At 34.2% G+C, this 72,089-nt stretch overlaps 1 protein-coding gene across 2 annotated transcripts; it reads right to left on the minus strand.

Annotated features, from left to right (window-relative positions):
- Window positions 1-34,823: 34,823 nt before the first annotated feature.
- LOC107617963 (dentin sialophosphoprotein, putative (DUF1296)) lies at window positions 34,824-42,043 on the minus strand. 2 transcript variants are annotated; one of them, XM_016319865.3, is made up of 11 exons: window positions 41,519-42,043; window positions 40,163-40,206; window positions 39,917-40,052; window positions 39,446-39,575; window positions 38,392-38,813; window positions 38,224-38,292; window positions 37,493-37,823; window positions 37,034-37,301; window positions 36,576-36,668; window positions 36,012-36,449; window positions 34,824-35,437 (listed from the first exon to the last, which is right to left on the minus strand). In XM_016319865.3, the coding sequence occupies exons 1-11, from the start codon at window positions 41,718-41,720 to the stop codon at window positions 35,087-35,089; spliced, it is 2,484 nt and encodes an 827-aa protein (XP_016175351.1). In that variant the 5' UTR covers window positions 41,721-42,043; the 3' UTR covers window positions 34,824-35,086. The 2 variants fall into 2 exon arrangements, with proteins under 2 accessions (XP_016175351.1, XP_016175350.1); XM_016319864.3 differs by having other exon boundaries at window positions 38,224-38,813; window positions 41,519-42,030.
- Between the last annotated feature and the right edge of the window lie 30,046 nt (window positions 42,044-72,089).

Below are 72,089 nucleotides of genomic sequence, written 5' to 3' on the forward strand. Positions count from 1 at the left end.
TTCTAATGGTGGACACAGATGGAACTCAAATTGGGGACTAGGGTTATAAATCACTTCAGGGACTAAATTGAGTCAAATAACGATAACAGCCACGTCATCTATCCACCGTGGCATCTCTCAATACACGTCATCACGCCGTTAAGAAATATTCTCCGGAAAATGCTTCAGAGACGATCGTGAGTCACCTTTGTTAAATTCAGGGATAATATTGAGGCCATTACAAGTTTAGGGACGACCGTGAGACTTGATTACAAGTTCAGGGACTATTTTGAGATTTAACTCAATTTTTTTTTTTGAATTGGTGTGAATTTTATATAGTTTATATTTCAAACTTTAGGCCCGAAAAAGATCGCAATAGTAATGAAAAGAAGATGATTAAGAACTTAGAAGAGATGATGAAAAATTATACATTCTGCATTTGAATTTTTCAAATAAAAAAAGCTGAAATGAAAGTTTTACAAGACCACACTACAAGAAAAAAGGCCTATGGCCACGCTTTTTTCTTGCCACGCTTCAAAAGCGTGGCCAAAAGTGGTCAATGGCCACACTTTTATGAGGGTGGTGATAGATTAGAGATTTGGCCACTTTTTTTTTGCCACGCTTCAAAAGCGTGGCGAAAAAGATCAATGGCCATGCTTTTGTAAGGGTGGCAATTGATTAGAGAAACGGCCACGTTTTTTTTCTGCCACGCTTCAAAAGCGTGGCCATAAAGAGAAACAAGGACGTTTTAAAAGCGTGGCGACAGGGTTTCATTACGGCCACGCTTACAAAACGTGGCCATATCCTGGTACTCTTTTGGCACGCTTTAAAAGCGTGGCCAAAAGTTTTTTTTCTGCCACGCTTCGAAAGCGTGGCCGTAGAGTGAAACAACGACATTTTATAAGCGTGGCGAGAGGGTCCCAACCCATTGACTATAACCCGGCCCCAAACCCGGTCCCCAACCTATTGACACTAACCCTAATCTTCGAAAACCACTCTTTCACCTTCGAAACCACTCGCCTGGAAGAGCTCCTCCCAACCTTCGCCCTTCGCCGTCGTCACTCGAAACCACTTCTTCTTCATCTTCTTAATCTTCATCTTCGTCTTCATACTCTTCTTCTCTTTCTTGTTCTTCTACCGATCTTTCTGGATCTCTCTGTTCACATTCGAGCTCCACCAAACATGGGCGACGGCAAGGTCAAGCTCGCCGACGATCTCTTCTTTTCCAAGCCCTCCGATTCCAAAGGTCTGATCGATTTTCCCTTCCAACGCTTCTTTTTTTTATTTTTTCGATTTTTTCTGTTGTTTTTACTTTTAGGGCTTTCCCTTTCCATTTCCATTTTCCCCTGATTCGTTCTCTCTGTCAATCGCATGCTCAACACGCATGTTCCTTCTTGGTCACAATATTAGCGTTGTTTGCGATGCTGTGGACGTGCATGGTTTTTTTCTGGAATGAAAAAGCCACAAAGGTGCACTCTGTTTTGGTTATGACTTGAGCATTGTTTTAGTTTGGGCTAAAATCGGAAAAAAATAGTGTGTTTTCTTGCTGGTTTTGGTATTCCATTTATTCTCACTGTTTTTTTCCTTTCGCCTAAAAAATATTTGGGGATTAATGCATGATAACAGATAACTGATTACAATGCGGGTTAAATCACACAAAATGGTAATTATGTAGATCTTATAAGGATATAGTAATTGAGGACAAATAATTAGTCTGGTTGTGTTTGTACAAAAAATTCAATGGAAAGTGATGGTGTAATTGTCAATATACATTTGATCAACGTGGCCACTCTAAATTTTCTACAAAACCAACTGTGATATCAATAAGTGATGGTTCTGTTTTATGTATTTCTCTTGTGCTCTTTTGGTTGATGCCTTCTATTTTGAATTCCATCTCTTTCATCGCCTGAAGAGTTTCAGATGGAAAATTTCAAACTTGATTATATCAATAAGTTCCACATTTTCACCACTAATGGCCTTCTTTATTATTAGCTTTCCCCTGAAGAGGTTTTAAGTTACTGACTTTATATGATGTCATTTCTATTGTTGGACTGTGACTTCGTGAATGAATTTTAAGATAATCATACAATCGTGTTACTTATCAATACTTGATATGATGTCGTTTATTTGAACTAATTAATTAACTTTATTCTTGTTCAGCATGGCAGTCTCGGGGAACTTGTCCAAGATTCTGTTAAGAGCCACTACTTATTAGTTCAACTGTTTATTTATTATTGTTAACTGCTTCCATAGTTGTTTATTTTTTGTTGTTGCTTCCATAGTTCAACTAGTTGATTTGTTCTCTTTGTTTGGTTCTTATCTGTTTTGATTTTAATTACATATAATGTTGATTTGTTATCCACCTCATGACTTGTTAGTTTCTTGTTGTTGGCCTATTATTTCTAAGTATCTAAGTTCTGTTCATCCAAAAAACACCAACCCCATTCATAATAACTCTCTAACCTACCATCCATTCCTACAACAGAAATTTAAGAGCACAACCTGTTTGAGAAAAGGTTTCACAGAAAATGAAACACGAGCCTCTTCATTTGTAACATAACACCATCTCTACTGTTATAGAGACTCTATATTATTGTGGCTGAGAAAAAAAAAACACTTATACATATCAATATTTTTGGCAATGGAAGATTCAAGCAAGATACTAAGAAGATCTATTAATTGTTTTCTTCAAAACTATCACTATTTTACCTCAACAGTAAATGCGGTAAATCATTTTATTGTGAAGCAACTTCTCATTTTAGTTTTCGTAATTTTTCATGCCTAAACCTAACAGGGCTAAAGCTCAGGATTCTTGATTATATAGATGTTTAAACTCTGGAGTATCTTTCTCTAACAATAGCTATATCACCTAATATTTGACTTAAATGTGAAATGAAACCATGATAAGCATATGCATATAGGCATCGCTCGAGTTATTGTCATTCTAGTCGCCCAATTCAGCTTAGTCAAGCTATTGGTTCTATCCAAGCAATTGCCAAGGCATCAAAAGATCAAATTCTGGAGAACACAAACCTTTCTGCTGAGAAGGCAGAGATGATTTCAAGGTTTCTGAGGGACTCCAAGTTTTACTCTTCTCCCAAGTTTTACAACAATAAATAATAATGGAAAGTGAGTATCTCCTTCTAATTCCTTTATCTGGTTAGCTTCAATGAGTCAACACACAAGGTATTAACTGATTATCAAGCTGCTGCAGTGACTCTCTTAGCGCTATTATCAGCTGCACCTGGTGATGTGAGTATTACTTATCATGCTTGCTTGCTTGTTGCATTTTGTTCATCTATTGGCTAAGCTTGATTTTAGAATAATAATGTTCATCTCTTGGTTGCTATTCTTGATTCTTGATTTTCGTTATGATTTTTTACTGCTTCTATTTTTTCCTGTTTTGTACTTGATTTTTGGTTCTTGATTTTTCCCTGCATCTATTTTTCATTGCTCATTTCTGTTCTTGTATTCTGTCTGCATCTATTTTTCACTGTCAGTTTCTGTTCTGTTCTTGATTCTTGATTTTTGTTGATTTTTCTATCTGTAAAGTTATGAATTTTGGACTATTCTGTTTTAATATATCTATTGCTAACATTTTGAACTTGTTCTTCTGATCCTAATGCATTGGCCAAATGGCAAATACTCAACCGATTGCATGATATAAATGAGACTATGTACTATACGGTATGTTCAGAGTTTTCTGCCTCATTCCTTTGTTAACTAACCAATTTAGGCAGAGATATTGATTGATGATTATTTAGCTTTCAATATTTTCCGTCCTTACAAAATGATGAAGAAAGTGATCAAGGTCTCTATAACATGTGGCATGTAAAACTGCATAGAATTTAAGACAAAATGGTATGCTACTGTTCCAACTAACATTTGCTGTTCTTGAGATGTCAAAATATAATGTCACTCTACGTCACTAGCAGAATCCCAACTTGGTTTGGGGGCACTGAATGATGCAGCTCACTTCCCACATGCAAGATTTAGTTTAACTGTTCAAGTCAGTTAGAAAATGATCCCACATTCAGTTATATCAGCCGAAAAAGAATCATGCCTATTAGTAGAATTGAATGGAACTGAGTAATTCAACTCATTATTACATTTGTCATCGAATTCTATTGAGACTCAAACTCTTTTTCCCTTTCCCTTCCTCTCATTCCCTTCTTCTTCTTCCTACCCTAGACTCTAAACATTTACCTTACAGAAAAGTATAGGTTTTTAAAGGTAGTGTAACATTGGAAAATGAATTTCCAGGATGCATGAGCAGCAGAAAAGCATTATTATCAACAGAGCATTAATAAAGAGGGTAAAACAAGATATAAAAGCTGTGAGTAAATGTAATTTAGAATAAATTGAGAGATAAAGCAGGCACAGAAAGTTTGGTTTTGGTGTGAACTTTGTTTCAGTTGTGCCATGTGTGTGTTCCGAGTTTTGGTTAACTTTTTCTTTCTTTGATAGGCGAGTGTTTTGGAATTGTTCAATGTATATTGTGTGTTTAGTCAAATTGATTTGCTGATATATGCAGAGAGTGTGCTATCCTGCAATACCAATGGAAGCCCTGTCATCAGTGGGATCTGCAATAGAAAACTGTTTAATTTAATTTTAAGCTGCGCAGGTTTAGCTTTTGAATGCATTATTTTAGCTATCAAATTTAATTTTGTTAAGAAAATTGCTTACCCTGTCTCTGTTTCTGTTGCTGTTCTCATTTACTTCAGATTATAATTAAAATTGCTGCCGAGAATGGTGTTCGAAAAATTTTGATTGGACAGTAAGTATCTTAATCATTTGAATTTTTCAATGAATCTTTCTAAAACAAATATGAAGAACTTTGTAACACAAGATGGCAGTAAATGACATCATCATAAGGATAAAAAATCTTTGATGGACTAGGGCATCACCTTATTGTTCACAATCCTCTAGTGTGTATTATTATTAGCATGACTCTCTTAATAGAAATTTAGGACAACTTATCTTTCTAATACGGGAAGGTATATTGTCAACACCAGCTATTCCTGCTGTGATAAGGAAGCAGAAGGCAAGCCAATCTAATTAACCCCTTTTTATCTTAGTCCTGGTGCGTTGGGTTATTTTTTGCTGTAAAATATATAATGATTCCTATTTATTGATTGATTTTTTATGTTTGCAGACTGATTTGAGGTTCCAGAACCTTGCTATCCTTGCTTTCCACAAAGCTGCTGAAGCCTACTTGGTTGGTTTGTTTGAGGACACCAACTTGTGTGCCATCCATGCCAAAAGGTCACCGTAATGCCCAAAGACATTCAACTTGCTCGCCGCATCCGTGGTGAACATGCTTAGGCTGATTGATTTCATGCTTCTTGATCGCTTCGGAATACACCTTGTGTTACTAGTTTAGTATTGTTCAAGTTTCCTATGCCATTGTATAGTTCTTGACAATCTTTTAGGTTTCAATTGATGTCTTTAGAATGATTATTTTGGTTATGGTACAGTAGATCATAGAAAGATACTACAAATGGAATGATTTGATTACTGGTGTAAGACAGTTTATTTTGGATTTAGCTCTTAATAATTAATATTAACTTTGATACAATTCTGAATGTGTTGGGTATTTGATATGTGAACTTCAGTAGAATTTCTTTCTCAACATGACAGCAATGATAGAGCTTTGTGATTTAACGGCCGTATCTCTTGTTATTGCCACGCTTTAAAAGCGTGGCCGTATCTATCCCTATTGCCACGTTTTAAAAGCGTGGCCGTATCTACCCCTATTGCCACGCTTAGCTTTAAAAGCGTGGCCGTATCTCCCTCTATTGCCACGCTTCCAAAGCGTGGCTGTATCTCCTTCTATTGCCACGCTTTAAAAGCGTGGCCGTATCTTCCACCTATGGCCACGCTTTAAAGCGTGGCCATATCTTTCACCTATGGTCACGCTTTTAAACGTGACAATCTATAAAAAGCGTGGCAAAGAAAAAAGCGTGGCGATAAGTTTGAAAAAGCGTGGCAACAAAGCAACCGCCACCCTTGTAGAGGCCACCCTTTCAAAAGCGTGGCAATAGACATATTTTCTTGTAGTGACCTTATATATAACAGTGCTAAATAGATTCTATTTTACTGCCTATAACAAAATTCTATTTTCAGCAAATAGGCTTCGTTTGGTTTATGTCCATGACTACTAGAGACATAGGCATGCGGTGAAATGTGTATACCGTTTGTTTGTTGAAATACAAAATTTTAATGAACACGGTTATACATAGATGTACGTAAAATACATGTATTTTGTGTATCTTCTATTCTCCTTCAAGCTATGACACTAAGACATAATTCATAAAACACAATTTTTTTCAATTTTATCCCCGGTTATTTTTTAAAATTCTAATTTTATCCTTTACCCTAACCCCAGAACTTTCCCTCATCTCCAATTCATTCCACCTTCCTACTTTTATTCTACTTTTGTCTTCTCCTTCCACCATTGTCACCACCACCACTACCGGTGTCACCACCGTCTCTCTCATTTGTTCGCCTCTCTTCCTCTCTTCTGCATTCTCTCTTCCTTCTTCGCCATCCCCATCTCCCTCTCAGCGTTGTTGTCGTCACCATCGTTGTGCTGCCTCCTCTGCCATCACCGTCGTCATCTCTGTCGTCGTGCCGCCTCCAGATCTGCCTTGACCCACCCCTCTTCTCCGTCACTTGTGTGGATGCCTCTGTTGTCTCGCCTTGCTTCCAGATCTACCTTCACCCACCTCTGTTGTCTCTGTTGGCTCGTGCCAGTGCTGATGTTACCGTTGCCTTTTCCTGTATATAGATCTGTCTTCACTGCCTCCATATCTGTTTTTCAAATTGTGTTTGTTTTTCTATATTTTTTTATTACCCATTATTCTTTTTGAGTGGATATATTTTGTTCACGTTTCTTTTTTTTCTTGAATCTCTGTCTTAATTTTTTATATATACAAAAATTATCGATTTGATTATTGGATTAAAAATTTTGATGATATTTCATAGTTATTTAAGTTGAAGTTAAAAAATTAACGACAATGATAATGGAAAGCAATACTAGTAATAGTGTTGCAGTGACAGAGATAAATATAATATTTGTTTTCAGATCAACGTATCTTATACATCATCACCAAATATAATAAAAAAATTATGTATTTTATATTTATATCTTATTATATATTTATGTCTTAAAGACACTATCCAAACACTGCCATATATAAAAGTGCTAACATATTCTATTTTATTGTATATAACAACATTATGTTTTCAGCAAATTAACTAGATACTCTCAAGTTCACTCAACTAACTAACTAACCAAACATACTTTCTACTATTCCATTAAGACTTTTAATTTAAATTATAAAAATTTTGATATCATATTATAAAATTATTTATTTAAAATTTTTAAATTAAAAAAATATATAAATAATTATACCTCTAATAACAGTATAACAATATGTTAAGATACAATTTGACGTATAGTGATTATATATGTATGTATTAATGTATACATAACAAATACACATAGGTAACGACTAGTGAGTCTATATTCATGAAATATTCGATATATGTCAAGTTGAAATTATATGTCTAGTAGATCGATAAAATACATATTTTGTTTTCAAAATAACTATCTAATGTTAATTAGTGCATGCATGATTAAGAAAATTATAAGCATCTTGGTGTTAGATAAACTAAACAATATACTTGTACAAAATTATCCTTAACAAATATTAATCTTTTTTATATATGCTTATCCTTTCTTTTCCTTTATTCTCTTTCTTTCACTGACTTATCAGTGTTACTGGTGAAAATTAATTAATTAATTCTGTCTGATGTTTTTTTTTTTTAAATAGACACTTATTTTAAACAAAATAAAATCAAAATAATAAAATAGACAACAAGTAAGACCCCAAAGAAAGTATTATATGTAAGATAAGAAAAAGTTTAATATAAAATATAGAGGCAGTTTTAAAAAAAAAATCTAAAAAAAATGATTACTATCTAGAAATTGCACATTAAACATTCGAGTAACTTATTTTTGGCGTAGAAATAATTGATCGGAATTTAGGATAATTGTCATCACCAATTAATTAATAGATGAATTAATCAATGATATTACATATATAAATATTTTTATAATTAAATTTAACCTAATAAAAAAAATATACGTACTTATTTTTTTTTATTAATATTATTGCACAAAAATATTTATTCATAATACAAAAATTCTTGTATATGACACAAATTTATTAAAGGATAAAAATTTTTGTATATAATACATAAATATTTATACCTAACCTATAAATTTTTACACGGTATATAAATTTTTTTTATAAATGTATTTTATTAGTTAAGTAAATCAATATTTTGAATATGATTTTTTAAAAATTTTCGTGCTATGCACTAAAATTTTTGAGTTGTACAAAAAACTTTATGTTATGTACATATTTTGTTAGTTAAAAGTCAATGTTTTAAGCATGTGATCTTTTAAAATTTTGTGTACTAGGTATTAAAATTTTTATGTTATGCATTGAAATTTTTATATTGTGTGCAATTTGTTAGTTAGGTATCAATAATCTGTACATATGGTTCTTTAAAAATTTGTATTGTGCACCATATTTTATATATTGTACGTTAAAATTTATGTGGTCTAATTTTTCGAACATGTATAGAGTAAAAAAAGAAAATGACAGATAAAGATGATGAGGATGTTGATGTCACTACAAAAAAAATAATATTTGTAATAAAAAAATTGTTACAAAAAATCGAAATTTTGAAATAAAAGGATTTTATAACAAAAAAAAGGGTCGTTGCAATATGTCCCGTTACAAAAAGTTTTTGTAACAAAAAATAAAACTGTTACAATTTAAAGTGATATTTTGTAACAAATTTTTCTGATACAAAAAATCAGAAGTCGTTACAAGAGTGGTAACAAATTTTGATATTCAAGCTATTTTTGGTGACAATCTATTTTTTTCTATCATAAAATTTTGTTACAAAATGTAACTTGATTTTGTAACATATTTTTTCTTTAGTTACAAAAGTAAAATAATTATTTTGTAACAATTTTTTTAATACAAATTGCATGCATAATTTACTAAATTATTTTTTTAATTAACTAATATATTAACTATTTTACTAAGTCAGTCTACATTTATATAATATGTAAAAACATACATAATTCAAACATGCCTTATTTATCTAACATTGTTTTAAAACAAAATAACATTAGTGAGTACATTGATTAGTTCTACAAGTTATATGTCTTGCACAAGTTCAACCAAAAGTTAAAAGTTCTAACATAGATTAGTGTCTCTATGAATCAAAATATTCTTGAGCCCTCAAGGTAGCATGTGGTCACCATTTTAGCACTCCTGTAAATAAGAAAAACCGAAACAAAAAATTAGGTGCATAGTTCCTTAAGTTAAAAAATTTTCTAAATTTTCAAAATAAGCAAGTTTGTATTTACTTCTCAACAATTCAAAATGTCAAAACAAGTGATACACATGTATGTGTAGAGCACATAATCAAGTAAATATCAATCACAAGAAAGTGGCATAAATTAAAACAATTTAGTGTTGACTAAATTAGAAACATAAAGAAACATGTAAGTCAAAGAACATTCAAACACCAAATTCTAATGAAGCATAAAAGTCACAAGGTTGAGACAAGACTTGAAAAATTCATGCCCTATGTGACTTAAGGTAAGTTAGGCATGAATAAAATAAATCAAACTAGCCACATTGGTAGAAAGAAATCTTCAACCTTGTGAGAGCATGCAAAAGAGGCTTTTTTTTTAAAGAATTTCAAGTTCGTAGTCAATTTGAAAATTCACTTGAACTATTCAATGCATAGGAGTAATTTAGTATAAAAAAATGGCAAAGAATGTTAAAGGCATGACCACAACTTGCAAAGAAATATCTTGAGGCAATCAGAAATCATGTAGCAAACAAGGGTCTATTTTGACACAGAAATTCGTCAAATAGAACTTATTTGCTCAAACAACACAATGCAGTTTAATTGATCAACCAAATAGGACAACAACCAAATAGTGAATAACAAAACCCGAAATTTCCAGCTTCCAACAACCAAAATAGTGAAGCACTTAGCCGGATAATCAATTAATTGAGTTTAACAACATTTGAAAACCAAAAGCAATTAAATACCAACTTAATCAATTAATTGAATCAAAGATGAATATTGAAAATAGATTAAGATAAATTCTGGTAGCATTTCAGCAGTAAATTTGCCTATTTCACAATTTCAATCAATCAATTCAAATTTCATATGAATTCTTTGACAGTTAAAAACACAAAAAATCATAATGAATTCATATAAAGCAAGTAAATAAGCAAATTTCAGCAAGAAAACATGAGGAAACAATTAAAACCAATCCAACCAGCAAGAAGCAGAGCAGCACTAAGCAGAACAGCAATCAATGGCCCATCATACAGCACCCAAAATAGTAAAATGAACAAAGGTAATGGATTCAGGCATCATTCTATTCATTGAAGTCAATAACCATTACACTTGCAAGCAGCAGGGGCACATCAGTTTATCCATTAATTCAACAAAAAATCAATCAAGACAAACTAAACGATTTCAACAACAGATTTATCAATAAAACCAATCTCAGTTCAGCAACCATCATCTATTCCAACACAAACAACAATAACTCAGCAGCATTTTCTTTCTCATTGAATTTAAGAATCATTTAACAAGCAAGCAATGAGGGGGGAAAATCAGCAGCAACCAACAGTAAGTATAGAGCAGCAATAACAACTTAATGTGAGAAATTATTCAACAACAAATGCACACACAATGCAATCACTATAAACACAAGTAACTATTCGAAAGGTATTTATGTCATTTCCAACAACATATTACACCAATTGAAACTATGATAACATTAAATGAATTCAAGGACTGAAGCCATAAACAATTAACTTTAGAATCAGAAGTTCAGATCTTAACACCATAATCAAATTATTTACCCCAAAAACAGGCACTATTGAGAAGGATTTGCAGCTACGTTTGACACAATCACATCTATATTTCCACACTTATGTAATGTTCAACATCATATTCAACAGCATTCAAACAAATTTTAATAAAGGGTAATGCATTCGATAAAAATGAATAGAAAAGAGTGACCTGTGCGGTTTTTTGAATCAAATCCTTTCTCTGTTGATCGTTGGAGACATGGCAAACAAGGGCCAAAACTTCAATTCCTTTAGCCCTAAGTTTCTCTGCAGCCTCTTCAACATTTTGCTGTAGAAACAAGGAAATTGAGTAATGAATATAATTAATTGGAGGCAAAGAGGAAGAGAAAGGGAAAAGGACCTGCTTGCGAGAAGAGATGACGACGGAAGCACCTTCCAAGCCCAGCCTTTCAGCTATGGCGAAGCCAGTTCCAGACGGCAGAGGCGATATGGAGCATTGAGGGGTTCAGCCAGCAGCGGCGGTGGCTCCCCATCTTCCCTTCTGTTCGCATTCCCTCACCCTCAGACCAGATCGGCGGCGACTGGGCTCATCAACGACATCGGCAATAAACGTCGGGTTTTCTACCAGTAAAGAAATTCATAGAAACGGTTGCGTTGTAGATATAGTTTCTAAACCGGCAAAAATCCCTTCGTACAAATGTGTTGGGTGTCACAAGTAACAAACCCCTTTAAAAGGTTATAAAGGAACTGCGAGGAAGTATGTTCTTATTATTGGCTATAAAGGTTATAATCGGGGTTTAGAAGGTGAGAAGCAAGTAATTTAAATGACGAGTGAATTAAATGGCAATTAAGAATAAATAATAACTGTAAAGCAACTTTTAGCAAGGTAGAGAAATTAGAGGTCCAACTTAGTTATCTCTCTCAACAATGATGAAAGTTGAATCTAAACTCCACTTGGTCAACCTTCGCCAGGGCAAAGGAAAGTCAAGGGACTAATTAAATTGACTTTCGAATCCTAATTATTTCTTCAGAAAAGGTTGGGATTATTTAAGTTCAGCTCAATTAGCAAGATAACGATTATCAATTATGTTGAGTTTAATAACTGTTGAGTTACTAAATTCTTAACCAGAACCAAAAGGGGAAAAGTAAAATTGCTGGAATGATAAAGAGGTCCTTAGATGGGAAGCAATGGTAACTTAAATCAAAAATGACAATCATAAACTGAAAATACCTCAATTATCATTAATTCAAATAACAGTCTGTAACATGAGAGAATTCATAAATCAAATTATAATAATCAATTCAAATGTTGGAATAAATAAATAGAAGTAATACTAAAAGAACATTAAACCTGGGATCCAGAGTTACTCTTAAAACAAGAAAAAATCCTAAATCCTAAAAGAGAGAGAGAAGATCTCCCTCTCAACTAAATCTAAATCATTGAAAGGTAAAAATATGCGAGCTCTCTTTGAATGGAAGCATTCCCACTCTTTATAACCTCTGATCTATGCTGTCTGTACTTGGATCTGGGCCAAAAAGGGCTTCAGAATTCGCTGGGGGCCGTATTCTGTAATTTCTGGTGCGTGGCCTCTGTCACGCGTCCGCGTGGGTCACGCGGTCGCGTCATTCGGAGCTTTTCCTTGCCACGCGGTCGCGTTAGTCATGCGACCGCGTCATATGCGTTCTGCTTAAGGCGCGCGGTCGCGTCAGTCATGCGGCCGCGTCGCTGCTGATTCGTGCTTGGCACGCGATCGCGTCATCCATGCGATCGCGTGGATACCAGTTTCTTTAAAGCTCCGTTTTGCTTTCTCCTTCCATTTTAGTATGTTTTCTTTTTCATCATTTAAGTCATTCTGCCTTAGAAAATCTGAAACTACTCAACACACTAATCACGGCATCGAATGAAAATAAAGGTAATTAAAATAATTAATTTTTAAAGCTTAGGAAACATGTTTTTCACAACATGACATAATAAGGAAGGGAAAGTAAAACCATACAATTAATGTGAATAAGTAGGTGAAGAGTTGAATAAATCACTCTAGTTAAGCACAAAAGAACTCATGAAATATGGGTTTATCAACCTCCCCACACTTAAACACTAGCATGTCCTCATGCTAAATCCAAGGTAAATAATTAAGGTTAAAGTGATGGAATGTTATGAAATGCAACCTATGCTAAATGCATCTACATAATGGGTCATGCAATTCTAGTTCATCTACTCATATATAAAGCTTACATGTAGCTAAGTTAATTCACATTCTCAAGGAGTTATGTATATATATATATATATATATAACTAACCCTTAAATAATAAAGCATTTTAGCAAATGAGATGGGAAAGAAAATATTGTACAAACTTGCAAAACAATTAGTAAATATAAACACAGATATATGTTGATGAGTTATAGAACCCTCACTGGATTTTGTGTTTACTCTCTAGTCACTCAGTGTTTATTGGGTTTATTCACTCTATTTTTCTTTTTATTCTTACTTTCTATAACTTTGTTTTTCATCTAACCAATCAACAATTATAGAATATAGTCATACCAAAAAGTCATGAGGTCTTAATTAAGGTTGTAATGGGGCCAAGGTAAAGGTAAGGATTTATGTATATAGTTAAGTGAGCTAATAAGTGAATCCTTAATTAGACTAAGATCTCACCTAACATACATATTTAGTAAAATAAAATCTTTTTACCTATTTTCCCATATTTCCCACTTATTGTTGCATGCTCATGTTTCACTTTTTATTTTGATCCCATGTGCATTGTTTTTATTTTGCATTTTGGGGAATTTCTTTTTGCATTCCCTTTTATTAAATACAAAAATAACTTTTTTTTTATGCACATGGTAATTGAATCACTTTGATTTTCTCATGAGCATGCTTCCCAAATTTATTTTTATTTCTTTTTTTTTTTAACTTTTCTACCCTTTTGTTTCTATCACTCATGTTCCCAAAAGGTTTCCCACATTTTACTCTATTCATAATTTTTTTTTATCTTAAGCTAACCAAGGATTCACTTGGAAATTTATTTTGTTTTTCTGCTTAAGGCTAGTAATGTGGCTAAATAGAATAAAAGGGGATTTAAAGGCTCAAGGGGGGCTAACAAGGGTGATGTAAAAGGTAGGCTAATTTGGGGTGAGTGAGCTAAAATCAAATGATGGCCTCAATCATTCTCTTGGTATGTATCTATTCTATATTCTATAATTGGACATATGGATTAAAGCAAAGGAAAGAACATCAGAATAAAAAGAAATGTAACACACAGAAATGAAATTATGGTTTGAATGCAACCATACAATTTAAGCTCAAGACTCACAGGCTGTGTGTTTTCTAACTCAGGCATCATATATCATTCATATATTGTATGCATGTTTAGTTAAAAAGTCCCATTATTCTCTTGAAAAAAAATTATTTAGGGTAGCTTTTAAAGTTTTAATGTTCCTCCTTGATGAAATGTTGTCAACTAACATGTAATGCTATATATACAAGGTGTGGGTTGTTTTAATTCTGTTAAAGTTTCTAATTTACTTCCTTTTTATATTTTTCTATTTAAACTATACTATCTTTATGCTAAAAAAGGGTAAACTATACTAATTAATCCACTAATAAATCAGAATTGCAAACTAAACTAAATGACTAAAATGAGCTAAATAACTAAAATATGAACAAAAAAAAATGCAAAATGCAGAAAATAGAGTAAAATACACAAGTAGCAATGTATAAGTACTCAGAAAATAACAATAAAAGAAAAAGAGAAAAATACAGAAAAATATCCAAAATAAAAAAAAAAGTATGTAGTAGTTCACCAAAATAAACGCCAAAGATGGCGACCTCCCCACACTTAAAATGAAGCATCGTCCTCGATGCTCAATCAAGGCGGGTGTGAAGGAGTGTCATCACTGGTAGGGATGGTAGCTCGGGTCTCTGTGGCGGTGGTGGGCTGAGAGTCTGGCTGCTGTAGAGGGGAGACTGACTGGATCGGGATCTCCGGATCTGCAGCCTCAATCTGGGGCATAACCTCCTGATGCGGGGCAGTCTGCTCTGTGGCTGCCTGCTGATGAGTCTCCGCCTGGGAATGAGTCTCCTCCTCGTGCTCATCCTCCTCCTCCTCTGATGGCTCTGAAGGGGTGTCGGGCTCGGAGGGGATGTCGGCGCCCTGTCTGATCATCAGCTTTAGATGGGAATAGCGTCGCCTGCTGCGGCGCTCCAATCTCTCATACCGGCGCCTGTTACGGCGCTCCATCTGATCAAGCTGGCGGAAAAGACGGTGCACGAGGCGATAAATTGGCTCAGAGGCGGGTGGAGGTGCAGTGGTGGCAGCAGGGGCAGCTGGGGCAGCTGTGGATGAAGAGGGTCCAGCAGATAGAGGGGCTGTCTCATCAGTAGCAGTGACAGGTGGTGGTCTGTAACCTAAGGCAAGGAAGTTCCTGCTGTGCGGGATGATCTTCCTGCAGTCCGCTGCTGGTGGTCGCTCATCGGCGTCCTCCCAAGGCACATCAGCCTGACGGCCTAGCCGTGTAACCAGGTAAGAAAAGGGGAGGGTGCCTCGGACGTGGGCCCTGGCCATATAATGCCGGATAAAACGAGGCAGATAAATATCCTTACCCTCCAGCACACACCAAAGGAGGGTGATCATGGTAGTCGGGATCTCCGTCTCGTGAGTACTCGGCATCACAAAATTACTCAAGATCTGATGCCATAGCCGAGCCTCATCATTTAAGTACACTCTCTTGATCCCTCTAGGCATAGTGGTGTTCTGACCCATCTTCCAAGGAACAGCAGGGTCGAGAGCTATCCTTGCCTTCACAGCATCCCAGTCAAACTGCATCTGGCCCATGTTTTCCTCAGCCTATGCAAAACCATCTGGCTGATCGGACTTGGCTGGGAGCTGGAGAATGGTCTCTATGGCCTCCTCAGTGACCAGAATTTGCTTTCCCCTCAGGTTTACTGCATCTAGGGTAGTAAGGTAGTAGTTGCAATAGAATTCCCGGACTCAAGATGCATTGACCTCTGTCAGTGATCTCTCCAGAAAGAACCAGCCCCTGTGCTTGATTTGCTCAGTAGTGTATTGCTGGAGGGCTTCTGGAATCTTCAAGGTACGTTCCAGGTATAGATTCCTGGAGTTTGCAAAAAAGTCGGGTACTTCAGCTCACAGTACCGGTTTGCAAATTTTATAGGATCAGTCGAAGGGAGCAGCTGCTCAGCTTTTTCCTGCTGTGTGAAATTCTTCTCCCGCCATGAGGAATCGTGCATTAGAGAAATGATGGACTGGGAGGAATCTCCTCTCTTACGCTTGCCAGTAGCCTTGCCTTTACCTTTCCTCTGTGAGGCAGACATCCTGAAAAACAGAAAACCAGGAATGGATAAAAAAAATAGGAAAGCAAATAGGCAATTTAAACAAAGGAAACTCAAAAGTTTCGGGTCTTACAGATATGGTGGTGGTGATGGCGACGGCAATGGAGGCAGCGACGGCTGCGAGCTTTAGGGTTGAAGCTAACCTCTTGCACATTTCCACGAGATCTTTTCTCTCACACTGCAACAGTTGAGAGCTTTAGGATTTGTTTCGAGGGGGTTGAGAATTTTAATTATATGTAATAGTGGGGAAATGTTTAAAATTATGCAGAGGAGTTTTATAATTTGCCACAAATAAAATATTTTGTGTAAGTTTTTAAAAATTTTCACTAAAAAATCTCCACTAATTATTAAAAAATTTGTAGTGTAAAAATCAAATTATTAATAAAAATTATATATTAATTATTTAGAAGAATATAAAATAATATTTATAATTTTTAAAAATTAATGAATACATTCATTATATAAAAAATTTTAATTTTTGAAATAAAATAGGATTATTTTAAAAAAATATATACACAATTTTTTTTACTCTTAAAATGTTTAACATTTTAAAAAAATGTTATAAAATATACTTATATTTTGTGACAAATAATTAATTTGTTACAAATAATATTAAATTTTGTGACAAATTAATTTTTTTGTTACAAAATAACTGGAGTTTTTGAAACAAAAAGTTATTTTGTTACAAAATAATTGGAGTTTTTGAAACAAAAAAAATGTTATAAAATATTTTGAATTTTTGCATCTTATTTTTTTTTTTACAAAGTAATATTTTGTAACAAAACATTATATCATTACAAAAACTAACATAATTTGTAACAAAATAAAACAGGTTGTTACAAAATATTATCATATTTGGTAACAACTTGTTATGTTGTTATAAAATATTATTCTTTTGTAATAATAAAAAATTATTATTACAAAATATATTTTTTTTGTAACAATTTTAAATTTGATACAAATTTTTTGTTACAAATTTTCATTTTTTTTATAGTGTGTTGATGATTGTAACACCCTAACTACCAAAGCTCACGCTTCCGGCTGCGCAACTCTGATAGCTCGGACATTACGACGACACTTATACTACTTAATCCTAGAATATGAGCCTGTTTGAAACTTTAAACCGCAACACCGCTCCCAAAAATACTTTCATCTGATAACATACATCCATAGATACCATACAACTTACAAAACTCATAAAGAGTACATCCATATATATATACATAATATTACAAGCATTAGCCAATACAATTCCTATCCCTCTTACAGATTATATCAAGATAAAGGCGAGGGTACAATAAACCATAACTAAAACAATACAGAGCATTTCAACAACTAAGTAAACTCTTCGTAGCTTCTGCGCTCATATCCTAAAAGGGGAAAAATGTAGGGGATGAGAACATCATCCTCGAAAGGGTTCTCAGTAGAGGGTTTTTGGGAATTACTGTAATAGGATACATGAAGATAAGCCGTACCAGCGATTAATAACCGTCTTATGCCTCTTTTCAAAAACAACGGTTTATAAATAAAAAGAAATTTGAAATCCTTTTCTGAAAGAGGAACAGTTCAATTCTCAAAAACTCAAGAGCCTTTCAAAACAGTTTATCTGTGCTGAACCAAAATAGCCTTTCATATTTTTCCAAACCAGAACACAACCAAAACCAACCATCGGTCCACCTCATTTCAACCACGGCCCTAGGCCCAAACAATCCAACCATCAACCAATCACCACAATCCAACAGAGTCCCAGTAGCAAACACAAATAGGAAGATGCAAGCACAAACAAACAGTCATTGTAAGTAGAACAATTAGCAATTAATCACATAGGCAAACCGAGTACAATATGCACACCCAAACAATGTCACATAGATGCATATGATGCATGCCTGTCCCTAGTGGCTGATGATATCATCTGTCGGTTATAGAGCCAACCCGACAAGTCCTGGTAGCTAACCATTGGACTGTCCCTCTGTCGCGCATCCCCAACTCGAGTTATACTCATCATAAACTTGATCATAATCATGATCCATATCCATCACCTTCACTGGTGAATATTTACGGGGGCGAGCTCATCCGGGACTTTCACAGTGCCCGGCCACACTTACGACATAAGGTCAAAAGAGCTTCGAGTCTCAACCTGGAGCACGTGGTGGCTAGCCACTGCTTATTCCCAGGGAAACCCTCATCTCCGATAGTGGAAGTGCAACATTCACATTTATCAATGATTCAGCATAAACATGCATTCAATCTCATCCATGGATCAACATCCATCTCAGCCATCCGGCTCACGGTTCATTCCAGAACCAGCCAATATTCATATCATACACAGCCATTCTGGCTCACGGTTCAATCCAGAACCAACCAATATGTATAATCATACACAGCCATTCCGGCTCACAACAAAACAGCACTTCCACATTCAACATCATCAATTCATAAAATCGGCATTTAAGCCATAAATCACTTTGAAATCAAGTTTCAACTCTTTTCAGCCTTGGCTTTAGAAATCTCGTTTCTCAAATCATCTCAGCCTCATAAGCCAAATTTACTCAAAGTGAGTTCCCTTTTTAAAACAAAGCCACTCTCGGTATTCTCTTTCCAAAACTTCCAAAACCATGGCAAGTTAAGGATTTATTTCAAAGTATTCAAAATCACCCATACAACAATAGGATTTTATAACAAAAGTTTCTCGGCAGAGTCCCAAGTCTTTAGGGAAGGTCAACCTATATCAATTCCTCAAAATTCATTGAAACTCTTAAAATCATGGATTCTCGGTTCAAGTAAATAAAACTGAATTTATTATGAAACCGACCATACAAAATCACAAGTTCCAACCCAGTCCAAAAATCAACTCATTTGAAAAGGAACCGGTTCATTTGAATCAAACCACTTTCAGGTTTCTTTTTGGAACCCATTTTTCTAACTCTTCCAAAATGCCTCAAACTTAATTACTCAATCAAAAGTCTAGATTCCTTTGAAATCACTAAAAGCTCCTTTTTATATTGAAATCAATATTAGAGTATCATTATTTCTTTCAGTGATTCAAACGGTAAAAATAGTTCCTTTCTAAATAAGCCGAACTCAACGCATAAAGTTCATTAAATAAATTAAGCTTGAAAACATAAATATTCTCTTAATAAATCAAATAATACAATTTCTCAAATCCAACCCTTTTTAAATAACTTTTCAAACAAGACTAGGATTTTGTAGAAATTTCGGCAACACCTCCCCTAAAACTTGGACTTTTGCCACACGGTTCGGGTCCCAACTAAACCGTTTCTGATTTCTTTTCAACAGCCCAAAACCAGAAATCAATTCAAAAGCAAGCTAAATCCAACAGTCGCCTCAGTGGCTTATCTCAAGAAAACCATTTCAAAATCAACTCAATATCAATCGATCTAACTCGTTTCCAAAGCTTTAATGAAACGGTTCAGTAACAAATCATTTGTCCAAGATCAAGTCAATTAAAGTAAACCAGGTTGAATTTAAAAGTGCATTCGACTTTTCACATCATCAAATGATTGAATCAAATCAAATCAATCCTCAACGGATTAAACTCAGATTTTAAATCTTTAAAGAATCACTTCAAAACATTACATTTCACAAAGCCGCACAACAATTCAACCAAACCAACATCCATAATCACTCGAGTCAATCAAATAACACATAAGGCAGATACAATCACCAAATACACAATATCTCACAACAGTATCCATATATAATAATTCCAATACTTAAAACATAGTTTTTGGAAAGCGCCCCTACCTCGATTGTCGAAACTCGAAAGCTCTAAAACGCATCACCACTCGCTTTCGCTCGGCTTGCAATTGCGGCAGCCGCAAGCTCATCTCCAAATCGCTTTCTCAGCAACCACAACGACTCTAATGGCAACATATAGTAATCAGGATTCGACCCCCACGTTACCAAAACTCATATTCATTAAACAAACACAACCGAATACTAACGCAAGGCTTTTTCGAAACATAAGATACTTACTGTAATACGAAAACAAAGCAGCTGTGATTTCGGACAGGCCCAGCAACAGCTCCGGTGGCAGCCAGGAGCTCCGGTGGATCAACTATAAAAACCTCGCAGCGTTAAAACCTTCTCAAAATCCAAAAAGGCAGAAAGCTCAATTAAAATCCTTACCAGCATACTTTTCTAGCGACAGCAGCAAGGTCTCAAGTGGCAGAAGCTCAGCCCAGAGCTTCAGCGGTGGTCCCGGAAGTCATAGAATCACTCCTGGCAGTCAGAAATAGGGCAAGCTCACCAAAACGGCAGCGACCAAAAACTCTGGCAGCAACAGAGGAATTTTGGCGGCATGAATCCCTTTTCTGACGCGGCAACTCAATGGCGGACCGGCTTCCCCTCCACCGCGTTCTGTTCTTCCCACAGTGCTCTCTCCTCGCCGGCGAGAGTGACAGAGGCAATGGCTTCACAGACGAGACCAGGCGCGGCGGTTTCAGACCCTCAGCCCCTTCTCACTCGCGTACCCTCTCTCTCCGTGTCTCAACTTCGACGGCGACTCCCGGTGGACCAACGGCGGCGACGATAGCGCAGGCAGCCGCGGCGGCGCGAAGAGGCTGGCACCATGGTGCTGCAACTCGGGGATGGTGACTCGCGAGGGTGACATCGACAGCTCCTTCTGGTGGTTGACCCTCCTCCCCTCAGCGGCATCAAGCGGCGACGGCAAACCCTAGTGCCACCGGCGCAGATCATTGCCTCATTCTCGGATCTCACTCCTCTTGTCCCTGCGCGACGCGACGGCATGGCGGCAGTGACGCCCGTCGGCGTCGTCCTCCCCCTCTCCTCTCCTCCCCGTTTCTCTTCTCCCACCTTCTGTTTCTCCTTTCTTTCTTTCATGGAAAAGAAACGCTGCTGCTGAGTTAGAAAAAAGGGGATTTCGGTTGCAGCTGGGGCATGGGGAAGCAATGGGTTACCGGGTAGGGTTTTCAAAGTTAGGGTCTTTTGAGGAAAATTAGGTTTAGGGGAATTTTAGTAATTTTCGATAAAATTGTGGACAACATAGTAATTGAAACCCAAATTAAATCCAACAATAATTATATATAGAAAATACTATTTACTCATCAATTTCACAAATTATTTTCTGTAAAATGCCTAAATCAAAATAATTAGAGATAATATAATTAAACTCTTTATTTTTCAAAGTAGCAGTATTAATATTTAAAATATTACTTATCTAATCCAAATCATATAAAATCCTTATTATTTCATAACTATCAACTTTATAATTTAAATATAGAAAATAATCCAATAGTTATAAAATTGGATAATAATCATAACTCATCTCAAATTCAATAAATCACAACTTGCCTTAATTATCCTTAAGAAAGTAATCTCTGAAATTAAGGCTATAAATAACTATATGATTTGAGACTTGATCATAATAAGACTTTTTAAAGTTCTGGGTCTTACAATGATAATAAAAGAGAATGATAAAGAAAAATGGAAAAGCTCTACATACAAGCGATTAGGGCTTGTAAGTATTACAAGTCAATTAACCCCTAACCCCCAAAACACGCTGCAAGTGTTACGTCCCTTACACGCGCTATATATAACTACCAAATTTAAAAGATTTGTTTCCTTCTTCGTTCTCCTTCTTTCCAAATTTGCTCGTTATTCTTCTCGCGCGTCTTTTCTTGCTTTTTCGATCGTTCTTTTCTCCTCCTTTCTCACTGGTTTGTTCTTCGTCATTGACGTTAGTTCCTCTCTTTGTAACTCCAGCTTCATTTTCTTTTCGATTTTCTGTGAAACTAACGCGTGAACATAAATCTGTGGATTGAATCTAATGTATTAGTTTTGATTAATTATCTGCAATTTATAGCAGACGCTCGGGTGTAGTCAGAATTTTTTGGGTGTATTTTTGGGGTAAGTGTGGGTGTATTTACACTTTATGGCTTTTTTTGTTATTTTAGTTGAGTTGTTGTCGTTCGTGTGTATTAGATCAGACATGATTGGGTGTATTTTTTGTTTTTGACATGGTGTATTCTACAGCCTCTCTCTGTTGATGACCAGTTTGTTCCCAAGGTTGGAATTACCTTTACCACCCTTGAAGATGCTGGAAAAGTTTACAGGAACTACGCCAAGGCTGCAGGGTTTTCTACAAGAGTTCGGAGCACAAATAGGAAGGGAAACGAGATTAAGAATCAATTGATTACATGTAGCAGAGAGGGAAAATGAAAATCTAAAATATCTCAAACAGCACAGGGAACTAAGCATGTCCATTCGTCGTACAATAGAGAATAATGAGGAGGCTGGTATTAGACCAAGCAAAACTTACCAATCATTTGTTGCGGCTGCCGGGGGTCATCGCGAGTTAAATTTTATTGAAAAGGATGTGAGGAATTACATTACGAGAGAAGTGCAAGAAGCGTGGGTGTGCTTAAAGACTCATTTGATAGGAATTGGAATGATTTTCTACTGAATTTTGGTCTTGTGGACAACAAGTGGCTTTCAGGTAATGTTTGTTTAAAATTGCAGCAGAGGTGTAAATTTAATTTTTTTTTGGGTGTATTTATAGTCTGTGTTTGGGTGTATTCTGCAGATCTCTATGAAGACCGTCATATATGGATTCCAATCTATCTGGATCACCACTTCTGGGCAGGGATGAGAAGCACACAAAGGAGCGAGAGCATGCATTCTTTTGGGTGTAAAAGCAGTGTTCTTTTAGGTGTATTTCTGAATTTTCTTGTATTTCACATTTTACATATATATATACATATATATACTTCAGAATCTTGTTTTTATGTTATAAAATACTGTTTGTTTTTTTTTTTACAACGGTTTAAGGGTTTTAGGTATTAGGGTTTAGGGTTTTAGGGTTTACGGTTTAGGTTTTAGGGTTTACAGGTTAGGGGTTAAGGTTTAGGTTTTAAGTGTTTAGGGTTCAGGATTTTAGGGATAAAGCATCAGGGGGATAGATTTTTGGGTGTATATTCAACTTTCTTTGGGTGTAAAAAATGGCAGATTATGGGTGTATATTTGGTTTGATGTTTTCCTTCATATTATAATACATGTAATTCATACATTTTGAATACAGCAGAGAGAGTTTAATTATTGAAAGAAATTTTACAATAAACTGGATTATAATTGAAAAATTTTTACAGCATGTGTTCAATTTGTTATAGGACTATATAACATTTACTTTAATCAGTGTCAATATCCTTAGAATCTATCTGATAATTTGGTGATGCACCCTTAGCGACGGGATGTGCATCAGGCCACCAAATTCCAAATCCCTAACAATTGTTTTCTTCTCCTCGCTCATGTTTCTGAATTTCTCACTTAACAAATGTGTTGCACACTTAAGGTCTTTGATTTGCTGTAAACAAAGCAAAATTATAGTCAGATATATTTTTATTATATAAAACTGATTTCATCTAAGACATATATTTGTTCTTTCATTTTTTTCAGCTTGGTTTTTGCCTGCCATTTTTTCTGAAATGAAAAATACACCCATAGATATCAGTAAGATACACCCATAGATATGAGTCAGATACACCCATAGATATCAGTCAGATATCACTCAAACATGCATTAATATACAAGGTCAAGCAACATTACAAGGTCAAGCAATATACACCCATGGACAAGCAAATATTAGAACAGTTGCAACTGTTGACTATATTACAGTATATCAGTTCAGAAATATACACCCAACAAATTATGCTATATACACCCAACAAAATACTCAATATACACCCACCAAATCACGCAATATACTCCCAAAAATCAGTTACCAGAAGAACTAGAACAACAAGAACAGTAACACCTAGAACAACTAAGAAGAACAAAATAACCTAGAAGCAAGAATAACAGTAAAACCTAGAACAAGTAGAACATTAAAAACTGTAAAATGAGACCTAGAATAAGAAGAACAGTAAAACCTAGAAGAACGTAGAAGAACAGTAAAACCTAGTTCTTTGTTTTCGAAATGTGAAAAATATACAATATGAGTAAAATAGTAATGTAACGTACCTTGAGTATTATAACTTCGTTTTTTCTGGAGATTGTTGATCGAGAGTTCTATGTTGTGTTGATGGAGAGTTCTAATCTTCGCGACGAGTCCTATCTCTGCAGTTTGGAATGTTGCTCGAAAACGGATGGTTGGTGTTTTCTTCGAAGGGCTTGGAGAAGTGGAGTGGGGCGCGTGTAGTTTACGTTCCATTCAAAGAGAGATGAGTGCGCATGTGAATGAAGTGTGGGTTGAAAACTTATAAAACTTGTAGGGTCTTTTTACTTGTATGTGTAGCAGGCCCGAAAGAAAAAAAAAAAAAGAGAAAAAGAACTTAAATAACAATAACAACACCATGAGTAACAATAATAAGTTGAAAACAGTGGTGATAACAACAACTACTATAGTGACGACAATGATATTAAAAAAAAAGATATAAAAAAAGAAGAAGAACAATAACAATAAATTAGTGGTGACAATAGCTACGATTAAATGGCAATAACATTAAAAAAAAAATTGGCCGTATACATACCAAAGAGAAAAAATAAACCATAACTTAATTGAAAGATTGGTATAAAAAAAATGTTTGAACGCGTTAATTAATAACATGTAATAAAAAAAAGAGAAATATGTAATTTACATTTTATGTTTAAGAATTAAAATGCGAATGGCAAAGGGCATTTTCAGAGTCACAATCACACAGCACCTGTGAATAAATGAGATTCATATTTATTTCAGGGGGTTGAAAGATACTTAAGTGTGTAATGGAATGGACTGTGGAGGGGAGTGGGGACCTTGCCTTTAATTAGGGTTGCTCCCTTACCGCGTAGCAAGAAATTCAACGCCAACCACTCAAACTCAGACACGTGTCTTCTACTACCACGTGTGCCTAGCTACCACCAAGTTTTGGAGCCATATATAATTGCCTTATTTGACTTTCATGATTCATGCAAGCGGAGCCTTTTTTTTTTTTTTTTTTGTAGCTACTAGCTAGTGTAATATTTCATATTTCATGACGAGTAGGGGAAATTTTGAAATTAATCTACCATAGTAATCTTGAAGAAAGGAAGTTATATCGTGATTCGTGAGGATATATATATATAATTAATTCAACCTGGTTGAATGGTTAATTTACTTATTTATTTGAATGAATATTAAAAATTTAAATTTTATTTTATATGTTATATTTTAATTTTAGTCCGGATTATATATTTTATAGATATTAATTTAATTAAATATATGTACATATTCTATAACATTTAATATACAGAATTTAATGTCACATAACTAAGTTGATGAACTATATATTAGTGTAATAATTGCCTTATGTTAAATTTTAGGTATGTTATTAATGCTAAAATTTTGAAGCGAAAACAAAAAAGAATTATCATTCAAGTAGTCTTAGATTGAGTTTGAGTAAACAGTTTAATAATTAAATTTTTTTTAAAAAAATAGTTTAAATAATAAATAATTATATTAAAAATAATTTATAAATAAGTTATTTTGTATTTAGATTTTTAGTTCTAAAAGTATTTATTTTATAAAAATATAATAAAAAGTAATAGTATTATAAGAGAAGTCATTTTTTTAACTTTTTTATAAGCTCCTAAATAGTTTATTAGAAAGCTGCAATTTGATTTTAAAAATTACACTAGACATTAATACTACTACTTTTCATAAGTCAAAAGTTCAAAAAAATTATTTTTAAAATTTTTCAAACGGGTCCTTATTCGATTTCAAAAAAATATTAATAATTATTCAAATTAGTTTTTAAAATTTTTTAAATAAAATATTTTAGTCATATAAATTTTAAAAATATATAAAATAATTTTTAATATTTATTTTTATTAGAAAATACAATTTCTTTTTAATTTAATTTGAAGAGTGGAGTACAAAACAATCTAATAAGAAGAGTTTTAAAAATTTATCCGAAATAGTCATTTTCATTAATTAAATGGATCAAATTGGAGAGGATTATATTGCCTAATGTAGATAAATATTAGGAACTATTTTATATATTTGAAAATCTAGAAAACTAAAATGTTCCATATGAAAAACTTAAAGAGATTGAATTGAGTAATTATTCGTAAAATATAATAACTTTTAAAGATAAATCACATAAACAAATTAAATAGGGATCAATATTATACAAATGTCCTAAAATAAATGGTTTATATACATGTTCAATTTTATCTTTATTTGATTTATGCTTTTTTAATGCATGTATTCAATTTACTATATGTGCTATATCAATAGTAAATTGATTTAGTACTGATATAAATTATTGATATTTACTATTTTTAAGTTAATAATTTTAAAACAAAATGTCAATAAAAAAATACTCCTCTATTAGAAAAAATAAAACAAGTAAGAATAGAAATCAAATTTTTGTGTTTTAGTTTAAATTTCAAAAAATCTATATTTTTCCATAAAGTTATGAATATAAAACGGAATATTAAAAGATTTTTTATAATTTATTAAAAATCATCATTTGACTCATTAATTAGCATCTAAAAAATCATTATCAGGACTTTGGATGTTAAAAAATTAATATAACGTATAGCCCTCTAAGATGGTATAGGAGTTAAAATAAACTTAAAATTTTTTTTAGAGTTAGAAATAACAGATAGTTATACAATTTATAATTATATAATATGTAATTTAAAAAATAATTAAAATATTATATTAATTAAATTATTATTTAATTTATAAAATTAAATATAAAACTTATGCTTTGATGATTTTATGCTAAAAAATTTAAGTTTAAGCTAGAAATAACATCATCAAAATAATAAATTCTATATATATTATATGAATAATAAATCGAACCAACTAAATCCAATTGATTTTATTTATATTAAAAAAATATAAATCGAATTTAGTTGAATTGATTTACATAAATTTATTTTAAGACATACATATAAACTAATTTATTTTAGGATATTGGTGTAATTTTGATTCTCAAATAATTTAATGGTGTGAATTACCCAATTCTTAACATATGGAAGATTAATATATTCAGTTTTGATTTTAAAATAGTGATATAAATAAACGAAACTTTAAGTATTAAATAAAACGGTAAAGTATATTTTTTGTCTTTGAAATTTGGCAAAAGTTTTAAAAATATCCTTAAGTTTTATTTTGTTTTAATTTTGTCTCAGGAGTTTTCGATTTGCATCAAATATACCATCGACGGCTAAATTTTTAAAAAATTTAAGACCAATCTAATAATAATGCATGAAAATCTTAATTTGCTTGTTTTAAAGGTTGTTCTTATGAAATTGTTGTTGAATTGGTCTTAAATTTTTTTAAAAATTAGTCGTCATATATATATTTAATACAAATCGAAAACTTATAAAATAAAATTAAAACAGAATAAAACTTAAAAATATTTTTAAAATTTTTATCAAATTAAAAAAAAGTATACTTTACCCTAAATAAAAACATTGCGGTGGATTCTATTGAAATAGGAATAGTAGTGAAATAGGTAAAGTGAAAGCGGGAGGGATATTGAAAGAGGTGAAGGCAGCAGCTTTAGTAAAAGAAAGTAAAAGGAGAAAAATACAAGCGGATTGTGGATTTGGTTGTGTATTTATGTGATTATGTATGACTGTGTTCATACGGAAAAAATGGAAAAAAGAAAAAGTGAAGGAATTTTTGGTGATCCCAAGAAGATTGCTTATTTGTTGATGGCAGCAGCAGCTTTAGTTTCTTTTTATTGTTTGGAGAGACACAGACATGAGACGTGTGTGGGGAGATGGTGGATTATGGGCTAGGAGATTCTCCTTTGCTAATTACAAAAGTATTATATTGTTCTTTTCTTAATTATATATACGTGGTTATGAGGGTCAATATTAATTAATACTGATCTAGTTACTATAATTCGACCGCTACTAGTTATAGTTTGGAGATACGGTTAAAAAAATGTAAAAATTTTTATGATTTATAAATAATTAATACATAATTCAATTGTTATATTTATAACTTATCATTATAATTTGATCTATTCTATATTATTCGAAGAATAAATATTAATTCATTACTTATAATTTAGTTAATGAAATCTATACTTCAGTCCATAATTTAAAAATATGATAATAGACTAATAGTATAATACTTATTATAACAGTATAATAACTCCATCACACGTTATCACTAACAACTTAATGAAATAGTCAAAACAAATGCTAAAAATATCACGGTAATTAATTACATTGTGGTTCTCACTACAACTGTAGTTTCAAAACGTTTAGTCTCTATTTAGTCTATATAAGACAACATTAAATTAAAATAAAAGATATCTGAAAATCTAATACTCACTTAAGTCACTCTCACTTTCTTCTTTAAATTATTACTGACTTAAACGTCGGCGCATATCTTTTACGGGCATCCATCCCATCTGATTTTTTTAGAATTTAGCATATAACTCATTTGTGAAAAAGATAGGATAATATCTCTCCTTCCGCAACAAGCTATACCTCGGACAAATCTCTTAACAGTAAAAAAAATATGATTTTAAAAATTCTAATTGCAATATGTATCGATTATTGTCTTATATAGAGATTAATTTGATCATTGAATTTTAATTTAACTCGATAATTAATTTAGTTTCTAAATTTTGAAAATAATTATTTTAGAACTAATTCCTGGATTTTTATCAGTAAATAAATCAAATTAATCTCCCATATATACAAATAAATTTTATCTTGACATTGTCAGATAGAGAGGGAATAGCGTCGGCTGTTAAGTGTTATGGTGGTATATTAATTGCTAATGCCACAAGTTACTATAATAACACATGACATTTAATAACTCACATCAACTCCTTACTAATAATAATCTAGCTATATGAAACTAAATTAACAAAGTGATCAAATTAATTCTCAAATAGAACTCAAACTAAATTAACTAGGAAATGATAAGCACGGGAATGCAAAATCAATAATGTTTTGATACACAATGCTTCACTGATATGATTAAATAACATAATGATTAAAGTCTTAACAAGACATATTAAGGTCATATATATTAAGGTCTAAACAAACTATCATCGACTTGTAATTTTGGAAATATATAAAAAAAAATGTTTGATATTTATCACAAAGCACAATGCATATATATACATTGCAAAAGCAGCAATATCAATAATAATAATTATGACAATTGCAATGGCTATAGCATTTCCAACCCAACCACAATTTGAAACCCTAAGTGAAACAAGAAGAAATTCGTTAGTATCATTGTTGACAAATATTATATCCTCATGAGTTGTGAATTTACTTCTCATGATCCATTTTCAAATATATGCAATGTTTAATGTATTAAGAAAATATTTTTTATATAAATTTATCATTTTTAAAATGTTAACAAATTTATTAAAATACTCATTATTAATTAGTATTTATATAACACAATCAATTTAAGTTAGTTGAGTAGTTAACTCATTCTTTTGCTTAAACAAGCTTTGAAAAATCGAATTTCTCTTTATGCATATAACAACTTATTAATAATCTGAAAGAATTTATAAAAATTATAAAACCATGAAAAGATAATTTCTTTTAAATTTTACTTGTAATAATAGTTATTTATCAAATAACTATGACACTCCCACCTCATTACTTTATTATTAGCTTTACAAATCTAGAAACTATATATATATATATAAAATAAGGTCATGCTCTTTCATTCTTTCACCTGTCTATCCCAATGGTTAATCACTTGATATATAGGGGTAAGCACGGGTAGTGGGTACCTAATTATCCGTCCGAATTCGAACCGAATTAATTAAATTGGTTCTGAAATCAATGGGTAATTGGGTCTAACTCGAACCAAACCGATAGCTTTTGTTGGTGATTGATTCGGGTATCGGTTTTGGGGGGTGTGGAACCCGAACCAACCCGCGAATCCGATTATATATTAATTAAATAAAAAAATAAAAAATATATATGACTTTTTTATTAGACAATGATTATTTATTATTAATATGTTTGGATTTTAATGAGTTTAGGTTTTAATGTATTTGGTGTTTAACATGTTTGGATTATTTCTATTGATATTACATGTTTATTATACTTGTTGAATTTATAAGATAAAAATTTGGTTTTTTTTTTATGAATTACAAAGTCATCGGGTACCCAATTACTCGAACCGAACCAATCCGTTCTTAATCGGTTTGGTTTGGTTCGGATACATGTACAAAAAAATATAAATCCGAACCAAACCGAACTAATTATATTTTGATCGATTTGATTCTAATTTTACCATAAACCCGAACCAAACCGACCCGTACTCACTCCTATATAAATGATATAGATATATATCTCCCATGCCCTTAATTATGACTAATGTGCAGTTTATTAAAGTTTGAATTATTCAGAATTTCTACCGATTATTATATATATTACTTAATATTGCTCAATCATATGATGCTCCTCCATACCGGTATGATAAAAGATTGATTTTATTAATAATACTTCGGTGTATGTTTAAATTTTGAAAATGATATTGAGATAGCGTATCTTTATCGAATCTCTAGTGACAAAAAATATGATACTACTTTTTTATTGGTGTAGAGGAAGAATGATATTCGACTTATCAAATGTCAATTTATATCATTTATTTTCAGGGCTTTACCTCTGTTTTCAGATAATATTATTAGGAGCACTCTACTGTACAGATTAGAGTGGTATAGAAAGAGAATATAATTTTTTTTATAGTTATTTTTTATTATTTTATTATTATTCAAAATATGGGTCCTACCTTTATTAATTTCTCTTTCATTCTATTAAGAAAAAAATCTGTAAACTTACATCTTTACTATATAATTCACTATATTATTATTATCAATAATGTTTAAAAAATAACAAAAATTCAACTCAAATAACCCAAAATTATCTTATTAATTATTGCTAAAATAATTATAATTTTTTAAATATAATATATATAAAATTATAAATATTATATTATATAAAATAACTTTAGATATTATCTCCCTAGCATTTTCATAATTAATATATCTTGCATCAATCACTCATTTCAAAAGTACTACTAAACATGTGAAGATTAGAAGGGAAGAATTAATTAAATCTGGTGTGTAATTAATGTATGAAGTTTCAGATAATGATTGCATAACTAATCAAGCCCTCACATGGAGTTTCTAAAGGACAAGACTTAATTAACTTCTTTCTAAATCAATCTACATGCAGTTGAGTATCATTCAGACATCCCAAAATTAGTACTATATATCTTAATTAATATCTTATTGTATTTGTTTAATATTTATTTTATTTTATTTTTCAATTCAATATAATCATTAGATGGAAATTGAGATTTATGCTTTTACACATTTTTTATTTCATTTAATAAAAAATGATGTATCAATGCTCATCCATAAATATATCTTATTAAGTAAAAAATATTATATTTGCTCCTTCATAATTAAACAAATTAATTTTTAAAAAGTGTTATACTACTTACTTTTTTAAAACATGTAACATGTGTATCAATCAATTTAGATTCTTAAAAAAATTTACCAAGTCAAAAAATCATTTCTCTCAAATGTTTAAACTAATAGAAGAAGACAACATGAATAATTATATCTCTAATATTTTTCTCCAGGTAAGAATTTCTTTTGGACTCTCTTAATTTTTATATATACTTTTTTTTCTTCTTTTTATTTATTTTATGCTATTTTTTTTATTTTTAGAATTCATCAATAATCAAACTCTAAATACTTCGAATATAAAACTCATTATGTCATGAAATTATTTTTTTTAAAAGTTTAAACTGATAGAAAAATATAACATAAATAATTATATTTCTAACAAAATACTTACCAAAGTGTTTATATATTGCCTATTGAAATGAAAAACTCAAACTCAAATATTTTGAGAATATATTCTAAAATTTTACCATTTAAACGGACTTTCCTTGGCTCCATAAATACTTGTTTTAATATTGAAATTGTCGAAGGTTAGAATCCGCAGTCTTTATTGTTTTAATATTTTTCTTGGATATAGAATTGCATGCAATTTAATTCGTATCTTTTCTGAAAGAGGGCCACATTTCTCGTCTACTAGCGTGTTTCTCGTCCAACCATTGAAGAATAATTATTGGCTTAGAAAGATCGAGTTGTCACTTTTCTATATAAGGATGATGCCATTGAAAGATGCAATAGTTTCATTTGGGATATGAACTGTGCCTTTCAACTAGTTTCATCGATTCCTACGTATACACTTATTAGCTTTAGTATCTATCTTTTATATTAAAGACAACCCAGAGGCTTTATTGTTACTTCTGAACAAAAAAAAAAAAAAAGAAAGAAAGAGTAAAATGATTATGTTACATCGTACTTGCTGATTAAGGTTCTTCAATTCTACATGATGATGTACACTAATCAGAAACTGAAAAGTTATTTACAGTCTGTATTGAAGCAATTTTATTTTATCATGCCAACTTTATTTTATTTGCACTTTCTTCTTATGTTACATTTAACTATAATGTAAACAAAATAAAAATTAAACACGCAAAGAGAGGGTGCTATGTATGGTGCTATAAAGGGGTAAAAATTAAGTGTCAACAAACCGATTAAAAAATTGGTAAATTAGTCGAACTGATCTAAATTTTTAGGGGCTAATTAGTTTAACATAATAAAATAAAATAACTTTTTAAAAAATAATATTTTATCTATAAATATATTATTTTATTATATCCAATTAAACTTTGGTTAAACCTTCTACTTAGTTTATTATCCCATCTTGTATCTGTTGAAAAGAGGGCTGTGCTAGGTGTTCTTTCATGGTATTTTCCAAATTCCAACCCGGGGCAGGACAAGAAAGAAACTCAGCAGGACAAGGACTGATTTGCTGCGGATCCAATCTTTATTAAGGGTTTGTCATTGGCTAATAAATTATTGTATGTATAAGGTAGAATTCGAATTACTAACATTTATTTAAGCGAACTAGTGAATTAACTATTGAACTGATTCAACTTAGTCAGAAAGCTGTGCTACTTGCTGCCGAATGACATTAGAGTTGAAAGATTAAAACCGTTTGATTTTGCTACAAAAACAATTTTGGGCTAAAGCCCAAAGACTAAGACAATTTCGAACCACACCAACCAAAAAAAAGTAGATCGAAGCACAATTATGCATGTGAAAATGGGTTAGTGCTCAGTGGGTTTCAATTTTTAACCAAGTCCATTTGAAGAGAGTTTTTATTATTAAAGAAATCAACGACTAGATAAACTAAGAGTCAGGTCGGATCCGGGGCGGGTTGTGCCCTATCCTGCCCTTAATGGGCCTAGTAAAAAAAAAAAGTAATTATGAACTATTTATATATTTATTTAATAATATAATTTATTATTTATGTATATTTTGTATATTTATTTTTAATTTCATATACCGAGTATTTTATTATAATTTAATAATTTCAGTTCACCTCTTTTTAAACCAGTAATTTGAAAGATTTGATATTTGGTTCAACTTCTAAAACTTTAATATACTTATCTTACTTTTAGCAACCGTTGTAATGCAGCAACACTCTTTTTAACTCCTATTTAGATGTTACCCAGAATATCAACAGCCAACAACGATGACTAAATCTATTCACATCAACGACTTCCTGAAAGAATATAGGTTGAGGTGAAGGAACCCTCTCAATGCACAATGCCAAGATTAGAAACCCTGACTAGATTCTTATTTTTCCGATAGAATAAACTACCAAAATAATACCCAAAAGTTCACCTCGCTGATTAAAAAAAAAACTCCCAAAAAATGCTAATGACAAATAAGCTCCCGAAAGATTTAAAAATGCAACTAAAAAAATTAGATATAAAATATATATTTTAAAATACGACCCTAGAGTCAAATTATGATGCAATTTTTGTGATCATTATTAAAAAAAATTCATCTTTAAAATTTAATAATTTTGTCATTGTAAATGACCTTTTTTTTGAAAAATAAAAAAAAAAATCTAGAGAATAAATTTTACTCTAAATTTTGTTATACCTTTTAAATATTACTACAAAAATTTAGATCAAATAAATAAATCAATTACTAAATACAAAAATTGTTACTCAAAAAATATAATATTTATTAATTTTTTTTTTCATATTTTCAAATCATACAAGGATTATTTTGTCGATAACATCTTTCAAAAATTTTATTGTCGCAGATTAAATCTTGAGTACAGAATTAGTGATCAACCCTTTTCAGATAATTATAAGATTCAATCAAGTGTGAATTATACTAGACCTCTGCTCCTTGTTCAACATAGTATCTTTTTCAAATAAATTATCATTTGTACCCATAAAAGATATAAACGTTGACAAATGTACTCAGAATAAAAAAACTCACCTTGTAACCACGAAAGATAACCTCCATGTGCCATACGTTTTCTAACGTTGGTTCAGATACTAACAGACCAAGTAGGTAACCAACATTAGGATACTCTTGGGACATATAAGTCATTTTCCGTGGTTACAAAGTGAGTTTCTTTATTCCATGGATACATTTGTTAGCGTTTACATCTTTCATGGATACAAATAAAAATTTATTCATCTTTCTCTTGGCAATAAGAAGCCTGTTAGGTGAATTCTTCTTTAAGCATTTAGTTCAAACAAAGCGTTTAGGAATCACTGAGATTCAACTTTCATTAGTCAAAACTCAGAATAATTCCCAAAGCTTACCACATATAAATGAGATGGAAAACTTAAATGCCTCAATGCATATTGGAGAGAAAAAAAATGTTATTCATTTCACAAATAAAAAGCTACCATTTTTTTTCCTATATCTGCTTCAGTCCCTTGTACACACAGGGTTAGATTTCATGGTTTCTTGTTTTCCCCTTCAGAAATTTGTAGTCCAATTGAGGTGACCTAACTGGGGCTGCTGATATGCACCAACCTGTGGTCCAGGTGCAGCTGGAGCCACTCCAACTCCAACATTGTTTCCCATCGCTGGTCCTAAATGATGAGGGTTAGCCATTGCAGTTGGCTGTGGCGAGGCGTGATACATGCCAGGAAACTGCATGTGTGAAGATTGAGCTGCTGCTGCTGCTGCAGCATTGAACGAGGCATGGCCGGTGTGCGATGGCATATAGGCACCATGAGGTGTTTGCCCTGGCAAGTTATAGTATGGAGCCGATTGCATGCCAGGAAGCTCCCTTGGATTCTGTATCCAGATTTCTGATGTCTCGGCCTGTAAATGGGAATGAACCATGAGAAACTAATATCATAAGAAGGTTGCAGTTCACATGAAAAGACCTTGTCATAGATTAAGAAATATTCATTGAAACACGAGAATGAAGCTTTACTAATCAATGTCTTAACAGCATGAACTTCCTATTAGGTTTGGCACAAGCATGTAAATCCAAAAATTCAGTATGTGATGTGTAAATTGCTTTCTTGCAGCTTATAATATTAAAAGCCCGTGTCTGGATTATAGCTGAGACTTTAGTTAGTAGACACAATCATTTGGCAACCAAGACTGGCAAAGATGCAAATTTGTCTCGTGGGTACAGACAATATACGTCTCTCTATATTTCAGAGACAGAATTCCAGATGAGCCTAAAAGGGTTAAACCCTTCTAGCACCTACTTACAAGTGATAACTTTTCAAGATCATAAATTAGACTCTAATGTTAGGTTCATGCTTGGTATATGTGACAAATTAGGTTAAAATCAACCACCACTTAATTGCAAAATGGAATTAAAATAATCATGATGATTATAGGTGCACGGTACTGGGCTAACGGGATGTATTTGGAACATTACCTGAGGATTTGGAACATAAAGATTATCTTTGTACTTGACACGAGAAGAATCTTCTAAAGCTGTTGCACCCCCAACCACACCAGGAGGCATCATGGCATACCCGGTTGGATTAGCAAAATTTCCAAACCCAGTAGGACTTCCAGCAGGAACAGGCTTGAACTGCTGAACTCCGTATTTAAGGCTGTTCGCATTAAGATGGGAACTACCTCCAGGCATCAACAAGTAACTGCTGCCATTTGTTGGATGAGGATAGGGAGGATTACTTGAATATCCAGGCATAGCCATTGGCGGAACATAGACTGGTGACAAGAACTGACGATACGGCATAAGATTAGCAAAATGTGAAACATGTACTTGTGGATACATCTGTGCCACAGGAGGTTGCACCATGGAAACTGTGGAAGCGGGAACACTGTTGGCCACATGGGAACTTAAGCCCTGCACACCCCGAAGATTATGTCAGAGAAATTCTAAAGATGAGGCTACTGCAAGATCCAAATCTAAAATAAAAAGAAACAAAACTATAGTGCTTAGAATTCTCTACTAAATCATGATTTAATATACCTCTTGAGGTGATGGTAGACCCTGCCCTCGGAGAGTATCATCTATTGTGGGTCTGAAATAAGGCATGTCGTAACCAGTTGGAGGATCATAGGCCTGTTTCAAGGTAACTATGAGAAAGGAAGTACCGAAGCACAACATGCAATAACATATACGATAGTTACGAAATTATTATCACCCATCAGATAGCAACAAGTGTCATGGGAAAAGCCAGGTGGTAGAAGACAACAAACCCTATGCCATTTAAATATTTTCCCTAAAGTATTGGAATTTTATCAATGTTTGCCCTTGAAAAATTTAATCAAGTGTTGTAAAGCACTTCCTCCTATCTAGCTTGCACAATATGACACTTTCTAGTTCAAAACGGTATGCCTATAAAACCTCTATCTAATGCCATGGAATATAATGTTAGGTCATTAATAACTGAGCATCCAAATTATGCAACTAAAGGAATCACTCACTGCAAATCCAGGCATATCATGAGAATCTTGCTGATGCTGTGACTCAGCAGGCACATAAGAAGGACTACTTTCACGAACCAACCTAATACTGCCATAAGGACCCTGATTCTGAGGACTTGAGGATTCTCTGTTATCATGCAATTGCAGCTCAGTAGCACCAGATGCTGGAGAGTCAGATACAGGATTTCTGATGTGGTCTTCCTGCAAGTCTACCTGCTTGCTCCCAGGAACATCGTCAGCGGACAACTCTGAAGCAGGCACTGTCAAGCTGACAATAAGTGTTAAATAATGTCACAACTAGCTCTTTAGAAAGTGAAGACTGAAAAGAAAAAAGTGAACATGAGACCGGTCTAAGTTAGAACAAACAACAACAACAACAACAAAGCCTTGTCCCACTAAGTGGGGGATCTAAGTTAGAACAATCAAAATAAATAAATAGACCAGAACAGGAAAACCAACCTGGCAGTAGATTCCTCATTTGATTTCTCAGCAACTCCTATATTGTTAGGTTGATGTCTTGAGGAATTAAATTCTGTCCCAATGCTACCAAAGGTCAGCAGAGCGCGATCAGTGTCTCTAACTCGAATATGCTGTGCAATAATCACATTCTGGTTCTCACTGATATTTACTTGGGAAAGTTTATCTTGCAGCTTTGCAGTATCTGATTCCGTATCCTTAGAGTTTTCCACTGGAGTTGACGCAAGCTTTTTAGGTGTTCCAATCACTCCGGGACCATTATTACTCAACTTCTGGCTTGATTTAGGTTTCCACTCTTTATTATGCTGAGTAACTGCACAAAAACCATGAAGTTTCTAGACATGGATTAGAAATGGAGGGGCGGGAAGCACATTCAAGAAATATGATGATAGTTTTGTCAATTGAGTACTGTACTTGAATTAGATTGCAAAAGTAGGAGGAAAAGTGTCCAAAAAATTAAGGTTTAGAAGACAACATCAAAGAAAATCCTAGTAATAGATTGCTATCATAAACCTTGCATCTTCTGACTGAAATAAAATGTTTCTGAATGCCCTAATGCAAGAGACAAATGCATACATAACTAAGATCAAACCACCAAAAGTTATGCATTAAGCAAAATCATTAGCCTTAGAAACGAAGACAACCAAATCAGAATTAGAAGAAACAAGCAGCAGCAAAAATCAAATTTTGGTAATGTTATTTTGGAGATATACCTCTCTGATGTCCCACAAGTTGTTGATGTGGTCGGCCGTTATATTGATTGCTCATGGATGGCCTGCTAACTGTCATGCCAGTGAAGGAAGGTTCAGTTATATTAGTTTGACTAAATTGTTCAGTCTTTGAGATGATACCAACTGAATGAAATGAATCTGCAGATGTACCATCTTTTCCAGTAAGAGTATTAGCAAAAGAACTAGGAACGGATGATTGTTTGACTGAGTTGTCTGAAGCCTGTCTACGTCCACCAACAACCCCCACTTCACGCCTAATCGCCCCTACAACACCTGATGATCTGGAATCAGGGGAGGGGACATGAACTGGATCTGTTGAAGAGGAATAAACCCCAATAGCAGAACTGGTTGATGCCACAGTTGTAGAATTCTGGTTGTTATTGGGCTTTGTTGGTTGCTCTTGTGATGCTACATTTGATGTTGCACCTTCCTTAGCAGGTGTAAATTTTCTGTCACTGGCATTTGGAATAGCATCTTTTGAGTATCTTCCATGTGAATTAGGAGGACCATTTAGAGCCTGCGATATATTTCTTGCACCAGATGACCTTTGATTACTATAAGCAGTTGATGATCTGTAACAAAGTCAATACACGAATTATGTACAAAATAATCACTGAAAATAAATCAAAATAGTGATCCTTGACAGATATTTCCTCAAACGACACAAAGATATCTTTCAAGTCTGCCTTCAAGCAGCAATTGCATTAAGTCAAATAACATTAACACATACAACCCCAAAACCCATTTCCAACATCCAACTCAACATTATCCTCAAAGTTTTGCAATTAAGTAGTAAATGGACCTTCAATCAACATATTTCTACATTGATCGTCAAAGCATTCAACAGCTCTATGGCCAACTAAATCTCTGCCCTACATCATCACCTTTATATACACGATGAGGATAACTTGAGATTATTTGTATCAGTGAATCAAATCACAAATCCTACAACTAGGGTTCTTTCTCACATCTCATTCAATTCATTTCTAATTTCGTCTTGCCTACAAAAACACTTCACAATTTCACATCCTATCTGTAGCAACAGCATACCTAGCCATGCGATAAAAGCTTTCAGTTTGCCAGAGTTTATGTAATGTGTATGCACGATTATGGATTACTAAGGAGTGAGGATTCCAGGTATGCATAGTCAAGCTAGTTTCCCTTTCACTAATCCAGATAATTTTAAAAAAATAAATAAAAATACCCTTTTTCAGAAGTGTTCACAATTGACTGCTCATTGGTAGATGTTGAGCATTGCACTGAAGGAGGCTTTACTTCTTTATATATGTGATTTACTCTATTGTCTCTGACAACTCGAAACTCTCTGCTGATGCCTGAACATTAAGCAATACTTTAAGATCAGCTCATACATACAACAATGTGAATTACCATAAAAGAAAAAGCATCCGGCCCAATTGACTTGCATATGTCAAAATATAATAACCTAGGTTTTTTCTGTTATATCTGCAGTGAAACTCAATCTTGTAATTGACCACAAACAGTAATGATAAAAATATTAATAAAATTATTGGAATATAAAACTGAGTTCATGCTTTTATTGACAATCTATATCTATACAAAGAACAAAATGAAGACCTTAAACCTCAAAATGAAGACAAAATGCTAATCAGGGCATCAACTTTAAATCTCAAAATAGGCAGGAAATAAGTCATACCAGGTAAGGTATTCCGAGAATAGTTTGTTCTTCGAACATTATTATGTTCAAAAGGGGTATTATATTTCTTTCCTTGACCAACATTCTCAGAATTCCTTCGTGGGTTGACAGGGACTGGGTTCCCAACATTTTGAGGCTGCAATAACATATACTTGTAAATAAATTACAAAGAAAAAAAAAACCTATACTCTTAAATATGTTGCCATGGATTTAATGAAAAAGAAAATGTATATGAAGATGCAATACCTCCTTCTTTCGGTCTCTCCTTCTCTTCACCTCATGGAATGGATCTGAATAACAAATTCAAAATTTACACTAAGAGAAAGTATCATTTCATTGCTCACTTTTCTTCAAATCAATAGTTAATTGTTGTCAAAATATAATTAGAACCAACAGGCTGATTAGCAATCCCGACATACAACACAACTAGAATAGGACACACTCTTCAAGACAACATGATCTAGAATACCGGTTATATATCAAGATGCGGACTACCTAAATATTGAACTGCGCCACAATGGAGACAATTTACGTAGTAACTACTTAGGTAAATTAATCAAGCATGAACTATAATAAAATGTTTACATTTAAACCATATGATGTTCAGAAATTATGGAAAATTAAGCTATGCATTTATGGATTCACAGAATTTTCTTTTCAACTGATCAAATATTACCCTAGGTAACTGCTATTTGGGCAATGGCCACTGATAAATCACACATTTACTAATTTACTCTTTTGATCATCCTTAATCCTCGAAACAAAGGGCACAGAACTAATGACATTGTATCTAGGAGGAAACTAAACTTACAACAATGAAGGTCTGGGTTCAGTGGAAGAAAGAAATGGGGGCATGGAACGGCATTCAAAACTATATGTTCACTATGAAGCACATGCTATAAACATCCCTAAATCTTCAATTACAAAGTGCCCATTTTTCCTAGTATTCACTAGCTAAAATACTTGACAGGTGCAATGACGTCGACGCTGCCTTGACAATATCAGCTCCTCGCAGCCTAAATAGAAAGTACCACGACATGAACAAAGAAACATTGGTCTTGTACACTGAAGTAAACAATCAAGAAAACACCAAAGGCTCACAATCAAGTTATCATTCCTTTCTCCAGATACCAGCATTCCAATATTGAAAAGTCAGTGTGCCGCTGAATTAGCTTATTTTCTAGTTTCTGCTAAAAAAAAGGTAGAAATCATTTTTAAAGAAAAAAAGAAAAAGGATTTTAAGATAGCATAAACAAGTGGTACTCTTTTAAAATACACAAGTGAAAGAATTTGAAGTGTTTCATGCATTTCATGTTATTAAAAACTTTAAAATTATTACTTTTCAATAAAAAAAAGTTTATACTTGTAAATTATTAAAGAGTGCCCTAGTTTTCCCCCTAAAATCAACAAGAACCGAACCAAACCTGTCCTAAACTACAAAATGTGACATTCATACGAATTAACTAAACAAAGACAATTCAGAATCACACATTCAGATGAAAATATTCAGGTAAAGCAAACAAGACCTCATTAATCCAAAACCAATGAATAACTACCAAAAGAATAAAAACAAATAAAAAAAAGAGATAAATATAAGGAAACCTTGGTTGAGCAATTTCTGAGCAGCATCGTTAGGATCCATGTTTGTTTCCTTGAGAGCGACATAGATATCAGCATCAGAATGGTTCCCAACGATTTCTTTGATGGATTGAATGGTTCTTCGCACTCTCGCCGACAGTATCTGTGTGTTATTACCGTTTCCACCCTCAGCCCTCGGAGAACCACTCCCACTACCAGCTACCATTCTCTCTTCACAGCCCCAGGAAACACGAAAGGAAGAGGGAAAAGAAAAAACGAAGAAGAAGAATGGGGTTTCGAGTTCGAAGACGCGAATGCGAAACCGAATAAGAAATCACGAGGAGAGAGAGAGAAGAAAGAGGAGAAGATGGGAGAGGGTAGGGTTCCGCTGGGTGTTTGTTTCTTTGTCTTCTTCGCAGTCGGAAACTCGAAAAGAAAAGCGGCTTTGGAGTTTGGAGGCACAGCGAGCGACAGAGACTCTCTCACACACACAAACTCAACAACATACCACTCTGAGGGTTTTGAAAACGTTTGACAATGACTTTGAGCGAAATTTCTCAGTTTTATTTTCTGCATCCTGTACCCTTGCGGTTTTCCTCCAATTACCATTCTACCCTTCATTTTTATTTGTCTTTTAAAGTTTAAACTCCAATATTTATTCTAAAATATATATAAAAAAAATTAAATAATATATTTATTATACACAAATATTTAGTAACTAAATTTTAATATATATATAGTATATTTAATTTATTTATATGATAACAAATTGTATATTTTATTTTTTATCAATTACATTTTTTGAAAAGTTTGTTTGTAAATTTATATAATAAAAAATGAATCTTTTATTTCTTATAAATTACATATCTTTGGAGTATTTTGTTTATAAATTTGGTTAAGAAAGATTTTGGGAAAAATAGAAAGTTTGTAAATGGTTTTAAAATAAAAATTTTAGAGAATCTTATTAATCATTCTAAATACTCCAAAATCCATATTTTTTAACAATAAAATTAGACGTTCAATAGTTTTTTAAACAAAATTTTTAATTAAGTTATGGTAGACTTTTTTTTGTTCATACATAGGTGCTGTTTCTTCTTCTTGTCACTGCTATCTTTTTTTTTTTCTTTTCTTCTTCCTTTTTTTCTTTTTTTTTTTGTTATTCTGGTCATCTTCTTCTTTTACATGTTTCGTTTTTTAACGTCATTGTTGTCATCGCTGCCACCATCATTGTCATTGTCATTGTCGCTATCATGTTGACTTGTTATTATTATTCATTTCTTCTCTTTCTTTTTTTCTTCCACGTCCTCCTTTATTATCATTATCGTGGAGCACATAATTTTTGTATATAGTACAAAAATTTTGAAGGACCACATGTTCAAAACATTGACACTTAACTAAAAAATATGCACAACACATAAGTTTTTGTGTACAGCATAAAAATTTTGGTACATAACGCATAAATTTTGGTGTACAGATTTTAAAAGACCACATACATAAGACATTGATTCACTCAACTAATAAAATATATTCGTAACAAAATTTATGTATTATGTACAAAAATTTCTATAGTATGTGCAAATATTTACGTGTTATATACAAAAATTTCTATATTATATCAATATGTTTATATTATGTGCAAAATTTTTTGTGCATATTATACTATATCAATAAATTTATGTTGTCTACAACAAAAATTTTTATATTACAGAAATACAAAAAAAAAAAATGATGATACATTTACGTATTTTTTTTTTTTGCTAAACTTGTGCTAACTTAGTTAGACTTAATTATAAAAACAATTTCACATATAGCATTATTGTTTTTCTAATTCCCTAAAACTTTAGATTGTTTACTATATTTAAATTTAATTTATCCTTTTATAAGTAAAATGGATAAAATTAAAATCTCAGAATGAATTGAAATTTCCATAAAAGATATGACTATATTAGTCTATATGACAAATGATAAAGGATTCCTTCCATTTTAAAATAATATCCCAATTGCATTTCTCTAGATTTTAACACATTTTTGTCATATATATATATTGGGATATTAGTTGGATATAAAGATAATAGAAATATTGGGTAAATAAATATTTTTAATTAAGTTTCAACTCATTCTAAAAATAAAGATTTGAAATTAATGTTATTTTAAATAATAGAAACATATAAATTTTATGAAACTAAATAAAATAGTGCATTAATTATTTAAAAAAACAAAAAAAATATAAATAAACATACACATTTGCATTTTTTATGTTCTTTTGTATTTTTTTCCTTTCTATTTTTTCTTGTCGAGAAGAAAAAAGAAAGAAAAAGACATAAAACAGAAAAAAAAAACACATTTTTTAAATATATAAATTTTTGAAAAAAATATACAAATTTTTGGACAAAATTCAAAAATTAATCAAAGTAGAGAGGTCATTGACACAATTCTAATTAGTCTAAACTTGATTAAAACAAAAATTCTTAGACACCACTAAAATTGAAAATCAGCACCAGTTTTTCTGTTCTATAGCTTCATCAAGATAGTGTTTGTTTTAAGAGACTGAAAGTAAGATTAGGAGACTAGAATTTAGTATTGTTTTTGATAGTTAAAGACTAAAACTAAAATTTCGATCTCGAAACATAAAATTTTAGTTCATTCAATACCTTCAGAAAAGTAGGAACATAAAGGATTAAAATTTCTGGAGATGGAGACTCAAATTTTAAGAATAATTTTTTTAATAACTAAGCGTATTTTAGTAAATATTCTTATTTTCTCTTCATATTTATCTTAAACCAAACAAAACACTAAGACATAATTTAATTCTGTACATTTTACACCAAATATAATACAAAAACTCAATTTAATCCCAGTCCCTTAGTTCCTATCTCTCATTTTTAATATCTCTTCCAATTGCATTTTTTTTTTTTTTTGATTGAGAAGGGAGCCAGAGGCCCAAAAACAAAAACTAACTAGGCATTCACAATTCTAACAAACACCATCTGTCTCCTATCAATTTCAATGGTTGGCACCAAAAAGGGGGAGGCGAGACGAATCCGTTGAGACTTCCCGGAAGATTGAGGGCATGCTTGGCTAGAACGTTAGCACTGAAATTGACTTCCTTCAAGACGTGGTTTACTCGGAAGTCACCCGAATTGGCTTGGAGTTCTTTAATGGCACAGATGAGGGAGGTGCTATCATGCAAGTCCGTAGATGCATGCTGCAACAGATTCACTGCACATGTAGAATTTATCTCTACCTGTACCTTTTCCATTTCCATATCAATTGTAATTTTAAGACTTGTGTAGATTGTCTATAGTTCTGCATTAATAATGGTTACCTTTTCAATATTCATCATGAATCCTGCCATAATCAGGCCGTTTGAATCTCTGAGAATGCCGTCACACAAGCCAGAATTTGAAGTTTGGAGGACCGAGCCATCAACGTTAAGTTTCCTCCAGCCAGTTTCTAGTGGCTTCCAACCAATTAGGATCGAATTTGTCACTCTAAAAATTTTGATGCTTTTTTCTATAAGTTCCAATACTTTTTCATAGTTTCTGACCATCCTTTTAATTTTTGGAATTACTCTTTGAAAAAAAATGTTATCTTGATTAAAAATTAATTCATTTCTCTTTCTCTCTGGATAATATTGCCAGATGATATTTCTCTTTCAATTGCAACTTTAAACATGTAACTAAAGATAACTCATAGTCACATGCAACTTCAATCATGGAGCAATTAATAACTAATCAAGCCAAATACTTGGTTTGAAGCTTTCTTAAACCAAAATCAGCATGTGTTCACTGTTCAAGTTTTGATCATCACAATCTACAACATGCATTCATGCTTAAGGCTCATGCAAGGGATTTAAGCATATGCACGGCCATTTAATCATCAAGAAGAAAGAACTAGGATCATCAAGCCTACTTGGAGCTGAAGAAAATGATATAGATTGGTGGCTGGGGAGGGGTGTTTGGCGGTTTTGCAACAGTAGCAACTCCCCTACAACGAGGTGGCAATGGCGTAGATTAAGGTGCGGAACTCTGCTGTTCTTCATGAATTAATGCAAGTACTATTATTTTTCCTTCAATTCACGCCTACTTCTTCTCCAAGATATACTCTTGTACTTAATTCAGTTAAGTCATAATGAAGGGGTGACCCGTGACAATCACCCACTATCTTCGTTACTCGCTTAGCCAAGATCCGCGTGCCTGACAACCACAAGCGGTCTACATTAAGTTCAACGTAGTCATTGGACGACAGTCGGATTATATTCTCTTGGGTCTCTAATACACGGACCGAGTCCGTAAGATTAGGATCTTCGTGGTATAGGCTAGAACCAATTGGCAGCCATTCCTGAGATCCGAAAAGTCTAAACCTTGTCTGTGGTATTTCGAGTAGGATCTGGGAAGGGATGACTGTGACGAGCTTCAAACTTGCGAATGTTGGGTGCAGTGACAGTGTGCAAAAGGACAAGGGTCCTATTCCGACGCTAGTGAGAACTGACAGATGATTAGCCGTGCGGTAGCTGTACATGGTATTTTTCTTCCGAGACGAGAAATCCGACAGTTGATTAGCCGTGCAGAGATCGTACCTGGTATTTTTCATCCGAGAGGATCATACAGCTTGCCATGGAAGGGAGCACGCATGGTTGGAAGAAGACAGTAGGAAAGCAGAGGTTCAGAAACAACAAAGCATCTCCAAACGCTTATCTGAAATTCCCACCAATGAATTACATAAGTAACTTTATTTTATCTTTATTTTATTTATCTTTTAATTATCAAAACTTCATAACCATTTGAATCCGCCTGACTGAGATTTACAAGATGACCATAGCTTGCTTCAAGCCGACAATCTCCGTGGGATCGACCCTTACTCATGTAAGGTTTATTACTTGGACGACCCAGTGCACTTGCTGGTTAGTTGTGCGGAGTTGTGAAAAGTGTGAATCACAATTTCGTGCACCAAGTTTTTGGCGCCGTTGCCGGAGATTGTTCGAGTTTGGACAACTGACGGTTCATCTTGTTGCTTAGATTGGGTAATTTTATTTTATGTTTAAGCTTTTTATTCTTATTTTCGAAAAAAAAATAATAATATATTTAGTTTTCAAAAAATTCAAAAAAATATATGTATATATTGTATTCTTCAGAATTTTTAAGAATGAATTCTAGAGCTTCATGAGATATGTTGGAACCTGGCTGGCTGTTAAGCCATGTCTAATCTTTTGGACTGAGGTTTCCACTTTCCACTGTAGAGAGGACATGCTTGTATGTGTTATGTTAAAGCTTGGCTGACCATTTGGCCATGTCTAATTCTTTTGGATCGGAGCTTTAAAATAACATTACATGAGCCTTTGGATTCTCATTTAAAATTCTATGCTGAAGCTTGGCTGGCCATTGGCCATGTCTAAATCTGTTGGACCGGAGTTTTAGACTAACACTGCACGAATCCTGGAATTCTTATTAAAAATTTTGAATTTCTTTGAATTCTTCTTCCAAAATAATTTTTGAAAAAAATTACAAAAAAAAATTAATAAAACCATAAAAACCAAAAATTTTGTGTTTCTTGTTTGAGTCTAGTGTCAAATTTTAAGTTTGGTGTCAATTGCATCTTTTTAATTTTCTTAAATTTTTGAAAATTCATGCATTGTGTTCTTCTTTGATCTTCAAGTTGTTCTTGATGATTTTCCTTGTTTGATCTTTAATTTTTCTTGTTTTGTGTCTTTTCTTGTTTTTCTTGTGTAATTTTTAATTATTAGTGTCTAAACATTAAAAAGTTCTAACTTTGGTGTCTTGCATGTCTTTCTTTTCTTAAAAATTTTTCAAAAATATGTTCTTGATGTTCATCATGATCTTCAAAGTGTTATTGGTGTTCATCTTGACATTCAAAGTGTTCTTGCATGTATTTTTTGTTTTGATCTTAAACTTTTATGTTTTGTGTCATTTTGTCATTTTTCTCTCTCCTCATTAAAAATTCAAAAATAAAACATAATATCTTTCCCTTATTTTACTCATAAATTTCGAAATTTTGGGTTGATTTAGTCAAAAGTTTTAAATTTTAGTTGTTTCTTGTTAGTCAAGTCAAAATTTCAAATTAAAAATTCTATCTTTTCAAATCTTTTTCAAAATCAAATCTTTTTCATTTTTCCTTCATGTTTTTCGAAAATTCTTCAAAATTAATTTTCAAAATCTTTTTCTTATTTTTATTTCATATTTTTCAAAATTATTGCTAACATTTAATGTTTTGAGTCAAAAGTTTTCAAGTTGTTACTTGCCTATTAAGAAAGGATCAATCTTTAAATTCTAGAATCATATCTTTTAGTTTCTTGTTAGTCAAGTAATCAACTTTAATTTCAAAAATCAAATCTTTTTAATTTCCTTTTCAAATATTTTTCAAAATAAATTTTAATCATATCTTTTTCAAAATTTAATTTCAAAATCATTTTCTAACTTCTTATCTTTTCAAAATTGATTTTCAAATCTTTTTCAATTAATCACTTGACTTGTTTGTTTAATTTTAAAAAGTTTACTATTTCTTATCTTTTCCAAAACCACCTAACTACTTTTCTCTCTCTCTAATTTTCGAAAACCAACTAACAACTTTTTCAAAAATCTTTTTAATTAATTAATTTATTTAGTTTTCAAATTACTTTTATTTCTTTTCTTAATTTCGAATTCTCACTAATAATTAAAATAAAAACAAAAATATTTTCCTTTTCTTTTTAATTAATATTCGAATATCTCTCTCTCTCTCTCTCTCTCATCTCTTTCTATTTATTTTATTTATTTACTAACACTTCTCTTCTTCTTATAATTCGAACCCTCCCCCTCTCTCTGTGTTCGAATTCTTCTCATTCTTCTATTCTTCTACTCACACAAAGGAATCTCTATACTGTGACATAGAGGATTCCTCTTCTTTTCTATTCTCTTCTTTTTCATATGAGCAGAAACAGGGATAAAGACATTCTTGTTGAAACTGATCCTGAACCTGAAAGGACTCTGAAGAAGAAGCTAAGAGAAGCTAAAGCACAACACTCTGGAGAGGACCTTACAGAAACTTTCGAAAAAGAAGAAGACATGGCTGAACCCAATAACAATGGTGGAGATGCAAGGAAGATGCTTGGTGACTTTACTGCACCAACTTCTAACTTCTATGGAAGAAGCATCTCAATTTCTGCAATGAGAGCAAATAACTTTGAGCTTAAGCCTCAATTAGTTTCTCTAATGCAGCAGAATTGCAAGTTTCATAGACTTCCACTAGAAGATCCTCATCAGTTCTTAGCTGAATTCTTGCAAATTTGTGACACTGTTAAGACCAATGGGGTTAATCCTGAGGTCTACAGACTTATGCTTTTCCCCTTTGCTGTAAGAGACAGAGTTAGGATATGGTTGGACTCACAACCTAAAGAAAGCCTGAACTCTTGGAAAAAGTTGGTCAATGATTTCTTGGCCAAATTCTTTCCACCTCAAAAGATGAGCAAGCTTAGAGTGGAAGTCCAAACCTTCAGACAGAAGGAAGGTGAATCCCTATATGAAGCTTGGGAAAGATACAAGCAATTGATCAGAAGGTGTCCTTCTGACATGCTTTCAGAATGGAGCATCTTATGTATATTCTATGATAGTCTGTCTGAATTGTCCAAGATGTCATTGGATCACTCTGCTGGTGGATCTCTTCATCTGAAGAAAATGCCTGTAGAAGCCCAGGAACTCATTGAAATGGTTGCAAATAACCAGTTCATGTATACTTCTGAAAGAAATCCTGTGAATAATGGGATGACTCAGAAGAAATAAGTTCTTGAGATTGATACTCTGAATGCCATATTGGCTCAGAATAAAATATTGACTCAGCAAGTCAATATGATTTCTCAGAATCTGACTGGAATGCAAGCTGCATCTGGCAGTACTAAAGAAGCTTCATTTGAAGGAGAAGCTTATGACCCTGAGAATCCTAGAATGGAAGAGGTGAATTACATGGGAGAATCCTATGGAAACACCTATAATCCTTCATGGAGGAATCATCCTAATTTCTCATGGAAGGATCAACAGAAGACTAATCAAGGCTTCAATAATAATAATGGTGGGAGAGTAAAAGAGTTACTGAAATCCCTTCTAGTACTCTCCCAAGAAATACAGAAGAGAATCCAAAGAGAGAGTGCAAAGCCATCAATATACCCAACATGGCCGAAACTATAGAGGAGGAAGAGGCAGTGATTTCCAGTGAGGAAGACCTCAATGGACGTCCACTGACCATTAAGGAGTTCCCTAATGAGGAACCAAAGGAATCTGAGGCTCATATAGAGACCATAGAGATTTCACTGAACTTACTGTTGCCATTCATGAGCTCTGATGAGTATTCTTCCTCTGAAGAGGATGAAGATATTATTGAAGAGTAAGTTGCTCAATATCTAGGAGCAATCATGAAGCTGAATGCCAAGTTATTTAGTAATGAGACTTGGGAGGATGAACCTCCATTGCTCATCAATGAACTGAATGCCTTGGTTCAACTGAAATTACCTCAGAAGAAATCGAATCCCGGAAAGTTCTTAATACCCTGTACCATAGACACCATGACCTTTAAGAAGGCTCTGTGTGACTTGGGGTCAGGTATAAACCTCATGCCACTCTCTATAATGGAGAAACTGGGGATCTTTGAGGTACAAGCTGCAAGAATCTAACTAGAGATGGCAGACAAATCAATGAAACAGGCTTATGGACTTGTAGAGGATGTCTTAGTGAAGGTTGAAGGCCTGTACATCCCTGCTGATTTCATAATCCTAGACACTGGGAAGGATGAGGATGAATCCATTATCCTTGGAAGACCCTTCCTAGCCACAACAAGAACCGTGATTGATGTGGACAGAGGAGAGTTAGTCCTTCAATTGAATGAGGATTACCTTGTGTTTAAGGCTCAAGGATCTTCTTCTGTAAACATGGAAAAGAAGCATGAAAAACTTCTCTCAATACAGAGTCAAACAGAGCCCCCACACTCAACTTCTAAGTTTGGTGTTGGGAGGCCACCATTAAGCTCTGAGTCTCTGTGAAGCTCTCTAAGAGCTCACTGTCAAGCTATTGACATTAAAGAATCACTTATTGGGAGGCAACCTAATGTTATTTAATTACATTTATTTTTATAGACATTTGTTTTCTATTGTCATGTTATGTTTTCTTTAGGTTGATGATCATGTGAAGTTATAAAAATAACTGTAGAATTAAAGCGGAATAAAAAAAACAGCATTAAAAATAGCACACCCTGGAGGACAGGCTTACTGGCGTTTAAACGCCAGTAAGGATAGCAGAATGGGCGTTTAACGCCCAGTCTGGCAGCATTTTGGGCGCTAAATGTCAGAATTGGCAGCCAGACTGGTGTTTAACGCCAGAAAAGGGTGTCTGGCGTCTGGCTGGCGTTAAACGCCAGAATTAACAGACAGAATGGTGTTTAACGCCAGAAAAGGGTGTCTGATGGGCGTTAAATGCCAGAAAGGGGCATCAGCCTGGCGTTTAACGCCAGAAAAGGTAGCAGAGTTGGCGTTAAACACCAGAAATGGCACACAGAGGGCATTTAAACGCCAGAATGGTGCAGGGAGCAGAATTCCTTGACACCTCAGGATCTGTGGACCCATAGGATCCCCACCTACCCCAATTCACTCTCTCTCCTCTTCACACCTCTCCATAACACTCTTCCCCAAATACCCTTGACCAACCCCATCAATACCACTTCTCCAAATACCATTCACCTATCAAATCCTACCATCTTCCCCACAATCTCTTCACCACTCACATCCATCCATCATAAAACTCCACCTACCTCATCATTCAAATTCAAACCATTTTCCTCCCAAACCCAACCCCTCATACACGACTTCCCTCTCTCTCTTACCCTATAATACCCCTCCTTACCACCTTCAATTTCACACATCTTACACACTTAAACCCCTTTGGCCGAATTCACTCCTCCCCTCCATCTCCTCCATTTCTTCTTCTTCTCCTTATTTTTTCTTTCTTTTGCTCGAGGATGAGCAAACCTTCTAAGTTTGGTGTGGAAAAGCTCTGCTTTTTATGTTTCCATAACCATTAATGACACCTAAGGCCAGAGAAACCTCTAGAAAGAGGAAAGGGAAGGTAATTGCTTCCACCTCCGAGTCATGGAAGATGGAGAGATTCATCTCAAAAGTGCATCAAGACCACTTCTATGAAGTTGTGGCCAAGAAAAAGGGTGATTTCCGAAGTCCCCTTCATGCTCAAAAAGAGTGAATATCCGGAGATCTAACGTGAGATTCGAAGAAGAGGTTGGGAAAATCTCACCAACCCCATTCAACAAGTCGGAATCTTAATGATTCAAGAGTTCTATGCTAATGCATGGATCACTAAGAACCATGATCAAAGTGTGAACCCGAACCCAAAGAATTGGCTCACAATGGTTTGGGGGAATTACTTGGATTTCAGTTCGAAAAATGTGAGGTTGGCCTTCAACTTGCCAATAATGCAAGGAGATCCTCATCCTTTCACTAGAAGGGTCAACTTTGATCAAAGGTTGGACCAAGTCCTCATGGACATCTGTGTGGAAGGAGCTCAATGGAAGAGAGACTCAAGAGACAAGCCGGTTCAATTGAGAAGGCCTGACCTCAAACCCGTGGCTAGGGGATGGTTGGAGTTCATCCAACGCTCTATCATTCCCACTAGCAACTGGTCTGAAGTTACAATAGACCGGGCTATCATGATCCATAGTATCATGAATGGAGAGGAAGTAGAAGTTCATGAGATCATACCTCTAGAACTCTACAAGGTGGCAGACAAGCCTTCCACTTTGACATGGTTAGCCTTTTCTCATCTCATCTATAACCTATGCAATTCAGCTAGAATTGTCATAGAGGAAGACATCCTCATTGAAGAGGACAAACCCATCATTAAAAAGAGGATGGATCAAACAAGAAAGCCCACTCATGGACCTCAACAAGAGCATGAGGAAGTTCCTCATCAAGAAATCCCTGAGATTCCTCAAGGGATGCACTTTTCTCCACACAACTATTGGGGGTAAATCAACACCTCTTTAGGAAAATTAAGTTCCAACATGGAGCAACTAAGAGTGGAGCACCAAGAGCACTCCATCATCCTCCATGAAATCAGAGAGGACCAAAAGGCCATGAGAGAGGAGCAACAAAGGCAAGGAAGAGACATAGAGGAGCTCAAGCACTCCATAAGATCTTCAAGAAGAAGAACTAGCCGCCATCACTAAGGTGGACCCGTTTTTTAATTTTCTTGTTCTTATTTTCCTGTTTTTTTATTTCTATGCTTTATGTTTTGTCTATGTTTGTGTCTTTATTACATGATCATTAGTGTCTAGTGTCTATGTCTTAAGGCTATGAATGTCCTATGAATCCTTCACCTTTCTTAAATAAATGAAAAATATTTTTAATTGCAAAAGAACAAGAAGTACATGAATTTCGAATTCTATCTTGAAATTAGCTTAATTATTTTGATGTGGTGGCAATACTTTTTGTTTTCTGAATGAATGCTTGAACAGTGCATATTTTTGATATTGTTGTTTATGAATGTTAAAATTGTTGGCTCTTGAAAGAATAATGAAAGAAGAGAAATATTGTTGATAATCTGAAAAATAATAAAATTGATTCTTGAAGCAAGAAAAAGCAGTGAAAAACAAAAGCTTGCGAAAAAAAAATTTGCGAAAAATATAAAGAAAAAGAAAGAAAAAGCAAGCAGAAAAGCCAATAACCCTTTAAACCAAAAGGCAAGGGTAAAAAGGATCCAAGGCTTTGAGCATTAATGGATAGGAGGGCCCAAAGGAATAAAATCCTGGCATAAGTGGCTAAACCAAGCTGTCCCTAACCATGTACTTGTGGCGTGAAGGTGTCAAGTGAAAAGCTTGAGACTGAGCGGTTAAAGTCGTAGTCCAAAGCAAAAAAGAGTGTGCTTAAGAGCTCTGGGCATCTCTAACCGGGGATTCTAGCAAAGCTGAGTCACAATTTGAAAAGGTTCACCCAGTTATGTGTCTGTGGCATTTATGTATCCGGTGGTAATATTGGAAAACAAAATGCTGGGTCACGGCGAGACTCATAAAGTAGCTGTGTTCAAGAATCAACATACTGAACTGGGAGAATCAATAACACTATCTGAATTCTGAGTTCATATGGATGCCAATCATTCTCAACTTCAAAGGATAAAGTGAGATGCCAAGACTGTTCAGAAGCAAAAGGCCACTAGCCCCGCTCAACTAATTAAAACTAATCTTCATTGATAATTTTGGAATTTATTGTATTTTCTCTTCTTTTTATCCTATTTTGTTTTTAGTTGCTTGGGGACAAGCAACAATTTAAGTTTGGTGTTGTGATGAGCGGATAATTTATACCCTTTTTGGAATTGTTTTTACATATTTTTTAGTATATTTTAGTTACTTTTTATTATATTTTTATTAGTTTTAATTCAAAAATCACATTTCTGGACTTTACTATGAGTATGTGTATTTTTCTATAATTTCAGGTATTTTCTGGCTAAAATTGAGGGACCTGAGCAAAAATCTGATTCAGAGGCTGAAAAAGGACTGCAGATGCTGTTGGGTTTTGACCCTCCTGCACTCGAAGTGGATTTTCTGGAGCTATAGAAGCCCAATTGGCGCGCTCTCAATTGCGTTGGAAAGTAGACATCTTGGGCTTTCTAGAAATATATAATAGTCCATACTTTTCCTGAGACTTGATGGCCCAAACTGGCGCTAAATGCCAGCCAAAAACTTTCTGGCGTAAAACGCCAGAACTGGCACCAAAACTGGAGTTAAACGCCCAAACTGGCACCCAAGCTGGCGTTTAACTCCAAGAATGGCCTATGCACGTGAAAGTTTCAATGCTAAGCCCAAGCACACACCAAGTGGGCCCCAAAAGTGGATTTCTGCACTATCTGTACTTAGTTACTTATTTTCTGTAAACCCTAGTAACTAGTTTAGTATAAATAGCACTTTTTACTATAGACTTTCGGAGAGACTTTTGATCTACCATAGACTGGAACACGTTTATGTTACATTTGGAGGCTGGCCTCATGGCCATGCCTAGACCTTTTTCACTTATATATTTTCTACGGTGGAGTTCCTACACCTCATAGATTAAGGTGCGGAGCTTTGCTGTTCTTCATGAATTAATGCAAGTACTATTGTTTTTCCTTCAATTCATGCCTACTTCTTCTCTAAGATATACTCTTGTACTTAATTCAGTTAAGTCAGAATGAATGGGTGACCCGTGACAATCACCCACTATCTTCATTACTCGCTTAGCCAAGATCTGTGTGCCTGACAACCACAAGCGGTCTACATGATGTTCAACATAGTCATTAGATGACACCCGGAGTATATTCTCTTGGGTCTCTAATACACGGACCGAGTCCCTGAGATTAGGATCTTCGTAGTATAGGCTAGAACCAATTGGCAGCCATTCCTGAGATCCAGAAAGTCTAAACCTTGTCTGTGGTATTCCGAGTAGGATCTGGGAAGGGATGACTATGACGAGCTTCAAACTTGCGAATGTTGGGCGCAGTGACAGTATGCAAAAGGACAAGGGTCCTATTCCGACGCTAGTGAGAACTGACAGATGATTAGCCGTGCGGTAGCTGTACATGGTATTTTTCATCCGAGACGAGAAATCCGACAGTTGATTAGCCGTGCAGAGATCGTACCTGGTATTTTTCATTTGAGAGGATCATACAGCTTGCCATGGAAGGGAGCACACATGGTTGGAAGAAGACAGTAGGAAAGCAAAGGTTCAGAAACAACAAAGCATCTCCAAACGCTTATCTGAAATTCCCACCAATGAATTACATAAATAACTTTATTTTATCTTTATTTAATTTATCTTTTAATTATCAAAACTTCATAACCATTTGAATCCGCCTGACTGAGATTTACAAGATGACCATAGCTTGCTTCAAGCCGACAATCTCTGTGGGATCGACCCTTACTCACCTAAGGTTTATTACTTGGATGACTCAGTGCACTTGCTGGTTAGTTGTGCGGAGTTGTGAAAAGTGTGAATCATAATTTTGTGCACCAACAGCTTCTTCTGCTCTAACTTTTGCCTCATCCTCCATGTAGCTACAGTAGCTACCTCCTGTGGTAGTTGATCAAAAGCTGAGACAAGTCATCCCTCCAAGGATCTTCTTCCTCTGACCGAATTGATCTCCACTATTTTTGGTAGGGAGAGCTTAAGATCTCTTCACCCCATCTTACCTTTTGTGGTAAAAATCTCAACCTCTCCATACTTCAGATTTTCTTTTTCTTGATGCCACCATCACTATGACTTCTAGCTTACTTCTAGCTTCTTCTTCTTCACTCTGATATTTTGCAAAAGCTTCCATCTTCTTCTCTGTGAAGTGACCGAAAGCAATAAGAGAGATGAGAGAGAAGAGAGAGTAGAGAGAGAAATTAAAAGACTTTGAGCTTAAGAAAGAGAATGAAATTAATTGAGTTTGTTTCTTCCCTTTGCTGAGTAGCGTGTAGCACTAATAATAGCAATCAAATCAATTGCTATTTCTCTCTCATGATTCCAATGCAATTAATGTGAGTTGAATTAAATTTGAAATCCATCTTATGTTGAGAGGAAGTGAGTGACCGAACTAAGCATGCAAAGCTTTCTTCCATCTCTCTCTCTTTAGTTTCAGACCCAGCTAGTTGGTTTCAAACCAAAAATGTTTTGGGCTAAAGGTAATAATTAAAATTTGGCCCATCATAGTAATAATTTCAGCCACTTATCATATATATAAATTTTATCAAGGCTGATTATTATCACATTGGGCTTATATTGAAAATACTGGCCCAACCAACACAACAATACTTCAGCCACTTAATATAACAAATTACTCAAGGCTGATTGCATTTTCTTAGCACAATTAGGCTTTGTTTTTGCTCTTATGCCCAATATACATAACCTGCAAAACAACAAAATTATTAATCAGGAAATATAACTTTGAAGATTAAATTAAGAATTTTGTAATTAATTATTTTAATAATGTTTGATCATCATCAAATTAATTTAGAGTTTTCCAAACTCATCAATCTCCCCCTTGATGACAAACATTATTAAAAATTGAAATGAAAAGAAATCAAAGATTAGAGTACTCCCTTTGAGGATTAGGATTCCTTCCCCTTTCCAATTGTTACATGGCTCCCCCTTAATATATGTCATTTTACCAAGGGAAGTATTACCTGTAACAACTTTATCAAGCCTGAGGTAACTATGTTATTTAACATATGAAATTTGAGATGTTGAATGACTTGATTTATGAGCAGAAATAACATGATAAACATAACTTGACTTGTTATCATATAAATGATTTTCTGCTCAATAACAAAAAAAAATGCTTTGAGTACATAAGAATCAGTTGATAATTCTCAAATAATTTGATTAAATGAACAATATTTTCCAGCCATCATATCAGAGCAAAAATTATCAGTTTATAGTGAGGGAAACATTTTCAATTAAACAGAATCATATTAGAGCATAAGGAATTATCCAACATATCAAAACATAAAGGGATTATCAAACCACAACTAAGTTCTAATTGCAACAAATATTTCAACAACAAATATTTCACCAATTCAGAACATACAGCATCAACACAACAGAACATAAGGTATATGTACAGGGGTGATCATGAATCAAAATGATTTCAGCCCCTGTTTATTTTTAATTTTTTCAATATTCCTCCCCCTTTTGTCATCAAAGGGGAACCTGCAAAAAAAAATGACAATATAGTGCAATTAAATAGAACCAGAACCAGAGTATCCAAGAGTTCAACAAAATAACAGTGGTCCAAAGTATCCAACAGCATAAAAAACCAAAATATCAAAACAGAACCAGTGTTCAACAAGTGACTAATTGATCAATCATCAGAGAGGTTGTACTCATATTCATCATCCTTATCGGCAGCCCCCATATCTTCTTCGAGATTCTGAAGCATCATACCCACTCTTTCTTGGCACTTTGTCCAAGATTTTTCATTTTCGTATGCTTGCTTTCGAGCGGCCTTGTAAGATTCCACCATCAGTTTGGACATGTTAGAAAACTCAGTGAGAACCTCCTTAATAGATTCTGCCACTTTGGTCGGCTCGGCTGGGCGGCTCTCAAGATCACTGGCAGATGGTTCAGAGGGCATTGACCGTTTTCCTTTAGTGCCTTTCATAGTACCTGAAACTTCTCCTCCCTTATTTGATGAAACTTTATTCTCTACATCTTCATTAGTTAGATCAACATTGAAATATTCGAAGATGCAGGTAAGAAATATGCCATAGGGAAGGTTAGCCTTTTTGGTACTTCTAACACATTCCCACATATGCCTAACCATGAGATATGCAAAGGAAATAGGAGATGAAGTAATTATAGCAAAAAGAACTAAAGTATCAGAAACGGTTACTCTGTTGTAAGAACCACTCTGAGGCATGAGAATGTGAGTGATAATTCTGTGCAACAATGCTCTTTCTGCACCGAGTGTTTTGTGGGTCAGGACAGTGCCATCCAAGGCAGAAAAGTTCTTGCAAGTTTGATTTATAGCAACCTAGAGCGTGACCCCCACTTGTGAGTCCCAATTTTCTGTCATATAAGCGGCTGTGCCTTCATCAACATACCCCAGGACAGCGCTTATTGTTTCTCTGTTCAGAGTCAAGTAAACCTGCTTCACATAGGAATGGATTGCTCCATTAATCAGCTTCATGTTTGCATAAAACTCTCGAACCAAGGTTGGGTATACAGGTTTCTGAACATTGAACAGGGGAGTCCACTTCATATTCTCAAAAAGAGTGATAAAGTTGATTCCTTTAGCAGCAAGAAAGTCCAGGTTCACTATGTGTGAAGCACACAAGTGACGTTTCTTCAACACATCTTTGTGAAACTCATAAGATGCACAAGAATTAAATCTTCCTGGATCAAAATGTGAATGATTTTTGTTGTATTTATTCTTGAAGTCCAGGGATTCCAGATTCGGTGGTTCCCTTGTGTTATATAGCACGTAACCTTTGGTGTTCTGAGAGCTTCGGGCAGACGCATGAAGAGTTTCTTTCTTTGGAGGTGAATAAGGTATAGATGTGTGAGACTCCTCTTCTTCTTCTTCAATTGGATCTTTCTCTTTTCTCAGCTTTCTTCTGGATGAAGTTTTCTTTGCTATCACCTTTCTTCTCATAGTGTCTGTTTGTTTAGAGGAGGGTGAGGGGGATGAAGAAGAGGTGGAATGTATATGAATGTGTGTATGGGTTTGAGGAGTTGAAGATGGAGGATGTGTTGGTAGAGGGGTTCAGCTACTCTTCTTTGGAGCAACTTTCTTTTTCATGTTATGAAAGTGGAGAGGGGAGAGGGAAGATGAAGAGAGGCTGAAGAGAGTGGTGAGAGGAGGGAGGTTATGGAAGCATTTAATGCTGAGTGGTGAGAGAATTGAGGGAGTTATTACCCATTAAGGGGCGCGGTTATTAACCAAGGAAAGATTTTAAAATTAAAACTGAAAGGTTAGCTCCTAGAATCAAGGGATGAGGGAAGGACAAAGATTTGATTTGACAACAACTCCTTCCTACAAGATTTGATATGACAATTTCCTAAACGGTATGATTAAAAAAATGAGGAACTCAAAAATGGGTCAGAGTAAGATCAAAGAAATTTGGTGGGGCTCAAGATAATTAATATCAGTTCAGTCTCCCCCTGAATCATGACCCGTTCCTCACGTCCTAAAATTTGTCTCCTGCCTTCCTACGAGACAAAACCAAACAGAGTAAAAAAATTTCACAAATTATCAACAGAACTTAATTCTATCATTCCCAAACTGTTTCTCAAGGAACAGAATCTATCTTCACACAAGGGCTTAGAGAAAATGTCTGCAAGTTGTTCTTCAGATTTTACAAATTGAATATCAGTAGTACCCTTTTGCACATGTTCTCTAATAAAATGATATTTGATCTCAATGTGCTTGGTTCTTGAGTGCAAAACAGGATTTTTTGAGATGTTTATAGCACTCATGTTGTCACAAAACAAGGGTATACTATTGATTTTTAATTTGTAGTCCTCCAATTGAGTTTTCAACCAAATTAATTATGAACAACATGCAGATGTAGAAATGTATTCAGCTTCGGCTGTGGATAGAGCTACTGTGGCTTGTTTCTTGCTTGACCACATGTTGAGTGAGCTTCCAAGAAAGCAACACATGCCAGATGTGTTCCTTCTATCCACCCGATCTTCCACATAATCTGCATCACAAAACCCTACTGCACAAAAATCATCAGATTTTGGATACCATAAGCCATAATCATTAGTTCCCTTAATGTATCTAATGATGCGTTTAACGGCCGAAAGATGGAATTCTTTTGGGTGAGATTGAAATCTTGAACACACACCCACACTTTAAACAATATTCGGTCTAGAGGAGGTAAGATACATAAGTGAACCTATCATTCCTCTATACCGTGTTTCTTTCACATCTTTGCCATCATCATCCTTTTCAAGTTTAGTGTTTGGATGCATTGGTGTTCCCATTGGTTTGGAATTTTCTAGGCCAAATTTCTTGATTAATTCTTTAGCATACTTTCCTTGGTGGATAAAGGTACCACTAGTAGTTTGTTTAATTTGGAGGACAAGAAAGAATGTTAGCTCTCCCATTAAACTCATTTCAAACTCAATAGTCATGAGTTTTTCAAACTCTTCACACAAGGATTCATTGGCCGATCCAAACACTATATCATCCACATAAACTTAAACTGGGAGAATATCATCATTAGATGCTTTAATAAATAAAGCAGTATCGGTGGTACCCCTTTGAAATTGATTTTCCAACAAGAAGGCACTAAGCCTTTCATACCAAGCTCTTGGAGCTTGCCTAAGGCCATAAAGAGCCTTTGAGAGTTTGAAAACATGGTTTGGAAATGTTTTATCTTCAAAACTGGGGGGTTGTGCCACAAGCACTTCTCTATCAATAAAGCCATTAAGGAAAGCACATTTGACATCCATTTGGAACATTTTAAAACCTTTATGGGCATCATAGGCAAGAAGCAACCTAATTGCTTCCATTCTTACTACCGGAGCAAAAGACTCATCAAAATCTATACCCTCTTCTTGATCGTAACCTTAGGCCACTAATCTAGCCTTGTTACGAACAACCTTTCCATCTTCACCTAATTTATTTTTGAAAATCCACTTAGTACCCGTTACCTTCTTACCATCTGGATGAGGTACTAGTGTCCAAACCTCATTTTTGTCAAATTGAGCGAGCTCTTCTTGCATGGCTTTGACCCAAGAGGGATCTTCAAAAGCTTGCTTCACATTATTGGGCTCCATTTGTGACAAGAGAGCAAGATTGCTTGGTTCGGTTTGCTTTTTGGTTGAGGATCTTGTTGTTACACCTTGAGAGGGATCTCCAATGATACAATCGTGATGATAACCCCTCATAGACTTCCATTCTCTTGGTTTCCGGAGTAAGGTTAAGCTTTGATGAGCTTCAGTAGGTGGTTCTGTTCTAGATTCTCTTACTGGCTCAGGAGACAAAATAGAAATGTCTTCTCCATCCTGACGAGACAAAATTGGACGGATATATTCTTCACTTGGGACAACATTGGGATTTTCTTTGCTTAGTTGATAGCTTGTTTCTGCTTCACTACCTGTATCATCATCTAAAGAATCACTGGGAATTGCATTAGTATCACAAAAAGAAACGTGTATGGATTCCTCTATGGTCCTATGATCTTTGAGGTAAATTCTATACGTTTTGCTAGTGGTAGAGTATCCAACAAATATTCCTTCATAGGATTTTGGATCAAATTTATCAAGATTCTCTTTATTATTAAGTACAAAGCATTTACATCCAAAAATGTGGAAATACTTAAGATTTGGTGGGTTCCTTTCCATAGCTCATAAGGTATTTTCTTTAAATCCTTCCTAATGATTGTCCTATTCAAAATATAACAAGCTGTATTTACAGCTTCAGCCCACAAAAATTTTGGAACATCATTTTCACAAAGCATAGCCCTAGTCATCTTTTGAAGGCTTCTATTCCTTCTTTCAACTACCCCATTTTGTTGAGGAGTTCTAGGACATGAAAAGTTATATGCAATTCCAAAATTATCACAAAATTTTCAAAATCTTGATTTTCAAATTCTTTTCCATGATCACTTCTCAAGTGGGCAATTTTCAAATATTTTTCATTTTGAATTCTTTTACAAAGGGTTGAAAAAGTATGGAAAGCATCATTCTTATGAGCAAGGAAAAGTACCCAACCGAATCTAGAGTAATCATATACCACTACTAAGCCATAGTGTTTACCTCCTAAGCTTTGAGTTCTTGTGGGACCAAAAAGATCAATGTGTAACATCTCTAATGGCCTCTTAGTCGAAATTCCATCTTTTGGTTTAAAAGAGGATTTTACTTGTTTGCCTAATTGGCAAGTATCACAAGTAAGATCCTTATCAAATTTAATATTTGGAATTTCTCTAACCAAGTTTTTCTTAACTAGCTTAGAAATTCGGTACATGCTAGCATGACCCAATCTCTTATGCCATAGCCATTTTTCAGATTCAAGAGATGTGAAGCATGTTACATTTTGATCTTTTAAATCTTCAAGAGTCAATCCACACACATTGTTACATCTCTTAGCTTCAAACAAAATATCTCCAGATTTTTCATAAATAACTAAGCATACCAATTTTCTAAAAACAACTTCATATCCAAGATCACATAATTGGCTTACACTTAATAAATTGTATTTCAAACCATCAACAAGAAGAACATCATTTATAGAAGATGAGAAGCTTTTACCAACTTTTCCAATGGCCACTATTTTACCTTCACCATCATCACCGAAAGTGACAAACCCTCCATCATACTCATCAAGCATAATGAAGAAGGTTACCTTTCCGGTCATATGCATAGAGCATCTACTATCCATGTACCACATATTGTCCTTCTGCTTGGATGCTAGGTACACCTACAAAATGAGCTCAAGGGACCTTAGGTATCCAAATCTTCTTGGATCCTTTCACGTTAAACCATCTTCTTTGTCCCAATCCATTGTAATCAAAAACAATTTTGCAACCTTTGTTACCAATCATTCTTTCACCAAAGAAACATTGAATGGGAAAGTGACCATTCCGGTTGCATAGTCTACAAAATCTTGGAGTTGCTATTTTGTTAAAGCTTGTTGGGTTTTGAAACCTTGTATCATTAGAAGATGAGCCATGTTTTCAAAAGAAAAGTTTTCAATAGATTTGAAAGCTTTGTGAAAACCCAAGCCGGCTTTATCATAAAGAGGTTTTTGACTAGCCAAGATTTGATTTAGATTTTCAGAACTTTGAGTGAACTTGGCTAAGTCTTCTTTAAGCTTTTTGACCTCTTTAAGCAACTCTTTATTTTCTTTAAAACAGTTTATATATGCCACTACAGAATGATTACTTTCACAGCTTTTAAGTTGAGCCTTTAACTGCTTGTTTTCTTCAACAAGATCAATAGCAGTTTCAGCCTCTCTTAATTTATCTTTGAGAAAACCATTTTCAGCTTTAAGAATGGTGATTTGAGATTCAAGATCTTGATTATCAAGCAAAAAGCATCTAATTTTTTCAGAAAGGTGGTCTATCATAAGATGAAGATCTTCAGTGTCAGGGTTATGAGAAACTACCTGTTCAACGTGATCTGCCATGAGACATGGTTGGGACTTAGTTTCTGATTCTTCATCATCTTCTGAGTCATTTTCCAAGTCCTCCCAAGAAGCCATCAGTCCTTTCTTCCTTCCCTTCTTTGGCTTCTCTTCCTTTTTTTACTTAGGACAATCAGATTTGAAATGGCCAATCTCTTTACAGTTGTACAAGATCACCTTGCTGAAATCTTTCTTTTGTTTCCTAGAGCTGCTTCCTTTGCTTCTTTCTTTGAGTTTCACCATTTTTCTGAATTTTTTGGCAAACAAAACAAATTCATTTTCAGAAGAATAATCACTGGATTCATCATCCAGGGCATTAGTAACTGTTGTGAGAGCTATTCCTTTCTTTTTTGTATCTTTTTTCAAATATGTATTTTCAAATGCAAGTAAATTTCCTCTTAAATCATCATATATCATGGAGTCAAGACCACTACTCTTAGATATTATCAATGCCTTTGTTTCCCACTCTTTTGTGATACATCTCAAGACTCTTCTCACAAGCACAGATTTAGGATACTTAATCCCCATAGCATCCAAGCCAACAATGATGATGTTAAATCTTTCAAATATTTTATCTATTGATTCTCCTTCCTTCATTGAGAACATTTCATATTCTCTGTTCAGCATGTGTATTTTGGTCTTCTTTACTATGATAGTTCCTTCATGAGTGACTTGAAGTTTGTCCCAGATTTCCTTTGCCGTTGTGCATCATGATACCCGTTGGTATTCCTCAAAGCTGATTGCACAATTGAGCAAGTTGATAGCCTTGGCATTGAGCTCCACCTTCTTTCTGTCATCTTCGGTCCAACTGGCTTCGGGTTTAAGGGAGACTACTCCTTCAGCACTTGTGGTGGTTGGATATTTAGGACCCTCCAGGATGATCTTCCATAGTCTGTAATCTACTGCTTGCACAAAAATCTTCATTCTCTCCTTCCAATAGGTGTAGTTTTTCCCATTAAAAAGAGGAGGTCTGTTGCTTGACTGTCCTTCTGTCAGATTGTAGGACATCAAGTTTAAGCCACTGTTCTCGGCCATCTGGATCTTTTCTCCAAGCTGCAAAGCTTGATCTCTTTGAGACCAAGCTCTGATACCAATTGATGGTTTATCAGTGGCTAAGAGAAGGGGGTTGAATCTTAGCCCCTTTTTGCTTAATAACACTTGCTGGCCTTTTAGAACACTTGAGGAGATATTTTTTGTTTTTGTCTCGTGCCTGGTCAAGAGACTTTTTCTTTTTGTCTCGTAACCAGCCAAGAGATATTTTCGGTTTTGTCTTCTAGGTAGCAGAAAATAGAAATGGAGTAGAGGAGAGAGAAAATCACACTAAAATGTATCCTGGTTCAGCTGCTAAGTGCAATGCAGCCTACATTCAGTCTCATCACAACAATGATGGAATTTCACTATAATCATCATGATTACATACACCAATTCTCCCGAGGAACTACCCTTTCTATCCGGGATAAGTCTAAAATCTAATCCCCAATCCTGAACTTGACTTAGTCACTGCCAAGCTTTCAACTACTAAGTGCTAACCTAACTTGCAAGGGGATTCCCACAGAATCATGAAACACAATACAGATGTACAAAGGACCTCTAAGGACATCTATGACTTTTTTTTTTTAATTTTGTACTCTCTACCTTTTTTCGCTCTATGACTTTTTCTTACAAACTTCACTGTTTGCCTTTTTCCATGAGACTCAAGACAGACAAAATTAAACAGAAAAAAATAAAATAAAAAAATTGAAGGAGAAGAACTTCTGTTAGCTTGGGTAGCTATAGGAACACTGTGCTTTTCACTCTTTTTCTTGCTTCAAACACTGGCTGTTTACCCTTATTTATAGAAGGGGAAGCCTCTAAGGTTGGAGCTCTTGAACCGAGCCAACTTCTTCTTCTTCATGCAAAACCGGTTCGGCCAGAGAGAGAGAGGAGAGGAAACCGAATGCTATAACCAACATGCAATTACCTCTATGTCTTCCCTTTACACCAAGCTTCATCAATCCGCGCCTTCCATCTTGACTTGCACTCCAAGAAGGATTCCTAGCCCTTGATGAGTTCTTGATGATGACAGCTTCTTCTGCTCTAACTTCTGCCTCATCCTCCACGTAGCTACAGTAGCTACCTCCTGTGGTAGTTGATCAAAAGCTGAGACAAGCCATCCCTCCAAGGATCTTCTTCCTCTGACCGAATTGATATCCACCATTTTTGGTATGGAGAGCTTAAGATCTCTTCACTACATCTTACCTTTTGTGGTAAAAATCTCAGTCTATCCATACTTTAGATTTTTTTTTCTTGATGCCATCATCACTATGGCTTCTAGCTTCTTCTTCTTCACTCTGATATCTTGCAAAAGCTTCCATCTTCTTCTCTGTTAAGTGACCGAAAGCAAGAAGAGAGATGAGAGAGAAGAGAGAGTAGATAGAGAAATTAAAAAACTTTGAGCTTAAGAAAGAGAATAAAATTAATTGAGTTTGTTTCTTCCCTTTGCTGAGTAGCGTGTAGCACTAATGATAGCAATCAAATCAATTGCTATTTCTCTCTCATGATTCCAATGTAATTAATGTGAGTTGAATTAAATTTGAAATCCATCTTATGTTGAGAGGAAGTGAGTGACCGAACTAAGCATGCAAAGCTTTCTTCCATCTCTCTCTTTAGTTTCGGACCAAGCTAGTTAGTTTCAAACCAAAAATATTTTGGGCTAAAGATAATAATTAAAATTTGGCCCATCATAGCAATAATTTCATCCACTTATCATATATATAAATTTCATCAAGGCTGATTATTATCACATTAGGCTTATATTGAAAATACTGGCCCAACCAACACAACAATACTTCAGCCACTTAATATAACAAATCACTCAAGGCTGATTGCATTTTCTTAGCACAATTAGGCTTTGTTTTTGCTCTTATGCCCAATATACATAACCTGCAAAATAACAAAATTATTAATCAGGAAATATAACTTTAAAGATTAAATTAATAATTTTATAATTAATTATTTTAATAATGTTTGATCATCATCAAATTAATTTAGAGTTTTCCAAACTCATCAGTGATGATATTAGCATTTTAGCTTGGAATATTAGGGAGGATTCCAACAAAATATCTTGTGTACATTGTAAAGAATTGGTTGTAAATTTCATCAGTCAATTTTAATTCTTATTAAAACTCATATTGCCTTTGAGAAGATGAAAAATGTTTTGAAAAAAGGTTGCGTTATAGAAAGGCTAGTATAGTTGAAGCTCGAAGTCATAGTGGTGGGATTTGGGTTCTATGTTCAAATCAGAATATAAATATTACACTATTGGATATTGTGAATCAATGTGTCAGCATACAGGTTGATATGGGTTCAGCATGTTAGATCTGTTCTGCAGTGTATGGCAACCTACAAGCCAAGTTTCGTGAACAATTGTGGGATGATCTTCATAGACTTTCTCTTAACTTTTAAAAACCTTGGTTAGTGATTAGTGATTTTAATGAGATTTTATTTTCTAGTGAGGTTAAAGGGGGGGGGGGACGTTAAGAGCACTAGAGTTGATCTTTTTGCTAACACCTTGGATCATTGTGGCATTTTTGACATGGGACTATTGGGAGGAAATATACTCGGTATAGGAGGGTTAGAGGATGTATTCAAATGGCAAAAAAGCTGGATAGAGCTCTCATTAATTAGGATTGGCGTATGTTATTTCCAGAATCCTATACTGAGGTGTTAGGAAGAGTACACTCTGATCATTGTCCGCTTTTAGTCCATTACAACAAGACTAGTACCTTTAGAAAGAAAATCATCTATTTAGATTTTAAGCAACTTGGTTGACTCATTCTCAGTTTAATAGCATTGTTTCTTAAGCATGGAACAATAGTTCTCCAGATGTTGTGAAAAGTCTTATTGAGGAATATTTAGAGGTAGATTAATGACATTCAAGTTGCTTTGGAGAGAGTTGAAGATCCCTTTTTGCGCATTGAAGAGAAATAGATTTAGGAGGAGTTCAACACCATTCTTATATAGGAAAAGATTTTGTGGTATTATAAATCTAAAGAACTATGGGTCATGTTTGGAGAGAATAAGATCCATGGCTTGCTTCTTGATAATGGAACCTGGCCTACAGATGATAACATTCTTGAATCAGAAGTTAATTCTTTCTTCCAAAGATTTTTTTGTACAAGCGAGCATATTGATATTGAAGGGATGGGTGATTTTGTTCTTCTTTATTTTAGTCAGATATCTTGCCAAAAATTTATTAAGTCAATTTCTTTGGAGGAAGTAAGAAGTGCTATTATAGGTATGACTTCTTATAAAGCTTCAAGACAGATTGTTTTCAAGCACTTTTTTTAAAGAATTCTAGAAGGCTTTCTTGGATAAACTCTTGGAGGCAATTCTTCGACACACTAATTGTTCTTATTTCTAAGGTGGGCTATCCAACATGCTTAAAGGACTTTCGGCTTATTAATCTATGCAACATCATCTATAAGATCATCACTAACTCCGACCATTTCTTACAGAAGTAGTAGGGCCTCTGTAAGAAGGATTTATTCCTGGTAAGGGGAGCACATAAAATATCATTATTGATAAAAAAGTGTTGCATTTCATGCAAGAAACTAAATCCAAGAAAGGTGTTATGGCTTTTAAGATTGATCTTAAGAAGACCTATGTAGGGTAGATTGGAGGTTTCTGGAGTATTTCTTTAGTAGATTTGGGTTTCCCACAAGCATAATTCGCCTTGTTATGTCTTGTATCTGTTATGTGAAATTCAAGTAGACTAGAGAACTTTTAGCCTAAAAGAGGGCTAAGGCAAAAGAGCCTATGTCTCTTTATCTTTTTGTTTTATGGATGGAAATTTTGGTTGGCTTCATTAATCATATGGTAGTCTCATGTTCCTAGATACCAGTTTCAAATTTTCGAAAATGACCCAAAATTTTTCACCTTATGTTTGCAGATGATCTCTTACTGTTCACTACCAAATGTCGGGTGGAGATGATTATGAAGACCCTTGACCTTTTTACTAAGGCATCCAGTTTGAAGGTTAACTTTAGTTAATCTAAGGCGTAGTGCTCAAAGAATCTTCTGTTAAGAAGAAGGAATATTTTGTTCGAATATCTAATATTCGTTTCACTCAGCACTTGAAAAATTACTTGGGAGTTAATATTGAGGATGAAAAAGCAGCTAAAAAAATTGTTCATGAGGTTATCGAGAAGATTCATCAAGGATTAGCTAGTTAAAAATAGCATCTTCTGCTATGTCTTCCATTTTTATCTATCAAATGTAAGTCATTATTTTAACTTTGTAACACCCTAAATAAATTATACCAAACATATCCTTGAGGTTTTTAGAATATATATATATATATATATATATATATATATATATATATATATAGACACACACAAAAAAGGAGTACTCAAAGAGATCTTAATAAAAGAGATCTTAATAAAACTATATAATATGTTTAGAAAAAGTATAGCGACATTCAATCATTTAAACAAAATAAAAATAGAAAAGAAAAATAAAACATCTTATGAGTCTTAACTCTTAATCCCAGCTATTATTCAAATAAAAGTATCCTAAAGAGAAATATCTAGAGAAAAAAGAAAAAAAAACACATCCTAGACTAAATTTGTCAAAGCAACTCTCATTCTTGTCTCATGCTCCATCCTTCGTTAGAATCTTTTAATGCTCCACAAATTATAAATTTGGATACCAATGGTCCTCCTTCAACGCTTTTTCGTAGGATAAAAATTTTGTTCCACCACGTGAAATATGACACATACTCAACTCTTGAACCCAAAAGAAAAGTGAAATTCTCCTCAGGATCTTCTTCATCTCTTACTTCTTTGATAAGATCGTTAAACTTGTTCTCTTCCATCTTGGATTCCAAACTAAGGTAAACTGTTTCTAGTGATTTGTCTCTTAGGCACTGGAATGTTCGTATTTAGAAAAGTGATGACTGATAATTGGGGGTTATTTTTCACACTACGATCTAAGTAGTTGGTATGGAACATAATGATAATGGTCGTAATTATGTCACTCTCGGGAGTGCTATATTGTCTCTACCCAATGTGCCATAATTCGGAAAAAAAAGGATGAGAACTCAAAATTCTCAAAAGACATATTATATAACACCTTCATACTTATTTCCAACTCATTAGATGAGATTTTAAAAAAAAATGTAATATGTATTATAATTTTTCTTAGGCCATAAAGAAAGAGAAATTAAAAAAAAAAAACTATAACATCAGCATATTCAATTATGTAGAGAAAAATTTAATGAAAATTAGAAAAAGAACAACAAATATAACTATATTTTTTTTTACACTCTTCATTACTTTTTTTTGTGACTTTTATAAAAGATATTGAGCTCAAATTTGCTATAAATTGGTATGAATTTTCTTTTCTTATTGAAGTTCTTATTACAAAGACTTGTCAATTATCTTCCTCTACTAAAAAATCATTATCGTGATTATCTTATTTATAGAATCACCTTTTTTTTACTGAAAAATCATTTTCTAGATTCTTTTAACAATGAAGACTACTTAGAATATAATAATGATAAAAAATATATCAAAGAGGAAAGTATATACGTTCCACACATAAATGTTATGCATATGCATTCGTAAAAGAAAATCTATGTATAAAAATAACGGCAAAGTACAATATTAAACCAAATGGTTGGAAAAATTACAAGATTCTACCAAAGCCAAAAATATAACATGGATCACCCAAAAGCATGTTTTTATATAATTTGAATCAAACTATTTCGAATTAGAAAATCAGATGTAATTTGAATCATATCAATTCGAATTAATAGGGAAGTGTAATTCGAATTTGGTCAACTCAAATTATGCATGCGTTAAATCCTAGGTAGTTCAAATCTAGCTCATTCGAATTATGTATGCAGGTTGAGTTAGGATAGTTCGAATCATAGTGAGTCAAATTATAAGGAAAAAATTTGAAATGTAGTTCGAATCTAGCTTATTCGAATTATATATATAATTCGAAGTTGGTTGTTTCGAATTATGAGGCTCCAGACGTGTATAAGTATGGTGTGAACATGAATTTCTCTCATTAGAGTGAAACACAATGGCTAGTGAGGAGAGTTTTTTAGTTTTGGTGCATTACAGAGGGTCCATTAAGAAAAAAACATGCTCTGGTGTGAAGTTCACTGATAAGGATCCCCTCAGTATTTTTATGAGACCTACAACGAGCTTCAATGACTTCCTGAATTCTATAATATAGAAACTTGGGCTGCAAGGTATGAAACGGATTGAGAAGTTATTCTATCGCATTCCGATCTCAGTGCTGCGAGATGACGTGAAGTATGATTCATTCGTCATAGGGAGTGACAAGGATTTGGAGGTCCTGTTCCGTTGTCGTCGGTAGTTTCCCGGGGTTAGGACACCTGAGCTGTTGGCAAAGCTGGTTGATGTGGTCTCTAGCTCAGGAGATTCGAACCATAATACCTAAACTCCAGGTACAACAGCCGGTTCTAGTTTGAGACCTGTTAGTGCATCTTCATCCGTACTTGTGATTGCACCTCAGGACGAGCCTATGGCCTCCCCGTCGTTCGCCGTTGATCTTAACCGCAGTGGTAGTGGAGAGGTTGGTATCGTTGATAGGGTGTCGATTTTCTTGCAGTGTGGAGCACCGGCTGATATGGATGATGCATTGCCGGATGATGATGACGCTGATGATGTGGAGTCGGACATCATTGCTGATGATAGTGGTGATGACATTGCAGCGAGTAATCCAGCTGGGGCTGGCGGTGGTTCTAGCTCTGGGACTCAGCAGTACCTCCGCACTTTTCATTCTTGGACTTGGATGCCATGAGACAGGAGGGAGTTCTTGGGGAATCCACTGGATTTAGTGCCAAAGATACCCAGCGTACTGGAGGTCTTTTAAAGTTTTAGGTTGGTCAACAGTTTCAGGATAAAGAGGAGGTTGTGTTAAATGTGAAGACGTATAGCATCCGACGCAGGGTACAGTACAAAGTGGTGGAGTCCGATTATCGCAAGTACCTTGGGAAGTGTACTGAATTTGGGAATGGGGTGTACATGGTTGATTAGGATCAGTCTCCGCCAGCGCAAGGGTATTTGGGAGGTAAAACAGTACAATGGACCTCATACTTGTCTAGCCACGTCGATCTCGAGCGATCACAGGAGTCTTGATTATCATGTGATCTCGGCCTTCATCATGCCAATGGTTAGAGTTGATGCATCCGTCTGCATCAAGGTACTTCTGAATGCGACAGCGGTACATTTCGAGTTTAGGCCGACTTATAGTTTTCTATAAATTCAAAATTCTCAATATTTTTGAATGCATTAATTTCAATTCTATTTTTTCATATGTTAATCAAATAAAAGTGCTTTTATAAAATATTTTTTCTCTTACGAATACCCTAACCGCCGACTTGGAGTTGACGTGAAGCCGTGAAGGCATTTTAAGCACCTTCATTACCATCTCCAACCTCTTTTAGTGCTTTTATAAAATATTTTTTCTCTTGCGGATACCCCTAACCGCCGTTTTGGAGTTGACGTGAAGACATTTCAAGCTTCCCTCATTACCATCTTCGACCTCTTTCGTCTAGACTGCAGAGGTCGAAGATGATAGTGAGGGTGCTTGAAGTGCCTTCAATCTAGCTCATTTACACATAACGAAAACGTGTATTTCATAAGAACAAAAAAAAGATGTTTTTTTTAATTATTGATTTCTTGTTAAAAATACGTTTTTTGATGAAAAATGTATCTAATCAATCATATAATTTTTTTTTATAATAACATACTTATATATTACAAAATTTACCAATGTTAAATTATTAAAAAAATTATATAATTAAAACTAAAATCTTAAAACTTTTTACGAAAGCACTTATATTTAAACGATATATGAAAAAAATAGAAATGAAATTAGTGCATCTAAGATATTGAAAATATTAAATTTAAAAAAAATGAGAAAAAATTGGTGAAGGGACT

Source organism: Arachis ipaensis, chromosome B9 (assembly GCF_059453495.1).
Source record: "Arachis ipaensis isolate K30076 ecotype BB chromosome B9, ASM5945349v1, whole genome shotgun sequence".
In the NCBI taxonomy this organism is placed as follows: domain Eukaryota; kingdom Viridiplantae; phylum Streptophyta; class Magnoliopsida; order Fabales; family Fabaceae; genus Arachis; species Arachis ipaensis.

Excerpts from the sequence above, each read along its gene's own strand:
- LOC107617963 (XM_016319864.3), bottom strand. The coding sequence starts at position 41,720 with ATGGTAGCTGGTAGTGGGAGTGGTTCTCCGAGGGCTGAGGGTGGAAAC. Across the intron at positions 36,450-36,575 it reads GTCTACCATCACCTCAAGAG|GGCTTAAGTTCCCATGTGGC; the intron begins GTATATTAAATC and ends CGGGGTGTGCAG. Across the intron at positions 35,438-36,011 it reads TTTATGTTCCAAATCCTCAG|GCCGAGACATCAGAAATCTG; the intron begins GTAATGTTCCAA and ends TCCCATTTACAG.